The sequence below is a fragment of the Bidens hawaiensis genome, unplaced genomic scaffold (assembly GCF_021521415.1).
Source record: "Bidens hawaiensis isolate Kalapana, Puna unplaced genomic scaffold, B.hawaiensis_p1.1 tig00012229_1, whole genome shotgun sequence".
NCBI classification, from domain to species: Eukaryota; Viridiplantae; Streptophyta; class Magnoliopsida; order Asterales; family Asteraceae; genus Bidens; species Bidens hawaiensis.
Window position 1 is genome coordinate 292,865 of NW_027491988.1, and position 72,089 is coordinate 364,953.

The 72,089-nt window shown below is 39.3% G+C and overlaps 1 protein-coding gene and 1 pseudogene across 1 annotated transcript; both read right to left on the reverse strand.

Annotated features, from left to right (window-relative positions):
* Positions 1-27,237: 27,237 nt before the first annotated feature.
* LOC143540374 (xyloglucan galactosyltransferase XLT2 pseudogene) lies at positions 27,238-28,593 on the reverse strand (annotated as a pseudogene).
* Positions 28,594-38,183: 9,590 nt separating this feature from the next.
* LOC143540390 (WD40 repeat-containing protein HOS15-like) lies at positions 38,184-41,998 on the reverse strand. The gene is made up of 15 exons (XM_077033469.1): positions 41,938-41,998; positions 41,278-41,444; positions 41,120-41,221; positions 40,375-40,471; positions 40,115-40,209; positions 39,996-40,042; positions 39,761-39,911; positions 39,618-39,681; positions 39,380-39,538; positions 39,167-39,288; positions 39,041-39,108; positions 38,857-38,917; positions 38,684-38,757; positions 38,516-38,590; positions 38,184-38,403 (listed from the first exon to the last, which is right to left on the reverse strand). Exons 1-15 carry the CDS (start codon positions 41,996-41,998, stop codon positions 38,184-38,186), a joined length of 1,563 nt encoding a protein of 520 aa, XP_076889584.1.
* Between the last annotated feature and the right edge of the window lie 30,091 nt (positions 41,999-72,089).

The following is a 72,089-nucleotide window of genomic DNA, read 5'->3' on the forward strand; positions in this document are numbered from 1 at the left end:
GAAACGCCGGTAACCACAACCCCAGCTACTGGGGGGAATACCGGCGACTACACAGTTTTTACGAACACTACTCCGGTTGCCCAAGCCGGGGCAAGTGCAGTAAATTTTACGAACACTACCCCAGTTACCCAAGCTGGGGCAAGTGCAGTAAATAATCGCTCACTGGGATTCACCGATACCCGGTTAGAGAGACAACGAACGAGGCTCCCCCGCCAAACACTCGATGAAGTTAAAGCGTGGGCGGAAGCACGTCAAAAAGAATTCCAAGCTGAGTTGGATGAACGCCTATGTTCACTCCAACAGCCTGAGGAATTCGAAGAATACTTGGACGATGATTCGGAGGAATCCGATAGTGACGCAAACCCACGTCATAGGGCGAAAGGGAAGCGTAAGGAAACGGACTCCCAACCGAGAAGGCGTTTTGGAGAAACCTTCAAACCAAAAAACGCAGGTGGAAACCCACGTGACTTCTCCAAAACATTTACACCAACTGCTGCAAAGGCGGGAACGTCCAAATTTGCAAGGGACATTGCGGAAGCAATCGTCCCGAAAAGTGCCAAACAGATGTCCAACATCGGCACTTACGATGGTATATCTGATCCAGACGATCATTTGAACAGGTTCATAGCGGGGGCAACCGTCAGTAGTTGGACGGAACCTACGTGGTGTAACATGTTCCAAATGACGCTTGTTGGGGCAGCTAGAGCGTGGTTCGATCGTCTACCGGTCCACCACATCTACGATTGGGAAGACTTCCAGCAGAAGTTTAGCCAACACTTCAGCCAACAAAGAAAGTATACCGAGGAGCAATGGACAATCCTCAATTGCATTCGAGAAAAAGATGAATCTTTGCCAGACTTCATCACTCGCTTCAACTCAAAGAAGCTAAGTCTGGGTAATATTAGCGAAGATCTTGTTCGCGCTGCTTTTATCCAGGGCGCGAACGACCCAGAGCTCATCCGCACCTTAACGGGTAAAGATGGCATGCCATCCACATGGGATGCCATCATGACAGCAGCTAAACGCTTTGCGGAAACGGAGAAGCAACTGGGTAGAGATCTCCCCCAGAGCACAAACCTCTACACCCAGAAAACAAGAGAAGGCAATGTCCTTACCGCCCGACTAAACAAAAAGCGGAAGCTAGGCATTTGGCAGTCAAGGGTAAACTTTGACACCTCATCCGGCTTGCAACATCGGTTAGGCGGAAGGGATAACGTACAGTCGAACCAGAACTCCAGATGGACGCCACTCACCAAAAGCGTCACCGAGATATTCGCCACTGAGGAGCTCCCATGGCCAAAGGCTCCAATAATCCGACATCGTCACAATGCTGATCGGAGCAAATACGGTGACTTTCACAGGACAAAAGGCCACAACACTGAAGAATGCACAGACGTAAAGGACATCGTCGAAGCATTTGTCAGAGATTGGACGCTCGCGCACCTCGTGGCGTAACGAGCGCTGAGCAGGCTGATGCGTGTAGAACCCCAGTTTGGGAAAACACGAATAAAACTGCAGCTTCAATGTTGGAGACTACATACTGCGTAAACAACGAGATCCCGAACCAGGTGCATATCGGCTCGATGGCACTCCCAACACAACAACATGGAAGGGAGCTCAATTACACAGTGCATGTAGATCAATTCGAAACTTGTAAAGAAAAGGCCCAGAGCCACTTCTAATGGAAATGATTCTCCTTATCACATTGACGCTGATGATTTTACATTTATACTTATGAACTTTCCACACGGATATGCCGGTCTTCACCGCATACATAAGTGTGAGTCGTTGCGTGGGGAAGGCGGCAAAACCCGCATAAACCCAAAAAACGGCAAACCTTCACGCAGGTCAGTTAAAGGTAAAGTTCAGTCATCCCACTAAATGAAAGTGCCGGTCTATCCGCACGAATCATGATAGAGGACATTGAACACTAACCTATTAACAACCGCGCGTCGAACGGTTAATTTATTCAACACTGATATGCCGGTATTCACCGCATAATTACGTGGAAAGTCGTTGCGTGGGGAAGGTGGCAAAACCCGCATAAACCCAAAAAACGGCAAACCTTAACGCAGGTCAGTCATAGGTAAACGTTGGTCATCCCACTAAATAAAAGTGCCGGTCCTAACCGCACAAATCACGATAGAGGAAACCGAACTAACCTATTGACAACCGCGCGTCGAACGGTTAACTTATTCAAAATACTTAGAAAATTTCTTACAGAAGGATGAAGAAAACCTCCACGCAGGTCAGATATAGGTGAAGTTTAGCCATCCTACCAAGTGCAAGTGACGGTTTCACCCGCACAATCACGAAGGGGGAAGCAAAACTTCAACCTATTATCTACCACGTTCAAAGGTTAACTTATTCTAAACACTTAGAAAATTTCTAACAAAAAGATGAGGAAGGACTCCACGCAGGTCAGATATAGGTAAAGTTTAGCCATCCTACTAAGTGCAAGTGACGGTCCTAACCGCACAATCACGAAGGAGGAAGCAAAACTTCAACCTATTATCTACCACGTTCAAAGGTTAACTTATTCTAAACACTTGAAAAATTGCTAATTTAAACTAAAGTATGCATGAGCAAGGCATATAACGTTTATAAAGCAAGTCATCCAGTGAAAGTAGCGGTCTTACCCGCACAAAGATTTATATTTCATAATAATTCATTACAAGAATGGCCGGGTAACTACCCGCCTACAAGAATATAAATCTATACAAGCTAAACCTATCCTAACAGTGGGAAGGGATCTTAAGGTTCAAGCTTCAGGACTACTCCCTCCAAACCCACTTGTACCCGCACCATCAGTTGGCTGTGGCGGTTCAAGGAAGGTCTTTAGAATGGCTAGCCCATCATCAGCAGCAGCAACTTCGTTCACCTTCTCCACCACCAGATGCGGGAAGGCGGCATACTGATTCACTGCTTGGTCATATACAGCTTCAGTATCAACGTCATATAAAGGGAAGTTGGAAGGCGGGATGCCTTTCTCAACGAACCCTAGACCAAGCAGGAAGCAGGCCTTTCCCCATCCTCGTGAGAAGCGTTGAGGGCTGCGCTCATGGCATCGTCGTATGATGTGTCCGTGAAGACTCGATGCACAACCTACAAAAAGAAAAAATACAAGTATCAAAACCTTTTCTATTTACAAAGAAAAGCGTAAAGATATAATGAAATTAAACATACCTGAGACAACGCTTCTCGAAGAAGCCATTCCTTGGCAACCAGAGCCTCCTGGAGGGCAGCTTGAGCTTGGTTACGGGCGCGTTCGGCTTCACTTTTGTTGAGGTTGGCAAGCAACACTTCTTTAGCCGCAGCCTCTTCAACGCCCTTTAGCTTCCGCTCGGTGTGGTCAAGCACCCCCCTCTGGTCCAAGATCTCTTGGAGCTTCTTGGCGTCTTCCATCGCCAAGGCATCATGAGCCTGTTGGAGCGCCTCTAGTTTGGCTTTAAGTTCCTCATTCTCGAGGCGTAGAGGCTCAGCAACAGCTTCAGCCTTGGTGGCCCTCTCAGTTGCGTTCCGTGCAGTTTCCTTAGCCAACCGAAGCTGTTCGTTAACAGCTTGGGCAGCCTTGGAACGGGCCTCGAGCCGGGCCTGAACTTCAACCTCGAGGGCCTTGAATGCCTTCTCCTTTTCCGCAGCCACTGCGGTAAGCCTCTTGTTCTCCTCCCGGACAGCCCGCGCCTGAGCTACTTCTTGAATACGAGCTGCTTTTAACTTGTCGTTTTCACGACAGAGCAGCTTGACGCGCGGCTTCATCCGGGCCAGGAGAATCCGAAGCTCGTTGGTTAGCCTACCCTCCTGGTAGCTAGCCATTGCTTTCCCCAATGCACCACTGGGAGCTGCGTGACGAGCCCACTCCACGCACTCCACAGGCGTGCGAAGGGTTGTTCCTCGGCGGATATTCCATCATGGAACATACACTTCATTGGAATCCGACACTGCAAAAAACAAAAAGCAGTTAGGAAAAGATGATATATATAAAAAGGCCAAAAGAACCCAACGCACCTGTAGGGTCGACAACAAGCCGATAGCCGCCAAACCCATCACCTGAACCCAAGGGAAATCCATCCAAGAGGTCAGGCAGATGGGAAGGAGGCAGAGGTTGGCGAGAAGCCCCAAGCATACCTGAAGGATCGGCCGTAGCTGCCGACGTCGGAGGAGGCATAGAGGCCGCCGCGGTAGAAACCAACGGAGGTGAACTCACCGGAGGTGAACTCACAACCGTGGTCGCCGCTGCGGAAGTACCCGCAGAAATAGTCACCGCCGGCTCAGTGAAAGATTCAGTAAATATGGCACTACAGCCGGCGGAGATGTCATCACAGTTGGAACAGTTGGCTCAACTGGGTGAGCAACTGAACCAACTGAAACAGGCGCAGCCGCCTGGGTCATCGCCTCAGGTAGGTTGACCAAGCCTACCGTCATGGGTCCGGAGGTGCTCCTCCCCGCTCCACCCTGGAATGCAGTAGCATCCACGCCTGCACAAAGAAGATATAAGTATAATGGCGGAAAGATATGAAGTTAAAAAGTAAAGTTTGTACTTAAGGGTTTTCTTGAGCCTAAAAGTGCGAACAGGCGGGGACGAACCCGATGGAGCCGGCCTCTTCACGCCGCTTACCGTCGTTGTCCTGGGCTGCTCGGAGGTGACGGTCGTCTCAGCCTCCGGAGCAGTGGTCTTAGCACCACCAGGGTTCCCCGCCACCTCCTCGCTTTCGGTCTCTGAATCAGACCGATGCACCGGATCGGCAGTGGAGGCAACCTTCGCCTTCCCCTTCCCGCCGGCAGCCTTCTTCTTCCGCACCAACGGAGGACCATCTGCGGATTCCTCATCAGAAGATGACAAAATTAGAGGAATTCCAGCAGAGGTTTCAGCATTGAGAGGTCGAGGGTTGAATAACGCCTTACCTTGCCGCGTGGCGCTCAGAATAGGGTGGCCTGGCGGGTAGACCTCCACAAACCGATCCCTCGTTTGCTCCAAGATGGGCAACTCGTTCTCATCGAGAGCACGAGTACCCATCCGAGCGGGACCATCACTCTCCCGCGGCTGCAGGAGAGACTGCAAGTCGTTCCCCTCTGAAATAAAAGAAACAAACAGTTAGAAGACAAACCTATATAAACAAAGAAGACAGAGAATACCGTAAGGGACAGAGTTCAAACCGTATTCGAGGACGATGGGAACCTGTGACGCCTCCTTCCACACCCGGCTCATCCCAAGCATCACCATCCCAGACTCCGCAAAGCGGTACACCGGAGTCTGGATCCGGGAGATCTTGGCGAACCATTCCGCCTCCTGGTAGTTTGGGGCGTGAAGGGTGGGGAGTGCTATCCCATTCTTAAACGTCATCGCTATCGGGACGACGCGAGCGGAGATATAAAAAAACTCCCTCTTCCACGACCGAAGACTGCGCTCGGTTGCGCAGATCTTCAGCCCCTTGATCCGGTTGACCAAGGTGTACCACCCCTGGATGCACCTCCAAGAATAGAAGGTCATCAACCGGTCAACATGGGGCTCCACGCCCAGAACGAGGCACACCCACTCAAAGTGGCGGATCTTGGCGATCGCCATCGGGTGTACCTCCGTCAGATGCACCCCGTGCCTCTCCAAGACAAGGTATACAAACTTCGTCAATGGGAACCTGAGATTCCCATAAACGAAGAATGCAGCGTACACCCCTATCTTGCCCTTCGGGGCATCGTACACCGTCTGGTGTGGTTCCGGAAACTCAGGCTCGAACGGCTCGAGCATGAACTTCCGGACGATGTACTGAAAAAGCTCGGCAGGAAGAGCGCACTGGCACTCGCCAGCAGTGCTCTTGTCGTCCTTATCAGAAGTGGACGACGGATTCTCGACGAACACGTCAGACTCCTCGGCAAAAGAAGACATGTTTGGATGAACAGAAACGATTTCAGAAGAATGCTCGACGGAATAGTGAGTATTCGCCGGAAATCGTTTAGAAGATGAAGAGAAAAGTGAAAGTATGGATTGCAAAGGACCCTCTCCCCCTTTATATACTCATCGCAATTAATGCGATGAATTTAATGCGGAAGAGAGAGAAATCGCAGGTGCAATGAAACTATGACACGTGTCAAAGTGCAAGCTGGCAACAGCTGTTGAAAGGACGCGTGCCATTAATTTCGCGGCCACGCGCCCGAAAAATCGCGCCCACGCGCCTGAAAAAGCGTCTGGAATGACCATGTACTGTCACGTCACCATAACTTCCTGCACGTCCTGACACAGTCAGAAGAAACCGTCGGACGACGTTTCAACAGTTTGGACTGTTCTTATTCTTTCACCAACTCTTCGAATTTCAAAATTTCAAAAAGATTCAAAAGTAAGCGGGAATATACCCCTTACCTTGGCAACCAAGTAACTATAAGACAGGTGCGAGTACAGTGTTAAGGCAAAACCCTTCACATACTTAGCACTTGCAGGGAATTAAAGCCAATAATACCTCGGCAACCAAGTAACCATAAGACGGGTGCGGATACAGTGTCAAGGCAAAACCCTTCACATACTGAGCACCCGCAGGGAATTGACGCCAGGAATACCTTGGAAGTAAAGTAACCGTAAGACGAGTGCGGGTACAGTGTCAAGGCAAAACCCTTCACATACCTAGCGCTCCGCAGGGAATTGAAACCAAGAAGGATCTTCTGGGCAATGCTTGCGGAAACGGGAATAACATCCCCGCATAGCGGGAACGTCGAGAATTACATTGTTTGAAGCTCCAAGATGGAATTGGTGGTTTTAACATAATTGATCACTATGTTCAAAACTACCAAAACCTCACGGAGAATCTACACAAGTGGGACTCAACGCTCCTGACTTGCGAGGAGGTTACAGACCTACCCGCATCATACCCAAAGATCAAGCAGGAAAGTCGGGAATTTCTGCAAGTGACATTAGGATTTCCGCGGGAAGAATCCCCATGGAAAACCTTAAAACTAAACCCTTTTCAAAACCCTTTGCTTAAGTCCAAAAGTTCACCTCACTTATTAAACATTCATGAGAAGAACATTGGACTCGGGGGACTTGAAGAGGTAGGTCCCAGCAGAGCCCAGTTGGACCCGCAGGACTCACCTTGAAGAGACGTCTGCGCGGAAACCAACTGGATCCGCAGGACCCACCATGCTCAGAGACGTGACGTCCTTACGCGCAGTACGCAAGCTGTTCCCGCAGGAAATGCCTCCCAATGGTGAAGTACTCCGCCTGTTCCCGCAGCTGCGGATACAAGCCATCAGGGAAGGCCACCCGCGCAGCAAGGCTACACGCACAAGGCACTTAGCTCTCAAATAATTCAGTAGTCACCTGAAGAAGGAATGAGCAAAGCCGGGAACAATCCCGCACAAAGGCGGGAGGGGGAATACTCCCGCCCGAATGAGCCAGTCCGTACGATACTGGAGGATCTTTTGTACTGTACCTGACGAGGTATGGGCAAAAGATCTGACCAGAGATACGACAGCTCATTGACAACAGTATGGCGAGCAGCATGTTCTTGTACTGTATGTCACTATTAGCCGCTGCCTACTCACCAACTCCTGTCATACCACGTGCATAGCCTGCAGTTGGTGGAAAAGGAATAGTACACAGCAGGCCTGGTCACTGTCAGCCGCTGCCTACCCACCAACTACCAGCATGGCACGTGCGTAGGCCACAGTTGGTAGAACAGGAATACTATTCAGCCGGCTATACCTTCTTGGAAACCTACATTCGGCTATAAATACCCCAAATGGTATGATCATCTCATCTTATCTTGTATCTCATACCTTATACCTGATATCTGCTTTAGCAATCTCTTAATATACACTTATATTCAAGAGCAATCTAGTCTGATTCTCACGCCGGAGGGTGGTCACAAGGAGGTACCCCCCCTTCTCAGTGACGAGCTCACGGTGTCTGTTTTGCAGGTTATCAGAAGAACCATCTTTGCCGGGTCTAATCTCTCGTAGGAAACATCTATTTAACCCCCAGATTATCCGTAATCTGCCCGGGGTCGATTAGTGTTTCTTCACAAACATACTCAATTCAACAACCCGGGCATGAAGCAAAACAAACATACTCAATATTAAATTATTAATTACTCACCAATTAATATTAAACCTCATCTGGAAATAATTTGGTGAAGTTGGTCCCAATTCTATTGACCATTAATTCTATTATATTAATCTACAACTTATTTAATAACCAAAGGGTTTCTATTTAAGTAATATCAATGTGTGTATATAATGGTGTTTCTTTTTAACTAACTGATTTTGAGTCCCGATTGGAGTCGTGATAGACAAATGTTAGATTTAGTTTTAAAACTTTTAGCATTAGCTAAGTCCATGTATTTTTCATACAAACTACCATTTTTCGTATTTCTAGAGTACTATAAATAGTATATTCACTAAAAATTTTGTTGATTTCAGTTATCAATTTTTTTAACGGTGAATTTCTTTAAACTTTTGTCGTTTATGAGACTTGAATCCAAGATCTCTCAATCTAAGATGTTTAAAGACTTTGTCTTTATCAATAAATCACTAGCCCATCGATTTTGATTATCAAACTTCAGAAACAAAAATTTCTTTAAACATTCAAAAACCAAAAAATAATATTGGTGTATTGATTGAAAATCATCACCAATTATTTACATTATCTAAAAAGAAGTCACATTCTTATATTTATATTTTAATACCGCATGTAAATCATTCATACATTAAAAAAAACAGTGTGTTTTAACTTTTAAGTCTCATATATTTTAAATAATAATATCCTTTCTGGAACAATGTCAAACTAGAGAGAATATAATTTCATAGCCTATACACTATTTTAAGTAATTAACTAATTACCATCTACTTGCTGCTATAGAACCCGTAGGAAATTATTAAATGGATTAAATTCTTATATATATTTGTGCTACATATGAAGATAAAAATATAAAATGATAGCATATAATTTTTAAAATCAAGTTGGAAAAATATGCAAAAACTAAAGAAGCTTTAACTTAAGAAAACAGTAAATTAAAGTTAAAAATGGACATGAAGTGATTGACAATGTGAAATTAACAAGATTATCATAAACAAAGCTCGGTTAGTGCCATTTATTTAGTTAATTAATAATATATTTCTGATTATGGCAATTTAGCGTTCACGTGGCCATCTTCGGTGTTGTCATATCTATGTAGTTACAATTCTTATTTTGTATCTTCTTAACTATTTTTTATGACAATTTTTTTTATTAATTGTTCCGTTTCTATCCCTATGTCATTTTGTTTATGTTCTTGTCGACTATTGAATAGACTTGTTAGTTTTCAATATAGTTTTACCTGTCATCTTAAATTTAATTTAATTCAATTATCTATGTATGAGTGTTGGTGATCTATTTAAATATATTTCGGTATCATTATGTATTTGCAAACATAGACCATTGATAAAACGCTATCTATATATTTAAGATAAAAATTAACAACAGAAACAATATGATTGAGAATCGTTTATTAGAAACCTAATCGATGTTCTATTGGAGTCAGATTTCACATGCGAAGGGTTAAAGTTACAGAGTGGGATTGTGGTAGTATCATTGGGGCTTGATGGTTTTTTGTTCGATTTTATCAAACGATATTGGAGTCTGATGGTTTTTCGTTCGGTTTTATCAAACGATATTGGGACATTTTGAAAGTAGACATCATGAAGTTAATTAGCGATATTTTCTGGCCGGGTAAAATTCCAGATGGTTGTAAACTTGTAATTATATGTTTATCACCTTGATTCCTAAGGTGGCTAGGCTGATCACTTTGATTAAGCTGCAATATAATATTATGGGTTTAGATCAAATATAAATTAAATTAACTTGCTAACTGTAAGAATCAAGTAGTGTAATTATATATACAACACAATGTAATTATAAGGCAGTGTAATTACACCACTTGTAAATATAATTACACTATTTGATTCTCACAGTTGGCACGCTAATTTAATTTGTACGTTAACTTTCCCCAAGTATTATTGCCAAACTGTTCACTAACCGGCTTGCTTGTGTTTTCGGTTCAGTGGTTAGTTCTGAACAATCTCCTTTTATGAAAGGTAGGCGAATTCTTGATGGTTCTCTTGTGTTAAATAAGATTGTGGATTGGTAGAACAAAGTAAAAGAATGATTATGCTTTGAGTTTAGATAATTTGTTCTCCATTATGTCTTCTCTTGGTTTATTCGGCTCGACCCTCTGTTTTGATAAATGAAAGCACTACTGAGGTTCCAGTTAAAAAGAGGTCTTAGACAAGGGGAAGCGGTCTCATTATTATTATTATTATTGTTGCTGCTGCTGCTGCGGCCGCCATGGAGGGATAAATAGGGATTCCACGTACGTTGCTATTGAAGACATTGCTCACGTGGGAACATATTATGGAGCTAGAATTGGTGGAATTAATTTTACATTATCTCATATCTTTTATGTAGATGATGTTATTCTTTTGGAAGACTGGTCGTTGGGTAATTTGCAAAACATTGTGATGGTTCTTAGCTGTTTTATATTTAGCTTATGGTCTCAAGCTAAATTTCTTAAATTCAATTTATTTGGGGTTGAAGTGAATTACCCAGAGATCGAATGTTTTGCTAAGGGGTGGTGGGGTGGAAGCCTATCAACTCAATGATTTACAGATGGCTTTGGCTAACGTCAATATGAGTGATTCAGAAGAATAAATGGGTAGGGAATTTAAATTTGGAATATGGCTTTGGCCATGTTGGAAACTATATTGATCGTATTTATCTTCCGAATGGTTATTTGTTACGAGGTGGAATAAAATTACCCCCCAAAAAGGTTACTATTCATGTTTTCTTGCATCTAAAATTTTGGATGGTATCTGTCGGTCACTTGCTCGATTTTAAATTTTTCGGTTTCAAGTTGTCCTCATTCGTTTACTTGTTGGTTAGACACAACTAATTTTTCTAAACCAAAGAAGATCATTGTTAAAACCATTTTTTTTTCACAGCATGGTGGTTATTCAGAGTGCTCGGAATAAAGAGATTTTTGGTCGTCATGGTGATAGTAAGGGATCTTTTTTTGATTCCACTATTTCGATTCCTTATTTGTGATGTTCTAGTCGTTATAATGAAGTTAAAAGTTTATTTGATCTAAGTGTTTGAAAAATCCACTCCTTTACAAGTTTGCATGTAACTTTTTGGTACTTTTTCCAATGCTAGTATTTGCTAACCGGGTTTGTGCTTATATTAAGGTTGCCGTAAAAAATAATCGTTTACTTTCTTGTTACGAGTGTTGTCAAAGGTAAAAAGAAAAAAAGAAAAGAGGGTATTTATTTGCGTGCACAAATGTTTGAGGGAGAAAATATGTTTTTTTCTATTTGAAGTATTGTGGCCGCTATCGTGCTGCCAGCATCCTTTAAATTATATTAAATATCTTAGATTTTACTAATTTTCAATATTAAGTTGGTTTGGATTTTGTATTGAACAATTTGAGTAAAATTATTAATCATGATCAATTGCATCCAAAACTTTAAATTAACCCGTGCGTGTTTTTTTCCTTCCTTCCAAAAGTATCGTGTTGTTCAAACAATATAACAGGAAAAATGGAGTCTCACGATACTAGCTTATTTAAGAATCAATATTGTTATAAAAAGTTAGAACCCTATAGAAACACATAAATAGTTCTTTGTAAAACAAAAAAGAACTATATATTTCCTCTCTCCTATACTTTTTTTTTTATAAAAGTTGAACAATATATATACATAAGTACAACTGTTTGGTAGCCTCTAAATGAATTAGAAATAGAGTGTATTTGGTTAACGTAAAAGATATATCTTAATGATTTATAAAGTTTATTACTAAATAAGTATGTTGATGGATTTAGAGAATACATCTTTATGGTTCAGCACAAGATTGTTAACTTTTAAAAATGATACAAGAACTATATAAACATATTGAAATTCGTTTGCAATCTAGTCTCATATATTACTATTCTCAAAAGAAACATGTTTAGAATTTAATTAGTCATCCCCGCTGACTAGTTCATTTTCTTATGCATTATGCAGTTACAAGGGATTGAATATTTAGGATTTCTTGTCTTTACATAAAAGCCGTTTTGCTACACAAAGGAAGCTTATACAAACCTCGAATCTTCATCATATTAGTTTTATTTATAAAAAATATATGCTTATTAAAACTTATAGATATTAGTTTTTTTTATTTATTAATAATTTCACAAAAAAATCAAATTACAATAGAGAGGCATGTAAGCAGCCAACAAGCTGCGTCACAGTCCTTTTTTAATATGAATATTTAGGATAAATGTACCTGAAAATTTGTTATAGAAAAATAAAACCAAAACCAAACTATAGTATCTCTAGTAATTTAATTATCACATGTTTTTTCTTCAACCATTTGACTTTTCTTTTTAGAAAACAAAACTTTACGTCAACGTTACACCAATATTTCTCGATTGGACGCTTGTAATTTGATGACCAAATTTTCGTATTACCAAATTTGCAATCCCTTTCATTATGAGAATTCTGCAATTTTAACTTATATACGATGCTTCTTGACTATTTAACTCGTTACTTTTACTTCGTTGACTGACAATTTCTTCTTCGTGCTACTTGACGTTCAAAGATGCACATTGTTTATTTTTAAACCTAACTTATTATATTCATCAAATACTTTCCTAGAAAGAGCATCTATGGTAATTTTCCATCTCAGTTTTTTATTATTAATTTTTATTTCTTTTCTCTATGAGAATGTTATTGTCACTTATATGGTAGGTCTAAACTTTCATATCTTATTCCGACGTCATGGGATTTATATAATACGTAATATTTTATACAATTATAGCTATACACGTAATATACTACATATGTAACAGTTTACGTCCACGTCTCCACTCCAATGTTTATGTCATAGAGTTTTATTCAATAGAGTTTTTTTTCTTAATTCATATATAAAAATTAAAATATATTCAACTATCTCTTGATAATAATATCCCGATGGTTTTAAAACCTGGATGCATAACCAATAACTTAATGAAAATTTGTTTTCATGGTGGGTCCGGTGCCTCAAAAGTTGCAATGTGATCAAACACGAGAAATGACAACCAACACGTGTTTATACAATTCATATTTGATACTTTTGGTTTCCTAGCGCCTGAGGCTGTAGAGTTACTTAATCATGTACATCGGGTTATAAATAGTAATGTTATGACCTCACTATTTATGAATGCTATTTTTAGACGACTTAGTTTTGCTATTAAAAAAAAATAAAAAACTAGCGGTTCATCTTGTTGTCCGGTTACATTCTGTATCGATGTAAACACGTACTACTTTTTAATAAAATATAATGAATTTACTATTGTGAAAAAAAAAAATAGAAAGAAAGAATATTATATGATTTGTATAATGTAAATAGCCCGAGAGTTTTATGGACCTATAATGATGTTTTAATCTATTTTATAACAATCAAAGAAAATGAATAATATTCCTTTTTGTAAACGATTATACGAAAACTCAACTTAATATACATATTTTCTTTTCAATGTTCGAACATGGACCAAGCAAAGTACGTGATTTCCACATGTTTAAGTTTCTGAACCTTTTGTACCGTATCTTTCAATTGGTTGAGACTAGTTTAAATAAAATACATCGTTACCCTAGTTTGATCGCACGATACATTTTCTAGATGATATTTTTATAGTCTTTCACAAAATTTATATATAGATTCGGGATATAAAATGTTTTCTTAAATTATATCATAAAATGCCAATAGCTAATTTTGAGTGTCAGTAACGTCACCTCTAAAAGAACCCTTACGTATTTGGCATGTAGGAAATACAAGGAAAATGGATTCGATCGAGAATGAGCAAAATGAATAGAATCTTCCGTTTAATAAGAAAATTCATTCTCTCCAAACATCCCAAAATCATTCCTTAACTCCTCTTCTTTTTCAATTGCATTTACTTCTTCACTGCATGCAATCATCACCTCTAGTCACCACTATCACCATTATCTATTAATTAGGTATTAAGTTTTATTAAATTACACCATAAATCAAACGTCTCATTAGGATATGTTTGCTTTATTTAAATATATATATATATATGAATAAGATAGTTTGGGGTGGGGAATGGTGTTTGTTTTGTTTACTGATTTGTTTGTCTTTTCATGAAAAGTATCAATAGTTATTTCACATCGTTAACATTGATGGACTTTAGAAAACTTTCTGCACGAGTTAAAATTTGTGGTTTAGGGAGACTTGTTACCTGGAACTCCAAATCCTTTTTTTTTAATCTAGTTGGATCACGAAAAATTCAGTACGTAACTTGGGTGGGTTGTATGCCTTTTAAAAATAATTTCATTTTCTAAAAAAATGTTTACTACTAGTGTAAAGTTTTGTTTGAAAAGCAAGTATATGGTATCTAAATCGGGTGGGTTTTTATGCTTTTTAAAAATAATTTCATTTTCTAAAAAACCGGTATTATACGTACATGTTTAACTAGTTATTGGCATGCCTTATGCCTATGTATGTCTAAGGTTCAAAGTATGCTATTTTTTTGTTCTCTTTAATTTCCAACCTAAAAAGGGTGATCTAAACAAGATTTGATATCTTTTAATCCAAAAAAAAAAAAATCTTTTGTTATTTTCAAAATTATTTATATGAATTACCACCCAGAAAATTACAAAGTTGTCGTTAAAAAAAAGAAAATTAAAAAAGTTAGCTGATTTTGATAGCATATGCAACATTTTAATAAATAAAAATCATGGGGCGTTTACCGTTAGTCCATAAAAGCCAAGGTAAACACAAAAGTAAAAAACTTCAATTAAGGTTAAACACTAAAACACTATATGAATATCTTTTACAAAAAAAAAAATTAAAAAAAAATAATTATATGCAAACTTTATTACACTAAACTTGTTATAAGATACCAAACATTAGGAACTAAATTCATAATTTTTTTACATGTTAGAAACGAAAACCAAAATACGATATACGTTAGTCCCCCAAATATCAATTTACTCATTGGTAAAAAAAAAAAAGGTTTGACCAGTTTCTTGTTTCCCCTATGCCATCGATAATAGAAGTCAAAACTACACGATTTATTGATTAAATACATACATTCCTTAATAAAATAATCATCATAACACATACAATATAATAAAAAATAATCTTCTTTTTGCTCAATGCGATATGAACGGTGAAGCTTTTCCAATAGACATGGTTCCATGTTTTGGAATTGTAGGTCAAAATTGAACATCTGAATTAAAATGAGGGGAGTGTATTTAAAAAAATTGTAGCGTGGGAAAAACATGGTATTGAAGATGATACCAAGAAACGATGTTGACTTTCGTCAACATTCGAAGCTGTCTTAGTTCTGTCATTTAGTATTAATTAATAATTAATTCATTCGTGCTAATCATGGTTGGTATCATATGCAAATTTCCTAATTTAGAATGTTAACCGACATCTGCTTTTCTTAAGTCTTGTTCCTTGTATTATGTTTAAGAAAAACCGAAAATAAATTACATCACAAATACAGAATATTGTTACTTCACTAAAAAGAAAGAAGCAAAAGATTTGAGTGGTTACATTAACATGCCATCTTAACATTTCTCGAGATTTAGAGAGAACACTAAAATGAGACCTTAAAGGCCTTAAAATTTAGAGTTCTAAAGCATGGAAATGAATAATAGTAGCCCCGATTTTGGAGGTCTTAAAATTTGAAGGCCCAAAACACCTGTCTCACATGGCTTATGCTAGAGGCGGTCCTTTATATTAAGTATCAACTTAGTTTTAATGATTTTTATTTATTTATTTTCATCTAAGGTCATGAGTTATACTCTAACCCCAACATAAATTAAGAGGACATGACACTTTAAAGATGGATTAAACCACTCCCCACTTGTGTTATATTTGTTAAAAATGGGCAATGAATTATGCTTTTCACAGGCTAAAAGGTAAAGAACAATGCATTAAATTAACAATTAATATGGATGAGATGGAGTTAAAAGGATTAAATCATTTTCTTCGGGTGAGATATAGTGAAAAAGAGAAAAATGAATGATGTGATTCTTATGTTAGCAGGATGATTAGTTTATTTATTTTCAGCTAATAAGCAAATCGTGTGCGTTGTCACCAATTCATATGGATAATTAGTTGTTTATTTATTTTCTTCGTTAGCTACCAATTACTTTATTATATTGCTGCAAAATTTAAATTTCAAGATTTGACAGTATCTACTAAATTTAATTTTTGTTTATATAAAATAGAACTTGGTGCATTAGTTTTGTTATTCAATTGTATTCGGCGTGTGTTATATGATTTTTTTTTTTCTTTCAATCATGTATTAATTAAGCATTTGGTAAGTCATTTTCTCATCTCTGATTGCGTACGCAAAAGAAGAAAAATAAGAAGAAAAAACACCGACGACGGCCCTACTTTTGCCAAAAAAATAAAAGGAAAACATTAGAAGACATTGCTTTATAACATATTCTTCTATACGTATAAAATACATGATTGTCTTGTCCGGATTTGTATAAGCTAGTAGTTAGAACTATAGTGCCTAAGTTGAGCAAATGGTCGATTAATCCATTTGATTCCTTCTCGTGAGGTGTTGTTCTCTATTCAGAAACCCCATTGAAAGTGCAACAACCCTATACATATTCTCTTACGTGTCTACTATGGACTTATCAAGTCTTGTCTCCTCTTTCTAGTCATTTTTGACAAATTATTATTATTATTAGGACTAAAACTTAATTATGATTTTTTTTTATTAAAACAAATCTAAATTACCATTCAAACGATTACAATAAAGTGACAGATATTGAATAAAAAAACCGACCATACCAAATGACGATTGATAATGTAAACAGAGTAATGACATGCACAACTCAACTTGCATTCTTGTATTAATTTTGGTTCATTTTGTAAAATCTAACAGTGCCCAGCCTAATATGTTTCACTCGACACTGCGTATCGGACCATCATGTTAACTTAAATAAAAAGATATATATACATATTTAGGACATTTATAATCATAAATGTTGCACAAGGCTAACTAAATGAGTTTAAAATGACATTGTTTATGCATGACTGTATTATCTTTATATTTAAATAAGAAATAATAAAAGTTTAATTATTATTAGTGCATGACTGCATGATACTAAAAAGAGTAAAAACAGTAAAATGGTCTAAGGATATAGTGGAGGAATTGCAAAGTGTTGGTATCATTTGGAACATTGGATTCTTGAGGGGATAAAGGATTTGGATTTTTTTGAATATTTTAAGGTAGACTAAGTAGTCCCTAAAAATTATTAAGATTCCTAGGCCTACCAAATCTTCATGTAACCTTTTCTTTTATCAAGGGTACCCAACTAAGCTGATAAGGTGGACTGCAACATATAGAGAGCAACGATATACGTGATTAATTTATGTGTATGAAAACACGTATACTGTATTTACATTGTAATCAGCACCCTTATTTGAATTCATATAAATGTTTAGATTACATCGAAACAGAAGGTAAGCGGGCACAAGCTGCGCCGCTACCCTTTTTGACTCATTTTGACTTTTGACTCATTTTGTTTGCTTGATATATAGCTTATTTAATTATACTTATACTTGAATTATATAACAGGCTAACATGTATTATTTTTATAAAACTTGATTTTGTAGAACGACTCAAATCACTCTCTCCGGCCACCCACCAGTTGGTAAATTAAAGTTCCACCATCGTCACACACCACCACATCTGTGCCACCACTAACCGTCATAAAAATAAAAACACATGTAATGTTTTAACCCGTTTTGATATGGGTCCCAATGATATGTAACCCGAATTTATTTTAATTAAACTTTGTGGCATATGTTTGTAAGTAATGTACATAAAAGAACAATTCAATTAATATATATATATATATATATATATATATATATAAAAGTTTTGTATCGTTTACCTACACATATATATGTATATCATTTATGTTATATATTCAATGAATAATCAAACTACTTTTTGTATATTTTTTGGATTTTCAGAGAGAAGAGTGAAGACATTACATTTATACAATTTATTTTTACTTTTGAACTTTTCTAGATTAGAAAAATGAACATTTTTACTCTTTAAAACCGAAATGTGAATTATATATTTTAAATAGGCCAAACCAGATTATTTGCTTCAATTGAAAGGGTTTGATCAATAATTTTCAGGGTTTATGGACACCCTCTCATTATTATCATGGATAAGGATACAAATAATAATTGGCTGTCCACATAAGCGAACTTAACGAACTCCCGAGAGAGTGAGCATGCATAAAGAAGACACATTATTGTCGGTGACATTTGATCTCCAAGACAAATACCAAATCTGACATGCTTTTACATTATTGCAAAAACAACCTTAAAAGACCGGCCTCTCACCATAATTCTGTTCCAATGCTTTTAAAACTCCTATTATTCAACGGTTATTATCTACCTAGTTTTACATCCCAATTCCCAACCCTCAAGTTAATGGTTCCATAAAAACAAGCCAAATGGTCTGGCAAAATGATACTGCTTGGTCATGTGGACTCATAATTTGAATGTCTTTAACCCAGTACAACAAAAGTAAACACAGTAAGATCATTCCAAAATCAAGTAAGGCTACACGCCAGATTAACTAAAACGTGTTTTAACGGCCTGCAATGTTGCCATGTTGGCAAGAGATATGACTAACCCACTCTTTAACTTGGACTTTGTGTTATGGGCATGTTATTGTGAGAATGAAATTCTCTATATTGATTTTGAGAGATTACATCTTATTATATACAGATTTACAAAACAAAAAAATATGCAAAGTCAATAACAAAAATAACTACTCTTGAATACAGGAACTAATTTAGGAGAAATTGTTGAAGTTTGTTGAAGTTTTCATATTATCTTTTATCCCTCTGCAAGCGAAACGGCGGCGGACAAACTCGAAGCAATTCCCGAAAGTGTTCAAACTGAGGTCGTGGTAGGCTTTTAGTAAAGATGTCCGCAAGTTGCAGCTTGGCAGGAACAAACTGAGTATGTAATCTGCCTGACATAACTAATTCACGAACAAAATGATAATCCAAATCAATGTGTTTGGCTCGTTTGTGAGACACCGGATTTTGGCTCATGAATAAGGCACTGCGGTTGTCACACAAAAGAGTCGGACGTGAGGGAGGAAGAGCATGTAGTTCCTTCAAAAGGTGAGTAATCCAGACGATCTCAGCTGCTGCATTCGCCATGGCCCGATACTCCGAGTCACAACTAGACCGGGCCACCGTTGGTTGTTTCTTGGCGCTCCAAGACACTAAGTTACCTCCTAGGAAAATTGAATAACCATACGTGGACCTCCGAGTCTCAATACATCTTGCCCAGTCCGCATCCGAATACCCCAAAATAGATGAAGTCGTAGGACGACTAAACATGAGACCATGGGATATAGTACTTTTAACATACATGAGAATCCTTTTAACTAATTGAAAATGCTTTTCTGTGGGAGCATGCAGGTGTTGGCATGCTTGATTGACGGCATAGGCTAAGTCGGGTCGGGTGACTGTTAAAAATTGAAGGGCGCCGACAATGGAACGATAAAAGGTTGGATCAGAATATGGGGTTCCATCCGTGGTGAAGGTGTCCGAGGTTGATAAGGGAGTAGGAGCAGGTTTAGCACGTGTGATAATGCCATTGGCATATTTGGATTGAGTGAGAAAAAGAGTTGAGTCGGATTGGACAACCTCAAGACCAAGGAAATAGTTTAAGGAACCAAGGTCTTTGATGGCAAACTCGTTATGAAGACAACTCGTGAACATAGATAGAAGGGATGGTTTGTTTCCCGTAAGAATAAGATCGTCTACGTAAACAAGCAGATACATAAGAGAGTCTCCTTGATGATAGACAAAAAGGGATGGATCGGCACGGCTGCAAGAGAAGCCGAAGGACAAGAGGAAAGAGCTTAGACGTTGAAACCAAGCCCCGAGGGGCTTGTTTGATACCGTAGAGAGCCTTATTAAGTTTGCATACATGAGATGGGAATTTCGGGTCAACAAAACCCGGTGGTTGCTCCATGTAGACGGTTTCGGAAAGAGACTCGTTGAGAAAGGCGTTGTTCACATCGAGTTGGCGAAGAGGCCAACCATTAATGACAGCTAACGAAAGAACAATGCGAATGATGGATGCCTTTACAACGGGACTAAAAGTATGTGTAAAGTCAAGACTCGGGATTTGTGTAAAGCCTTGAGCTACCAGACGGGCCTTGTGACGATCTAACGATTCATCAGAATTATATTTGGTTCGATAGACCCATTTTGAGCCGACAACATTGGTGGATGGAGGACGTGGAACAATAGACCACGTATTATTTTGACGAAGAGCTTGAAGCTCGGAGTGCATGGTATCCATCCAATGAGCATGTTTGGAAGAACTTTTAAAACCTTTAGGGTCAGTGGCAGTTAAGAGAGCTTCATGAAGGTTTGAGTGCATGGCTTGAATAAGGTAGGAGGCGTGCTTTGGATTTGGTTTAAAGGTACCTACTTTAGAAAGGGTCACCATTGGGTGTGAGGAGGATGCTTCGGGTTGAGCAGTAGGAGGCGTAGGAGAGGCTACAACAGGTGGTGGTGGGTTATCGAGTGAAGGTGATGGTGTCGGCGGTGAGGGCGGGTCAGCAGGTGACGGTTCAGCAGTGGGTAGCGGTTTGGTAGGAGGGTAATTTTTGCATAGAGAGCATGGTGAGACAGGTGTAGGGGTGTTTGGGATTGTAGAAATAGGAGGGGTGGGTAATGGGTTAGTAGGAGAAAAGGGTAAAGATTCATGAAAGGTTGACAGAAAGAGAGTAGCCAAATTGGTAGGAGAGGAGTCACTATTGTAGGGAAAAAATGATTCGTCAAAACGAGCATGATGAGTGATGTACATACGAGAGGACGTAGGATCAAAACACTTGTAACCTTTGTATTGCGGAGCATAGCCCATGAAGATACAAGGGAGACTACGAGGTGCGAGTTTATGTGGGGCATAGTCACGTAGATACGAGTAGACACAACATCCAAAAACTCGAAGATTGGTGTAGAAAAATGCATTTCAAAGGGAGATTTATCGTTTAGAAACTTTGTAGGTAAACGATTGATGATATATGTGGCTGTACTAAACGACCCAATGAGAGGCGGGAATTCGAGCATGAAAGAGCATAGCTAAACCCGTTTCAACTATGTGCCGATGTTTTCGTTCGGCTCGTCCATTTTGTGGTGCTGTGTACGGACAAGAGAAACGATGAAATGTGCCATTGTCATCAAAGATCTTGCGTACATATTGATTGACAAACTCCAAGCCGCCATCACTTTGAAACACTTTTACTTTTCGTGAGAATTGTGTTTGTACAAGACGCAAAAAAGATTGCAACATAGTATAAAATTTTGTTTTTAATTTAAGCGGATATAATCATGAAAAACGTAAATAAATCGCCCACAAACACGACATAATACTTGTAGCCATCTTTGCTAGTGATAGGCGACGGTCCCCATAGATCACAATGGACGAGATCAAGAGGATGAGAAGCACGTTTATCATTTATGTTAAATGGTAATTTACGGGCTTTAGCAAGTTGACAAGGTGAGCAAATATTTGGTTTTGGCAAAATAGAAGTAAAAGACAAACAACCATGTTTCTTTAAAACGGAAATAATGTCATAGACAACATGCCCTAAACGATTGTGCCACAACTCAAATGAGGTTTTATTCGAAGAAACAGAAGCAACAAAAGCAAAAGATTTATCCCGAAGCACGTAAAGACCGTTCTCACACCGACCTTGAGCGAGAGGCTGGCTTGTCTTCCGATCCTGAATAATAAAAAATGTGTATGAGAAAAGAACATCAATGGGATAATCCTTAGTCAACTTGCTAATTGAAAGTAAATTTTTGATGATGGAGGGGACCACTAGAACATCATTCAGGGACATATTCTTATTAAGTGAGACATGTCCTTTATGAGTTATGGGAAGTAAGTGTCAATTACCAAAAAAAACAGAAGATGAACCCGTGTAAGGCAAGGAAGAATGAAGCTTACTAGCGTCGTCCGTCATGTGACGATCAGCCCCGGTATCCGCAGTCTATTCGGGTCCTTCACTGGAGACATGACATTGAGCGTGGAAAGCATGAGCGAGACCCTCATCGCCAGAAGCGACTGTCACAAAAGAAGAGAGTTTCGGGCACTTGTTGGCATAATGGTCGTTGGTCCGGCACAGTTGGCAGTGAGGTGGTTTGCGTGACCCGTTGGAGTACCCGGGGGAGTGGTTGTTGGAACGAGTAGAAGCACCGGAAGCAGGACGGGATCGGTTGGAGTTGGGATCAAGTAGGCTGTTGTTGGGTAACAAAAACGACAGGAGCAGGAGTGGGTGGGTGCAAAGTGTTGAGAAATTGCTCATGACTTTCCGCTTTGGTAAGAAGATCCCGGAAAGAGAGAGGATCCGAGCGGTTCGAATAGTCGTAGACCAACTCTCAAATGTAGGACCGAGACCACACAAGAACCAGTGGGTTTTGTCTGTATCGCTTACCGGATGACCAATGGCAGAGAGCTGGTCACAAATAGCTTTAAATTTTCAACCAAACTCAGCGACGGTAGAAGAGGCACGGGTTAGTTGTCGAAGATTGTCATGCAAAAGATGCATTCGCTCCAAAGAAGCGTTGCTATAGGCTGCCTCAAGAGCAGTCCAAATCTGACGAGACGTGGAAAGACCTAGAATCTCGGAGACGGCTTCTTCAGTTAAAGAAGAATTGAGAATAAGGATAGCCTGTTGGTCACGAAGAAGCTAGTCGTCATAAACCGGATTAGGCTGTTCTTTGGAGGCTAGAGTAATGGTTTTCGGTGGTTGCGGGATAGAGCCATCAACATAACCGAGAAGCCACTGATTTGCAAGGAGAAGGGTGATCTGATTGTGCCAAATAAGATAGTTGGTGGAGGTGAGTTTTATGGTGAGCATATGAAGGATGGTGGCCATGGGAAGGGAGGTTTCGGAAGAGGTGGAGGAGGATGATGAAGTCGACATTTTAGAAGAAGAGGGAAGGATGAAAGGATCAATTAGGCTTTGATACAATGTGAGAATGAAATTCTCTATATTGATTTTGAGATATTACATCGTATTATATACATATTTACAAAACAAGAAAATAGGAAAGTCAATAACAAAAATAACTACTCTTGAATACAGGAACTAATTTAGGAGAAATTGTTGAAGTTTGTTATAGTTTCCATATTATCTTTTAGTTATCCACACTCCACATCATCACCATTTCCACGCCAAATAGTTACAACCCTTAGAGAGGAGGGCGCCAAAGGCTCATCAGCCCCTTTGGGCGCCAATGCATTGGCGTGATGGAGGGACATGGGGAGGCAGGGCCACATGTTTTCTAACCAATAACATTTACTAATTTTTTATTAAAAAGTAGTTAATAATCGTGTTGTTAGCTAAATCATTACGTGTGCTTGATGGTTTAGTTAATGAATCCCCCCACCCACCTGCCAAAAGTGCGCCTAAGTGGTGGTAGTGAAAACCCCTCCATAGCGTTTCACGTTGTTGTTTAACTAAAAAGTTAAATAAAAGAAAAAAAATATGTGGATTGGTTGAGGTTCCATCGGCCCCACCCCTCTTTTGTCTAACAACCGTTAAGGGGGTGACGATGTTTGGAGCCCTCCTTTATGCACCCACGTTTTGGTGTATAACTCCCCTTGTGGGTGAGGTGGCCTGGGGCGTTAGTCCACAATGAGTGGTCTAAGAGTATTCACAGAACAACTATGTGATTATCTTCTTGTAACATTTGATTATTAGTAGATGATGAGGTTGTAACTTCTTGTAAAATATTTTAAACACAATCGTAAGATTTTGTTTGTGATTATCTAGTTGTTACATGGATCAGTCTTTGATAATCACATCTTTACTTACAGATTGCTACAAATACTTAACTAGTTTTTATGAACCTTGAACTATAGGAATGCTGTGAAAGCATAGAAGCAAGATAGAGTGGGCTTTTCGGTTTTACGTATGGGCAAGGTTCTGCTATAGCCTATTCTACATTTAGGCTTGAAATATTTGGGGAAAAAAAAAGGCAACAGTTAATGAAATTGGGTTTTATTTTTTCGGCCTAAATTTTTTGTTATACTTCTTGTTCAGTTCCTAAGTTTGGTGCGGGAGGGATCCGTATTCCGTAGTGCCAAACTATTGTGCCATCAAATGCATGGATTGTAGTACGGGTTTTATTGTTTCAGTCCATCTTTTATCTTATTTTGGGCCTCTTTTATTCAATATTTCAATCCATAGCATGGATTAATTTTCTCTCTCTCTCTCTCTTTGTTTTTTTGTTTTTTTTTTTTAAATTTATTTGTGGTGTATACTTGCATTATTCCGTATTATGTTCTTCATATGTAATTATAAAGACAAAAATAACTAGGGTTTTGTTAGTGATTTTAGTATCATCATAATCATATTGGTATAATCGGGATTGTTAAGACCAAAGAGAAATAAAAATAAGCATTGATACGAATTACGAGGTCCGGAGTACATGCTCGGTCATGACTTTTTTTAGTCCCCCGGATTCAAAGTGCAACACCCTTGGTATGATACATTTGATAGAGCGGCTCTGGTGGAGCGTGTCCCCCATCAAAGGCTCTTTTTTACATACATATACAATCTCGTTCGATTATTGTGGTTCTTCTGATTCATCATCTGTTCATTCGATGCATGTACATATATATGCTTGTATGCTGATACATGTACTGATGTGCATATATAGAATCCAATGCTTGTATGAATAGATGATTAGATGTGCGTTATATACGTTAACAGAATGCACGAATGGATGCATGCTGATGTATTTATATGTATACAGTGTGCACATATATAGAATGCATGTATATGTGCATCTTCGGTTCTTTCTATTTCTATGTTTAAGACACCCAGCCCAAGCACAATTTCGGTTATGTAGAAACCGTGCGAGAACCGAACCTTTGGAGCCTTTAATACCGAAACCGACCACATAGTAAATGGTCCAGTTTTTGTTCTTGAAATATACCAGTCTCGGTTCTGGGTATGTGCATCTCGGTTTTGGTAGGCCCAGCCCATTTGGTCACTCCTATAAAAAGAGTTGAGAGCTCAAAAGAAAGAATAGGTTGAGAGACTTCAAAAACTGGTAGGAGATTTGCAACGATCAAATATAGTAAGCCTTCCATACAATCTACGGATGACACTCAAGTCAAGTTCGAGCCACCATAAACAAGTATGGATTGCTCATGGCTAGTTAGAGACGAAATGCCACTGACACTCAGTCTGAAATGGATCCGAACCGGAGGAGTCTCCATCTTCACTCAATACCCTCCACCTAAAACCAAGTGTGACCCGGAACCAGAAACTTTTTTTACAGGGGTCGAAAGTTTGGGGAATCGATTGCATATCGCTATATATTAAAATTTTCCGGTCCGGTGATGTCGGGTTGGGTTGGTCGTGTCGGGTCACATAGTATAAAATAAAACCAAATTAAATTATAAACACATAACACAATTACATCAATCGCGAGGTGCACCGACACACCATGGCTTCAAGCCAAGGTGTAAAATCGCACCTAGTATGCAATAAAATATGAATAACGACATAGTTAATTGTCCTTGAATTAATAAATGTGACAGGATTTTGCTTACAATTGTAAACCTAAATGGTTAAGAAGCAATTTCGAAATTTCGTTATGATGTTTTAGGGGTTAAAATGATAAAAATTAGTATAAGTTAATTTCTTAGATCTTAATTTGTTGAATATACCATGTGTATAACATAAATGTTATGCTAACGTTAAAACTAAATATATATTTTAGAGTATTCTCATCCCACTTCTTATCCACAAACCAAAAATTATACTAAAACTCACTTTATTTTCTCTCTTCATTTCAATTAAATAATACTTTTTATACATTTTATCATTACCTTTTCTCTTTCCTTCACTCACAACCACTTTCAAAATATATTAAAAAATTATAGAGGATAAACGATAACTTTTCAAATATACAGAAAAATCATTACTTTTTCTAAAATATAAAAATCTTCAATCACAACATACTGAATCACTCTCTAAATTATAAAAACACCCTTCACATAATATGAGAGGTTGGATGAGAATGCTCTTTAAGCCCACCATAGTCATGTGGAGGCAAACTTTCTCGTGCACCTAGAAAAGTTATAACATCACATGATTATTGACATTTGCAAATTAGGAGTATGATTGCAAAGATAATAAAAGGATTTATCATTAAAAGTGGTCAAATGTGAAAAGTAAACATACAACCTTTTGTTTTTAGTAAACATTCAACAATTATTTCGATTAGAATTTCCTATTCGTTGGACATCAAATATAAACAATATGCCAACACACGGATCACTATAAACCCGTCAAGTACACATCTTTGAAAGTATTAAATCGTCCTCCTTTAAATCTTTGGGAGTATTAAGTAGACTGAATATCTTGAAATGAAACAATTTTGATGGTCCATGTGCCAATGTACTTGGTGTCTAAATATTAAAGGTTTATGTATATATTTGTACATTCCATTATCTGTTTTGATGAATTTCTTTTAAATATATAACCGAAGGCAAAAGCTATGAAAAACAAACTTAGCTATAAACGCTTTGGACTCACTGGCTACTCTTGCGTTCTCAATTTCTCATCAAGAAGAGTCTCAACGATTTAGGAAAGTTTTGCAATAAAAGCACTATTGTTTCTTGTGCACCAATCGAAAGAATTTGTAGCTCCTTAGATGAGTTTGTAGTTGGACGAAAACGAGCCTTGAAAGGCACCGAGTAGATGTCTAAAAACGACCCGTGATATTAGTGTCATGTAGTTACACCTTTTAACACACATAGTACCTACCAACTAATCGAAGCTAGATGTCTCCAACTATTCAAGCTAAATGTGACACTTTGTGTAACAACCTACCAAAAAAAAAAAAAAACATTTACACAAACCTTATAACATGCTAATATAATTATCATCCCCGTATCCGATACATGATTAACAAATGCAGTTCCAAACCAAATTTTGGTGTTACACGTTTCTATAAAACTATAAAAGATCAAACAAAATCCAAAAACCATTTATATAACCAAATCTTTCGTTTTTGTTTTCCAACACAAGCACAATACTGGCTCCATCCTTTAACAAAAATACAAAAACCATTCATATAACCGAAGGCAAACATCAATCATCTTTTACACAAAACAACATATAATCGGATTCTCGCTATCGTTGCTCTCTTTCCGATCTAAACCTCTTCAAAACCCCGTCGATCGCAATTTCAAAAGCGTCTTTCCATCCACCATCTCCATTACTATACACAATCCTCGGTATAATTTCAATCACATTTTCCCTCATCTTCCTCACATCCTCCCTACTATAACCCTCCAAAACCGCCTTTATCGATTTCTTCCCTTCCGAAACCTCACCATGATCAATAAAAACCGAATAACTCTCCGGTTCTTCAGGCAAGTACCACTCATACTGATCATACATAGTCCGGTTCCAGAACAAAACCGGGACCGCACCCGCAATTATGCAATCAAAAACCGACCGTCTAGTAAAACTATCCCCTCTCGGCTGCAAACAAAACTCCGAACCCAACAACGACTCCATAATCTCCGAACTCCCATTCGCACAACGAGTAACCGCACAGTCCACAACTCGACACCTCGACTCGTCCCGACACGTTTGTAACAACAACCCTCGAATATCATCACCCACGTCATCACGAGCCGCCCCGACAAACGTAAAAAGACTCGTCCGGTTGTAGCCTCGGACAAACTCTTGCCAGGTTCGGATATCCGTAACTGACTTCGGGTGGAATCCAGTGGGGTAAGGTACACCAATATCATAATAGTCATACGGTGCTCTCTCGATTACGAGCCTCGTGACGTTTTGCATTTCGGGCATGTTTAAGAAAGTGGAGCCCCAAAGCTGTTCCGGGTCGGTTAACCGGCGGAAATCCCATGTGATGCGGCCCAGGACAAGGACATGATCAGAGCCGTTGGATCTTCGCCAGTACTGTTGTGTCTGGACCCAGTGTATTAACTTCAAAGCATGAGAGTCACGTGCTTCGTTACTACTGTTGGAAAACAAATACTTTCCGACTGCGAGTCCAGCGTAAAACGGTATGTAGAACGCCGTAGCGGATTCCGGCTCCATGGTTCTACATCTATGGTTTAATATCCTACTATGAAAAATAACCTCGGACGAGAACTGGTTTGTCCGGTGCCAGATCGGAAGTAAACTTTCCGGTACCACTCCGGCGAGCTCGGCGGCGGTGAGGCCGTAGCCGCCGTTGGTGGCGACGCCGCACTGCCAGTGCCATGGATCTAAATCTTGACACGTGGGTATTAAGTCGGAGTTGAACACGGGTGGGAGGTTGTATACGTAAACTTTGCCGTCGTTGCATATGTTTTCCGGTGGTGGTGGAGAGTGGGAGCAGAAGATGATGGTTTCGATTAGGAAAATGGAGGAGATGAAGAGGGTGATGAGTGGGTGTGAGGTGATTTGAGAGTGGATTGAGTTGGTGATGAATTGAAGGGTTTTGGATTTCTTGAAGGGGAACATGGTGAGATTGGAGAGGTTTAGCAGGGTGGTTTATGATGACAGCCATTGAAGGGGCCTTGAGTTATATTATTATTAACCCAGCCGACACTATTTTTTTTTAACTGAAATCGGTAATGTTATGATTGGTTTTACTTAATTTTCTAAAATTGTTTTTTAATCATATTTTCCTTCACGTGTTTTCAAAGGTGTTTAAATTTTTTTTTTTTTTTTGAATGTTTAAGCTTTCCTCCTACTATTTACATTATACCGTCAATACCAGGAATCGAACCCTGGACCTCTTACCCAAAGGCCAAAGCCTTTACCATCCCACCAAAGTGGTGATGGCAGGTGGTTAAAGTTTTTTTTTTTTTGAATGTTTAAGCTTTCCTCCTACTATTTACATTATACCGTCAATGCCAGGAATCGAACCCTGGACCTCTTACCCAAAGGCCAAAGCCTTTACCATCCCACCAAAGTGGTGATGGCAGGTGGTTAAAGTTTTATTAGTAAAACTTTAACAATCGGAGACTTTAACAATCGGAGCAAGGTCAAAAAGGAGCAAGGTCCAAACTCCAAACAAACAAAAATATAAGGCATGTTTATAAATTACTAGTTTGTGACCCGTGTATTATATGGGGAATTAATGAAAATTACAATATTTAAACGTTAAATAAAATACAGTCAATAACACAATTATCATATATTGTTAATACAATTACAACTTTCATTAAAATTACAGAAATTACAAAACAAGCATTACGCAAGTAGTCTACAAATAAAAAAATATTTCCTTGTACATTACATTTGTGGTTGTATTGGTCATATTATCTTATTTTTTATTACTTACCGTGATAAATATGGCGAAATGTCCATGCATTGTCATGTAAATCTCGGGCCACAAGCTCTTGTGCAGGCTAAGGTTTTTCTCTAGCGCATGGAAAAATCCTATTAAAAAAATGTTTGTTATCATATAAAACATAAATTTTCCAACTTTATGATTGGGTTGATCCAGGTTAAGGTTTTTCTCTAATGGGTTAAACTGGTAGAATTAACAAAATTAGAAGGAAATGGGCCAAATGAGTTGACCAAGTCAAAAGTCAACCAACGTCTACTGAAAAGAAGTTGAACTCACAAGAGGCGGAAAGATTTTTTCGGCTGCTCGACGAGGAACAGAAAAGCTTCCATGAGTGCTAGTATCACTTGCTGTCAAAGTTTTGTAAAAAAACTCGGTGTGTGGCTTGTGTGCTTTCATTGACAAATCTGACCTCAATAATGCTTCTATATCAAACTGCTAATGGTAAACAATTATGAATTATAGTCAGTAACCTAAATTTAAGCCCGATGAATTACAAAAGTGCATGTCGAAGGAACGGGTAGGAGTGTCATCTGAGCATACACTTCATTTGTTTCTGTATCAGCCTTAAAAAAAACATTTTTTGTAACAAAGTTCTAAAAGTAACTCGTATTTAAAACCAGTGTTGTAAAAATCAGGATTGATCTGTGATTAATCACTAATCGGTGGGTTATTGATTAATTTTCATCTAATTAGTGCAACTAATAAAGTAATCGCTAGTTGGCCCAAATGGGATTTTTTAAGACAATTGGACCTTGGTTTTAACCCGTTAAGCCCGGTTATCGGTTTTCTCATTGATTTGTTATATTTACGTTTAATTGTTTATGTGAACTTTTATGTTAAATTATCAAAATTATATATATAATTTTGAAAAGTTACATATAAGAATTCCAATCCGATTAATAAGCGAGCCCTACAACACTATTTAAAACAACAAAAATGATTAATAAGTGGCGCGGTGTATATGCAACGTGACATTATGAATGATGCACAACAATTTTGACTGAATATTTGGATAGCTTGAAACTTGAGCATCCACATCTTTTTTCATAGACGCAGCAACCTGAAAACATGTATTAATGTATTATAATAAAAAACAGTAGGTTAAATTTAAAACTTGAACATTCTAGAGTAAATTCAAAATAATAATAATATATGTGGAACAATGTAAAATTGTTCAACCATCAAAATTATGCTACTACTCTAATCAAACCTACAAATTGATGGCGTGGCGATGACGGTAGGCGACGGCGGTGGCGATGACGGTAGGCGACGGCGGTGGCGACGACGGTCTCGTAGTTGGTGAAAGTACATAGATTCAACAACTAAAAGTAGAAGACGGAGGTGGCGATGGCGGTATCGTAGGTGGCGATGGCGGAGGTGGCAATGGAAGGGAGGAACAGAGGTTGGGATGAACGGGAATTAGGGTTTGCTATCTCTTTTGGTGTTGAATGAAAAGAAAGAAATAATAACAAAAAAGGATCCAGTTAGTATTATTGGGACGAGTTGACCCGAAAGAGATACCGTTTTTTGAAAATGGGTTAAAAATTGAGAGAGTTAATAAGAAGTTGACAAGTGGCATATAGGAGTAGTTATTTAATAGAATAGTAAGATAATTACAAAGGAAAAAAGAAGGAAGCTGATCTAGTTTTGAACTACAGATTAGTCTCTTCTTTGAATAAAATTCAGCGCGTTAACAATACGAATTTTTCAATAGTTAAACTCTATCTTGTTTCTGCATTTTCAGATCACCCAAATGGTTATCAAGAAGGTCACTTGTATTACTTTTCTCTTATCAAAGCCATCCGCTTTAGCACCCCAATCCAGCAGAGATCTCATCGAGTCAATATCCACCATAGGCATTATCTTAAACCACGAACACACTTGATTCAAAAGTTAAAACTACCTCAACCCATGGGCAGTTAAAGAATAAGTGAGATTTATCGATCCGTCCTAAACCCATAGCTAACACACCATAATATTGACTAAATTCACCCCCCCAATACACTAGTGCTTCCTTAGGGTTATTCTATCCGACTCCACTCTCCAAGCAAAGTAGTTAACCTTGATAGGCACCAATTTATTCAATGGAAACAACCATTGTGTTCGTTACCTTTAATCCCTTCCAGCTCTAATCTCACCCTTTTCGTATGATCAAGCACCTGCTCGTTATCCTCCCCCATCCAATACCACTAATCCCCACACTCATTTATGTTTACCCTATTCAATACACCCATGATCGCACCTAGCTTAAGCCACTGAATATCCGACCTCGGGGTTCTTGACTATTCACAAGCCCACCGGACAGTCAGCCTTTGTTTAGTTACCCCCCATCATCACCTTTTTATTTGCTGCCATATTACACATGGTCGGAAAGGCAACACATAATGGAGTACCATCAATCCATTGATCATGCCAAAAATAGATCGATAGGCCATTGCCTATCTTCACCAATAACTTAGCATGAATGTTTACCTTCCACATCCCTAAATTTCCATGACTGGAATGATTATTTTCCAAACATTAGAAGTATGTATCGCCCAAATTACCTTGGTTCACAATTCAGTTGGATAGGATCTAAACCGCAACCACCATTTAATTAACAAATGCATAATTTGAGTTTCCCAAGTCACCTACATTGAGCCCACCCAAATCTTTTGAGGCTGTTATAAGATCCACACCACCCAATTAATCTTCGAGTATTATGTGTCGTGCCCCAAAGGAAATTCCATCTGATGCCTTTCAAAGTCTTATAATCATGTTTTCTTTTCTTTTTTTTTTTGCGCGCTATACAAGGATAGAAAGTATATCGGTAAACTTCCTAACACCGAATTAATAAGGGTAACCCATCCAGCAAAAGAGGTAACCATAATTATTAAACACCCAACCCCTTTACCATGTAATTCTATTTCTCACCTCATTTACAATCGAAGCATAAAAACATGCTAAAGATGGTTAAGATCAAACAATCCTGGTTGAACCAGGTACCAAGAAATTAACAAAGAAATTGAATGGAATGGATAACAAGAAAGATGAACAGGAAAATTAGGGTTCTGTTATTAACAAGATTAACTAACTACTTAGACTGATTAGTCTATTCTTATACAAGTCAAAATAGAAAATTACATGTTTAGTCCATGTTCTGTTCTATACTAACAAAACAACATACTAATTCTCTAACTTTCTTGGAATTACAAAGCGGTCCGCAACATGCTCCCCTCTAATTCCAAGCCCACTTCACATCTTCTACTCCAAGCAAAAATCTCATTTCAGCAAACTTAACTCTAGCCAAAGCCTTTGTTAAAACATTATCTCTTTGCATATTACTATTCACAAAGTCAACAGTATTTGACCATTCTCTATACACTCTCTGATGAAATGGTATCTAGTATTTATGTGTTTACTCCTCCGATGAAAAACTGGATTTTTCATAAGTGAAATTGCTGACTTATTATCAACTAACAAGGTCACTTTACCCCGTTCTTTACCAGTGATTTCCTCTAACAAACCAGTTAACCAAATAGCATGACAAGCTGCAGATGCAGCTGCCATAAACTCTGCCTCACAACTAGACAAAGCCACTATTTGTTGCTTCTGGGAATGCCATGAAACCGCATCACCATTGTAATAAAACACATTCCCAGATGCACTTCTTCCATCATCAGTATCAGTTAGATGACTACTGTCACTATATCCCACCAAGCCAACTCCATTAAGCCTCCTATATTTTATACCAAAATTGATTGTTCCTTTTATATACCTGACCAGATGTTTCACAACCTTCAATTGATCTTCCTTAGGCTCTTGCATAAATCTACTAACATACCCAATTGCATATGTCAAATCTAGTCTTGTTTGTGTCAAGTACCTTAGTGACCCAATTAACCTTCTATAAACTGTTGGATCCACATTTGCACCTCATTTTGCTTTATACAACTTTAAACCAGCTTCCATAGGGGCTTTCTGTCATTACACTCTTCCATTCTTGCTACTTCAACACTTTATTAGCATAGCCTGATTGACTTATAAAGATTCCATCTTTATTTTGACATACTTCAATACCAAGGTAATATGTCATTTCAAACTTGGACTTCATCTATTGTTTAATGTCTTGTACCTCCTTTTGAACACTTCCTGTGACTAGTAGATCATCTACATAAACTGCTACAATCAAGATAGATCCTGCTATATGCTTAACATAAACTGCCTGCTCATGTGTGCACCTCTTGAATCCCAACTCTTTCAAAACCCCATCTAATTTTAAGTTCTGTGCTCTTGGTGCTTGTCTAAGCCCACAGAGAGCTTTTGATAGCTTATAGACTTTAGACGCAGCTCCTTTCTTTTCATAACCTTTTGGTTGTTTGACCTATACACTTTCTTGTAAATCACCATGGAGAAATGTAGATTTAACATCCATGTGATATACCTTCCAATCAATCTTGGCTGAAATAGCTAGAATCAACCTTATGGTTTCAATTCTTGCTACATGAGCAAATGCCTCTTCATAGTCTATACCCAACTGTTGTACATACCCCTTAGCAATCATATGAGCCTTGTACTTAGTAATATTACCAAGTGCATCTTTCTTCACTTTATACACCCATTTTAATCCAACCGGATTACACTTAGATGGTCTATCAGTTAAGACCCATGTGTGATTTATTTCAATGGAATTAATCTCTTCATCCACTGCTTTTCTCCACACAATTTCTTTCTTAGCTTCTTTAAATAATATTGGCTCTTCATCTTGTGCAGGTAACAGTTCTACATTCTGAGCTTCTTCTAGTCTATGATTTTCATAATTGATCCCACCATCTAGAACATAATCACTTAGTCTAGGTGGTAAGTTATGAATTCATGTAGACCTTCTTTGACCCATTTGTTCCTGAGTTTCTTGCACCGGTTCACTTTCATGTTGACTTGAAGTTGAACAATGCTCATATTGGCTTGACCCTGCATATCCTTCTGTAAGATCACTACTGCTCATATCATCAACCCCTTGAACAAAGTCATTATGAACTGAAAATTCAACCCATTTTAGACTGTGATCACTTACACCTTTTAGATAATCTGACCAGTCCCATTTTCTTCCTTCATCAAAATGTACATCCTTGCTGACAACTACTCTTTGCTTGGTTACATCATACATTCTCTAACCTTTTGTACCAGCCTCAAATCCCAAGTGAACCATAGGCATGATCCTATCATCCAACTGTCTCAAATTAGGCCGTGTCACCTTCACATGACCAACACATCCAAAAACTCTTACGTGTTGTAAGTCTGGATTTCTACCCTTCAAAGCCTCATATGGTGTACAAGTCTTCAAAGTTGTGTAAACTCTATTTAAAATGTACACATAATGCCTTACTGCTTCTGTAAAAAAATCTTGTGGCATACTCATAGCTTTCAACATGCTTCTAGTGACATTGAGTATGGATTTGTTTCTTCTCTCCACTGTACCATTCTGCCGAGGAGAATAAGGTGCAGTCGGCAACCTTAATATTCCCTCCTTCACACATATTGGTTAAAGTCTAGAGAAGTAAACTCCCCTCCTCTATCTGACCTCAATGCTTTAACCTTGAAATCATACTCACTTTCAACTTGTGCCTTAAACCTTTTAAAAGTATCTAAAGCCTAATCTTTAGACTTGATGATGTAACACCACATAAATCCGATAAATCATCTATAATCAACATGAAATACCTATTTCCAGCTTGTGTAGTAGGCAGTATTGGTCCATACCGATCAATAGAGACCAATTTAAAAGGGGAATCTGCCTGTACACAGCTTGATTTGGAAAAGGTTTCCTAGTATGCTTACCTGCAAAGCAAGCTTCACACACTTGTGTAGGATGACTGATTAAAGGCACTCCCTCCACCATTTTCTTTCTAGTCGTGTACCCTAGGAACTCAAAGTTTACATGACCAAATTTGCCATGCCATAACCAAGGTGTGTTATTCAAATGTGCAAGCAAACATATTGGAACACCTATTTTCAACTTGATCTTATAAAACCTATTTGGTGACATTTATACCTTCATCAAAAGCTTTCCATCTCTTTAATACAACCGAAGATACTCATCCTTCATCCAAACTACACATCCACCTTCAATGACTTGGCCCAAACTAAGTATATTATTCTTCAAATGAGGAATAAAATACACATTGGTGAGTACCCTTTGCTCATTATGTTTTCCTTCTAAGACTATTGAGCCTTTACCTTCTATCACCACACAAGATCCATCACCAAACCTAACAGTACCACCCACAATTTTATCAAGATTAGAAAAGATTGAACCATTACCTGACATGTGGTTTGAAGCTCCATTATCAAGATACCACAATAGTTCATCCTTCGAATCTGATTCATACTTTGCATGTGTTACCCTTTGTTCATTCAGAAACACCATCTCCTTCTTGAATTCTGATTAAGCTATGAAAAGCAGGTTCTCCATCTTTAACTCCTTTTTCAGCTTGAGTTAAATTGGATTCTTGATTCTTGGCTTTTACTCCTGAACATTCACTCGCATAATGTCCAAGAAGATCACACTTGTAACATTTGATTTTAGACTTATCTTTCTTTGGTCTATCATTTTGCTTCTTAGAGTATTCCCAGCTACCATCCTTATCCTTCTGATTCTGCCGAGAACTGGACCCATTCTCATTACCCTTTCCCCATTTCTTGTTCTTGGAACCAACCTCCTTCTATCTAGATTGACATTGAGAATAAGTCATCAGTAATTGATCTTCTTTAACCACTGACATTGACTGCTTATTTTCATATTAGTCCTTTCTTCAAAGGTTTTCAGTCTTCCAATTGCTTCTTGAAATAACATAGTGTCTATATCCAAGAATTGTTTAATACCTGCAACTATCTGGATGAATTCCTCTGGTACAGCATTTAGCAATTTGTGAACCATTTTCTTCTCTTCAAACAGCTCTCCCAAATCACTAGCCTTCGATGCAATCGCCGTCATTTTGGAACCGAAATCATCAATTCTATCACCCTCATTCATTCTCGGAGACTCAAATTCATTCTTTAGGGTTGCCAAACGGGCCTTCTTTACCTTATCTACGCCAATGAATCTGACCATAATTGCTGCCTAAATTTCTCTTACTGTTGCAAAATTAGCCACTTGCAGAACCATCTCCTCGGCCAGTGATTGGAACAAATACGCAATCATCGCGTTGTTCTTTTCACATCAAGGTTCGTCGGATCCGGATCTACGGATTCGATTACATTCCACAATCAATGAAGGTTAAATATGTTTTTCATTCTTACTGGCCAAATTGTGTATTTCGTGGCAGTAAGAACATGGCAATGAAGCGGGATCAATGTGTAATTATCTCTTGAAGGTGGTTGCCATTGAAGTTCTTCATGTGTACTTTTGTCGAAATCAGTTCTCCAGATCCAAATTGATGAGCGATCAAGAACCGCTCTGATACCAATTGAACCAAGTACCAAGAAATTAACAAAGAAATTGAATGGATGAACAAGAAAGATGAATAGGAAAATTAGGGTTATGTTATTAACAAGATTAACATACTACTCAGACTGATTAGTCTGTTCTTATACAAGTCGAAATAGAAAATTACATGTTTAGTCCCTGTTCTATTCCATACTAACAAAACAATATACTAATTCTCTAACTTTTTTGGAATTACAAAGTGGTCCTCAACACTGATCAGTTATGACTCAATGTATATCGTGTGGACGAATGATATAGTATTTGATTAAGGTGTCATAATTACCATGTAGACGAGCACTATGGCATTTTATTAAGGTGTCACAATTATCTTGTAATTTAGTATCTATCTAAGGCTACAAATGCCCCCCCCCCCCCCCAAAAAATTTTTTTGTTTAAAACTAGCATGGTATACCCGATGGTCTTGTATTAACAACTTCATAATCATAAATTTTAATATAACGTAAATCCCATTAAATAACATTTGTTTAGCATCATTATGACTCCCGTTAATTATTATTACCAACATCATTAGCCCAAGTTATCAACGAGATTCAAGCTAGACATCAATTTCTCATAAGTAAAATTGAAAATAAAAAAAGAAAGCTTAATATGTTGTTGCATGTTTTTACTATGAACCACATATTAACAAACAATATTAAGCTTAAAGGCGGGAAAAAAAACTGGTTCCTAATTATCTGAAAACGAACTGTTCCAGAATTCCTTTGAGAGAAACCAGTTCCAAACCAAACTAAACTACCGGTTTGTAATTGGTTTGAGAACTCTTCCATTTAAACCGAACCGAACAAGATAAAAACCAGTTTCAAACCAAACAAATATTTTCCCTTTATAAACCGATTAAACCGATTTTGACTTTGATCAAAACCGAACCAGTTTGGCCCCAAAAACTATTTTTTCATCTCTAATCATGTTTTTATCAACTTGTATATACTTTCTTGAAAGTTGTAAAAATATATTATGAAAATAAACCTAATAATTATGTAAGTATGTAACTAATGAACCAATCAAAATTAATTACATGGTCCAGCTGCATATGCACAAAATAAATATGTAAACGACCTATGGGCCCAAATAAAGACGAGGGAAGAAAAATCCCCACCCATCACATCTTTATTAAAGAGTAATGACCATTGTCAATCAACCTTTGCATAAAGTGGTTTATACTCCTAATCCAAATAACACAACACATGAAATCCATACATACATTCAACAAATACAACACAAGTGAGTTTGTGGTATCAGTTCTATTAAGTTAATCTCTATACCACCAAGTGGTTTACATACGAAAATCCGAAACATAAACGTTATTCCTACTTGTAGAGTATGCAATCTTGTAACCTTCTCTGCTCCAGCTGACTTGAGATATGGTCCCTTTACCAAAATACGTTTTCACAATCTTCCCATCTTTAACGGACCATATGTTGACCCGCTTATCCCCAGAACCAGTTGCCAAATACTCACCGTCGGGACTAAGTGACAAACGAAGCACCTCGTCCCTGTAAATTATTATTCATTCAAACCATGTTAATAATATTTTATATCTCAATTGTGTACTTGATTGACATTAAACTTTACTTCAATGTGTGTTCCGCGAGGAGAAGAATATACCTGTGGCCATTCAGGCTGTGGTAAAGTCCTCCAGATTCCACATCCCACAGCTTCACTGTCGAATCGTGTGAACCGCTGAAGAAAAACATTGGTATGAAGCAATAAACCACCCGCTTTACAGATTTATCTAAAACGAAGTAAATTGTGAGATAAACATGAGCAATATACCTTGCCAAAAGTAACTGCTTATTGGGATTGTTTGTTGTAGGTCCCGTCGGACTCCATTTGACTGTGTATACCGCCTGCAAGTAATTAATTAGTGTCCACAGTTAGAAACCGAAGATCTTTGTTCACGTCAAAAAAGTATAATCAAATGAAGCAATATAACGACAAAGATTCACCTTGTCATGATCTTTAAAGTCATGAACAGGCATATCCTGCTCCATACTCCATACTCCATACCTAAACAATTTATTGTTCCGAGTCAAGTCATAATGCAACACACTTAAGACTATTTTACAGTAATTATGAAAGTAAATATAACCTTAACAGTCTTGTCTTTAAAGCCGGAAGCTAATAGTAAACAAGTCGGGTCCCATTTCAACTATTGACTTCATACTGAAATTAAGCGACTGTTGCAATATCATAAATTTCTATAACACAAAATGAAAAAATATACCATGTATACATTATTGAGAAAATCTTACAAACCTTATGCCCAGAAAACCGTTTAACTGGCTGGTTTTCCCCAATCTTGCAAACATATATCATTTTATCTGTTGAGCCGGAGACAAATGTGCGATTGGTCTGCCAATCAACATCCATAACAGGACCTACCAGGTTGTGACACTTGGAATTTAGCTTTGGACTTTAAACAAGGCAATTATATGTCACATTAGATAAATAAATAAATAAATGTATCACCTGAATGGAACTCGAATTGTTGCTTCAAGACATAAGTATTTGTATCCCAGATAATAGCAGTTCGGTCATAGGCTCCAATAAGAAGATACTCATCCTTCTTACTCCAGCTAATAGAATATATGAGTCCGGTGTGTTTGATTAGAGAAAAATTCCGCCCACCTGGATAAATAAATAAACAGCCATATAAACGTTAACATGAAGATTCTAGAAACATTTAAAAACAGCAAAACAAGCTTACCATATATATCCCAAATCCTAGTTGAGCCATCTTGTGAACCGGTGGAAAGAAGCCTTCCATCCGTCTACACATAATTTGACTACTTAAGAAAACAAAAATTAAAACTTTGATGAAATAATTGCCAGGTAAGCAATGGAACTCACATTCCAATCAAGTGTGTTGATGGCGCTTGTTTCTTCATTTGGTTTAGCTTTAAAATGTTGGAGCACACGCACACTAGCAACCCTGTTAATTAAACTAGTGCTATTAGTGCGATCTGCAATGCTCCAAATTCTAGCTGTAGAATCTCTAGACCTATACAAGAAAATAGTAAATCTGATCAAATGTGGAAGTAAAAATGAAACATAAAGCAGAACTTGGTTTATTGAGATAACACACCCTGATGCAAGAACTAAGCCTGCTGGACTCCAAGCACAATCAAGCACCTAAATGAAGAAAATGAAACTAATAAATAATTTATTAAGTGAATATGTTCAACCAGAGGATGATTCTCAAACCTCAGCATAATGTCCCTCCAAGCGCAATACATCTATGCTGCGGACCCCATGAGGCTGGTGTGTAGAAGAGTTAGGCATATACGTTGATTCGTGTCCTAAAACATACCTCCAAACGTTTATATGCTTGATACATATCATTAGCATATGCTAAAAAACAATGAGATATTATACTCATAGTACTTATTTGTTAAGGAAATCCAAGTATTTACAACAGTAGTAATACGTTAATAAATAAATAAATAACAAAGAAGATGATAGACCGTGGAAAGACGTATTGTGGAATGACATACCGTGGAAAGACGTATAGTGGAATGACATATCGTGGAATGATGTATCGTGGAATGATGTATCAAGGAACTGTTTTCAATCACTTTTGGTTCATGTCTCTCTTTCTTTCCCAATCCAAAGCTCGGATCACATGTGAATCCCTAATTACTACACGGGTGCGAGTTAATTTGAATTCTTTTATTACTTTCTTAGGTGGGAAATATATGATTACGCCACCAAAACACCCGAAAACAAGCCCACATCAACTTAAAAACCTCCTAACTCACATAGACCGGAATATGTTAGAATCTTTATTAAAAGTATTCAAATCCCATGCAAAAGAATAAAAAGGTCCTGAAAAATGATAGTCCCTCCCTCCAAAAATGTTGTTAGCGCATAGGTTCTAAAACCATTTCTACACTTATGTTACTCGTTTTCCGACAATACTCCTAATGTTTGCATGCTTATCCATGAATAAATGAAGAAATGGGATTCCCCCTTTGAATCATGGATTGACATACTACATGTTTGTCAAACTGTTCACTTGAGAAAAAAATATAAAAGCAATTAACTCCGGATATAAAACTAAAACATCCGAGTTAGTTTTTAAATTCGAAAAATATACCATATTTGATCAAATTCTAAACTGAAATTGCGCGCGTTTCTTATGCTACTCTGTGTTCACTCACAGCCACAGTCACAGTGAAGAAATTCAGGAAACTTACCTCCAACTGTCACAGTTTCTTTAAGTTTATAGTTAATGTTGTCTGTGTCAGTATTCTCAAGTTCCTTTGCAGCCCTAATTATCCTTTTCTCGGCATTCACAGGTTCTGCTTCATCCTGAAAATCTTGAAAAATACATGATTAGTACCATAATATATAGATAAACAAAACACTGGAACTGTAAAGGAATTTAGTGTGCTGAAAGTTTTCAAATTTGCTTCCATTTCAATTCCTTTCTGCAAAAAACTGATAAGAGCTCCAGGTGGAACCGAACTCGCATCAATAGTTTCGTTATCAATGCCTGCCTCATATCCAAAAATCAAAGCTGATTGTTGAAAACCTGAAAGTCATATGAGCCATAATACATTGTAAGTACATAAAACGCGGAGCTTAAAGATAACTAACCCACTAATGTTACAGATAAATGCGTTTATCTCATTGTACATTGATTAACTAATTAAAAACCTAGAAAAATTTTCAAGGTTACAAGAATCCTCAAATATTAAAAATAATGAGATTATAAACATGAATCTGAAATTTAAGTGTTCCTCGATCAACTAATTACAATTACAATTACAAATCCAAAAAAAAAAAAATATTTTTGAAGAAACACAAAAATTAACGCTCCAAAATTAAATCATTTACGACAGTCAACAGATTTATAATTCTAACATACGATTTCTACAACTATACGATAACATGAATCGTGGATTATATATTTTCAGACGTAAAATGGCGATCGGTAACAATCGGTAAAACATTTGCATGGAAGATCAAAATTGTGGTTAGCCAACATAAATCCAGATATATGAGCATAAGCAAGTACAACTTACCTGATTCCTGAAGACATCGGAAGACCATATAATTCAATTGGCTGTCAGTGATAGTCGCCATGTCTACTGAGGAAATCTGTACCGATTTGATGTATGGAAAAACGGCACAATTAGTATCAGAAATTGATTGAAAGAAACACTTGTCATTTCGTCCGCCGGAAAAAATGTGACTGACAGTGGTCAATTGGACTTCTTTTGTTGTTTTAAAAGTACAGCAAAACACCTTAAGTTAAAGGACATATAAATAGGGTAAGCATATGGCTATTAAAATATGCCTGGCACCCAGTTTTATATAATCTGTTGGATATTAATGGTTTCATGACTTGACGGTAAAAAATATATCATTTGAAGGAAAAATATGTAGATTTTTTTTACGGTGTGTATGTTAGGCTACCAGGTATACATTATCAGTGAATCCTATTATTGATGCTGAGGTAGCACTGGTGGCCTTACGCGAACAACACGCTCCCTACATTCAAACAACTAGCTAGTGACGGGTCTCAATGACCCTGCCTACGCGCACACCACCATCAAAACCCCAAAACATTGTTTTTTTTACTTTCTTATTTATTTATTTTTATATTTAGATAATATAAATAAATGAAATGATAAAGAATGAAGTATAAGGCTATGCGTTATTCTTTACTCTTCACCACTATAGACCAACCGTCAATGGTGGGGTTGAAAAGAGGAGAAAACGCTGAGTTAAAACAGTTGCATGGAAGATCGAAATTGTTGTTCGTCAACATAAATCCAGACATATATATGCATAATAAGATACAGTTGATCTGATTCACGAAGGTATCAGAAGACCATATAATTCAATTGTATTTAATTAACTATAAAGTTTAACATTATCAGGTGTATTGAAAGGCACATGATGCTTGTTACATCGCTATGAGCAATCAACATGACGTTTTGAATGATTGAAATAAGTGTTCTTCGGTTCCTTCATAATGAAATCGAATAGAAGTAATTATTATCTATTCCCCACAAAGTGGAAAGTTTGCTATATATCGCAATTGAAAACAAGATGGAAGGAAATATGAGTTACAAAACAAAAATTAAATAGTGATTTACTCTAGGATGACATCCCTTGTTTTCATCTTAAATCGGTGACCAAACATTACTAGCTAGAGTTGACGGCGGTAGTGAGCACCAAAGACGATAACAGCAATAAAAATTAGGTTATGAATTTGGGTTGAGTAGGGCTTGATATTTATGCTTTATATTATTCGACTACTAAAGAAATTGGATTATTTTGGGCCTAAAAAACAAAAGGTGGGCCGACAAGGGCCTAAATGTGTAAGTAAACAATCGAAGACTCACTTTAGGAAAGAAAATTATTTCAATTCGGAAAATCTCGCCGGAAGATATCATAAAACGTTGTGTCGGGGTAGGTCGGATCTATTCCTATACCCATAGTGTTATGGCGTTGCACCATTGTGGGTTTTGTTGGTATAGGTTAAGTTCATTAGGATACTGACACTAAATTAAAAAAAAATTAACTAGTCGACGCAGGAAACAATAGTGACGCTCGTATAACTTATAATATAAAAATTAACATATTAAAAAAGGTCTTAACTGTAACGACGCTGGTTTTCTAGTACGCGTTGCGCAGAGAATTTGGTCGGTAAAACCTGGGTGTTACGACGGCGAGTCAACGTGAATTCGGTTGTTATTGGCTACCTTCGTTACGATACCGTATAAACAACGTTGGTAAAACCGAAGTATTAAAACCTAAAAAACCAAAATCGTCAAATTAACAAAAAAGATATTAACATAAAGAATAACAAAACGACTTTTATTCTATCACTAACATCCAGGCGTTGGTAAAACCTGAGTGTTGATCAATTCGGGCGTTGCGGCGGTGAGTTGGTAAAACTCGGACGCTAGTAAAATTCAGGCGTTGTCGGTCCCAGGCATTGAGGCTGTGAGCCAACGCAAATTTGGTCACAAAAAAAGTTAATATATATAAAAAATAAAATATTTAAAACAACATTTATCTGGCCAATAAAACCTGGACGTAGGTAAAACTTGAGCGTTATCGGTCCCTGGCGTTGGACCGATGAGTTGGTAAAACTCGGGCATTGGTAAAACCCAAGCGTTCAGGATCCCAGGAGTTACGGCGGTGAACTGATGCGAATTTAGTTGGTTATAGTTACGCATGTTACACTACAGAAACTAAAACAAAAAAGGGTCAGTAAATGTTTATTTTTGATTCAGTTTATGTAAATTTTTTTAATTATGTTAGACTTAATATTGATACAATACAATTATGACTAATCAATATTGAATGAAATTAACCTAGATTTGAACTATATAATATCAGTATAAGAGTATTCACAATAGATTTCTATCTACATATTCTAATAAAGTAAAATAAATGTGGCCACTTGTCATGTTTTGGTTAATTCTCATAATTTTTTCCCTTAAAAACTAATATACCCTAATATATATAATGAATCAATAATTATTCACTTTCCTTTTATACTATATTTATATAGTATCTATATATTTTTATAAATATAATTATTAACATATTATTTTACTATATATTCAAAATACTTTGTGAATTTCAAAAATCAACAACAAATCATGTTTCTCAAATGAAAATTGTTTCGGGTTTTTTTGTGGAACTTAAATTTGACTTTATGGGTCAAAAGTTGATAAATAGATTGTTTGGTACAAGTTAACCACATTTTGGTCAAATTTGTTAGGATCAAAAATGAAAATTTTAAGTATTTTTAAAAGTTTGAGAATGCAAAATAGATTTATCGTCAAATTTATTATGGGTTCAAAGTGTTGACTTTAAAATGTCAAAAGTATGAAAGTTAAAATTTTAAACATGATTCAGGTTTCAAATTTATTTTTAAGGACGTTTTTTTGAAATAATCAAAAGGTTCAGGATTTGGCAAACTGACTATTTGTCACACCCCGACTAGCACAATGCGGAAGCATAAAACGGGAATGTAACAGACACCTCTGGTATCAACACATTGTTTATAAATAATGTAACATCCTAAAATTTATAATGTTAAATAAAGAAAGTTACGTTTAGTGATTTCGCGTTATTAATTAATTAATATCGAGTAAAGAACGGATCATGGACTTAGATTAATTGAGATGGGTTAAATGAGAATGGGCCTTAGGTCCATGGGCTTTAAGGGATATAAATATCCCCTAAACCAAGCTAAAACCCTAAACCCTCATTTCATTTCCATCATAATCTCTACACACTCCAAACACACACACACACCATAAACGAGCAAGACCCGAGAGAGAGTAAACGTTAGTTGGTATTAGATCTTATTACACGAGATCTAGAGTGCATAAACAAGCTAATCAAGATCGAACGAGCGCTAAAGGTATGTTCTTGACCTTTAAAGTTTACGTAGTATTGAACGTTTTTACTTAAAGATCCAAGCTTTATAGTATATACGGGATATATATACGACCGAAAACGGTTAGGGAACGTAGTGGGTGATGTCGAACCATAACAAGGGTATTAAAATCGCCAAAATGCTTGATAAAAAAACTAAACCCGTAGCTGAACTGGGTAACTTCGCCTGCAAAACCATAACTTCGCCTGCAAAAGCTTAACTTCGCCTTCAAAGCATAACTTCGCCTTCAAAGCTTAACTTCGCCTACGGACAAGTTCGCCTAACTGGTAACTTCGCCTAAGGCCAAGTTCGCCTAATTGATAACTTCGCCTAAGGTCAAGTTCGCCTAATTAATAACTTCGCCTAAGGCCAAGTTCGCCTAATTGATAACTTCGCCTAAGGCCAAGTTCGCCTAGCTGGTAACTTCGCCTAAAGCCAAGTTCGCCTAACTGATAACTTCGCCTAAAGCTAAGTTCGCTTAAGGTTTAACTTCGCCTAAAGTTAAGTTCGCTTAGAAAATAAATTAAAAACCTAATGGAAAATGTGTTAAGACAGTTAATGTAAATAAAATTTTTCCAAGCTGACCTGGCAGCTCGACCCCAGCCAGGGGCTCTGCCCCTTGGACCCTGCTAGGGGCTGCCGCCCCTAGACCCCGCTGCCAGGGGCGCTGCCCCTGGACTCCCGTTCGTTGTGGGTAGTAGTTAAGACGAGAAAGATGATATGAGTAGTGATAGTTAATTGATACGTATACTTGTTATACAGTCAGCCGTGCACAACTGAAGAAACGGATTACGATTAACGGTGAACGTAACCGTGTTCAGGTGAGTTTCTAGCCCCATTTATATGTTATGTTTTCGGGGCTGTGTGCATACTCAATATGTTTGTTAATACACTTATCCTAAGAGATAAGTGTATGCCTTATGTGAATAATGTGAAATATATGAATGATTGCTTGATGGTACGTGAACGATCTTCGGATATTGCACGTACTGTCAGGTTGTAACGCTATATATAAGGTAAGTAAGATATGTATGCTTATGTGTATGATCGTGATAAGTTAATAAAAGAAGGAAAGGATGGTTGTATGGTTGTATGGTTACGAAAAGGGTACCGAGCCCTAATAATACTCGAGGTATGATGTATGGTTGTATGGTAACGAAGAGGGAATCGAACCCTACTAATATTCGAGAACTAGGGAACCGAACCCTACTAATATTCGAGGAAAGAGGGTACCGAGCCCTAATAATACTCGAGGAAAGAGGGTACCGAGCCCTAATAATACTCGAGGAAGGAGGGTACCGAGCCCTAATAATACTCGAGGAAGGAGGGTACCGAGCCCTAATAATACTCGAGGAATGTAGGGCGTAATGCTCTTTATAACGTAAGATATGAAAGTAAGTTAATACAAAAGAAAGTATGAAAGTATGAAAGTATGAATGAAAGAATATAAGTTTATGTGTATTGTATAGTGTATGATTAACTAGAACTCACTCAGCGTAGCTGACTTTTAGTATGCACGCAGGTGAGTAGGATGAGGCAGCTCGCTTGAGGAGACACGTGGATAAGAGGCTGGCATCGGAAAACTCAAGACGTTTAAGTTTAATGTTTCGTTTATTTTGAAAGACAAAATGATGTTTTAAGACAAGACGTTTTTTGTTATGAAATGTTTTATTAAAGCTTTTATATTCCGCGAATGTTTTAATTAACTCTGATATTTAGAACTGCGATTATGAGTAAATCCAACACGAATGTAGGGCTACCGGTAACGGGGCCTTACAAATAAACATTACAAACTAATTTACATTATATTACATTCTTCGTTCTATCATTGTTTTACAGTCTAGGTGGTACAAACAAAACTAGTTCGTTAACTAAACGTTCTTACTACTAACGCCTTTGCTTCTATTCACATAGCATCAACCACACACTTCAGGCAAGTGACAGATCACCCAATCATTTCGATTTAGGTACACCTGAAAAGCAGTTTAAAACGGGTCAACTACTAGAGTTGGTGAGTTTCACGAGTTTCAAGAAAACAGTAATGAGTATTCACAAGTCAACACTTGTAATCATGAAATAAGTATGTATGTATGTAAATGATGTATGTGATGTAATTATGCTAAGCTATAGTGAAGCCTGGACTGTTCGTGCTGTGTGCCTCCATTTCCCACCCTAAATCAACCACTGTGGCCCCTTTCCGCCCACAACATGCCCTGGTAGCTATGTCTAACACTACATAGCTGGTTCGTAAAAAAAATGGACATGTGCAAACGGGATAATGTTTCAGCAACCGTGCTGGCCCCGCCTGGGTTTGTTAAACCAATAGTACTATTCACAAGCCACCGGCTCGAAGTTAATCACTGTGATCGTGGGGACTTCCGTGTGTTAGCACTTAGATAATTCACATCATCACATGTTTCAGATAAGTATATAGATATAAGCAAACATGTTTTTCACCCCAAAAGTTCGTAAAACAGTTTAAAAGTGGGGCCATGAAACTCACAATTTAGTTGATATTCAGTACTGTATCAACTCGTGGTTTGTTCTGTCCGCTATCAGTAGTTCCTATAATCAATATTATAATAATATTAATATTTTAATATTATTATAATCTCAATACTAAACTGGGTTGTATAATTAATCTGAGTGTAGCTGGAACGCCCAGAAAGTGGCAATAGGCTTAGGTTGTGATATTGTTCATTGTCTAATACTTAAAATCGAACTTGGCTCCGATTCCCGTTTTCCCAGCTGGGCCAAGTTTTTCGTTTACACGTTCAGAAAACAGTTATGAGAAAATAAGCTTGGGTAAATGTATTGGTTAACAAAATGATTAAGTTATAAAGAAAGATCACATACTGGGGTCCCGGATTAGCCACGGGGCCCGTTTCCGTTTATTCAGTTTGATTTAAGAAGAAACGTGCACAATCCACCCGGATTGTCCAGGTTTCTCATAGAAAAGTTCATTTTCACTTAATTAGTCCAAAAATATGATTTTTGATCACTCTTGGTGTTTTGATTTTCCCGCAGGTTCACTAGTCGCGAACTTGCCGGTTGTTATAAAAACTGAATTTGTTTAATATTCAAATTAGCATAATCAATTAACCGTTAATAATTAAATTATGAAAATTTAAACACTTATCAATTAAAATATGTAGATTTTTATAAAAATATTTCTGGAATTTATTTACTGATTTATTAATTTATAAAAGTTCATTTTATCAGCTATATTTCGCCTGAAAATCGTCCGTTTACCCCAAACAATTTCCAAAAATTCCACAAAAATTTCTGAATACTCAAATCATGTCCCAAAACAAAAATTCGTGCAATATTCTTTTCGGCCCAAATTCGGCTATAAAAATTCACACGAACGCAAATAAACAAAACACCTTTAAACTTCTCCAAATGATCCCAAAATTCATATGTGATCAAAATACATCAAATCTGAGTTCCTAGAAAATTTTCATAATTTTTGAAGTATTTTAGCTATTTTTCCCAAATAAACGTCCCAATTCGGTAATAAATTCGCCAAATATTCTCGGATGGTCGAAAATTACCAAATTTAAACAAGGACTCATTGACATGGTCCCTGATGTCCCTGAAAAATTTCAAGTCCTAACAATATGCACATCACAACCTTAACCTAAATAGCCCGTAAGCGAGTGTTTCGGCATTACCTTAGCGGGTTTGGCTCGTTTCCGACTTTTTAATCAAGTTTTCAAGTTATTGTGCTTCTATGCAAGCAAGATACAAGTCCTATATCACAAACCAAGCAATATTTCATCAACATGACTGCCCTTAACTTAGGGTTTCGGCTAGTGCACAAAAACGAACTTTTGAACCGTAAAAACGCCGTTTCAACCCTTTAATCCGTGTTTATGGCCAAAAAAACTATCAAAACAGGTTCCTTACCATGTGTATGATCAAAACATGTTTATGGACCATTTTTAGGATTTTTACACGGTTAGGAATTTATTTTTAGTATCCAAGACATGTTTTTATGGTATTAAACAAGTTTAAACAAGCATAAAAGCTACTTATTTAAGCTCTTTACCTTAGGGTTTGGAGGTTTTCTGGAATTTCAGCTTGCATCTGCTTGGACCTCAGTTTTTATGAACCAAAATGGATAAACAAGCTTCCAAAACAAGTTTTATGTAACATCCCGAAATTTCCAAAATGATATTAATTATATTACTTAATAATAGAGGGAAAGTTTACTCGGGTTATCGGGAAATAAATAAATAGAGTAGGAGTGGGTATGGGTCGGGCTAGTGTTGGGTAATGGATATGGGTTATGGACTTGGGTTATATAAGGAAGGAGAGTCCATGGGCTTAAGCCCATGATCTCTAACATAAATACCCTTAACCACCATTTCTCACATATTCCATACACACACCCAAAACACACACGACCCGAACCAAGATCCGAAGGCGAAAACCCGAGCTTGTCGGTGCTGGAACGTCGTGACGGACCAAAACAACATCAAGGCTTAACCGTGTTCGTAATTCGACTAATTCAAGGTACGTTTATAGTTAGAAATCGTTAGTATAGGTTCGGTTTGATGTGAGAAATGACAGATCTGAGTTTGTATGGTAAAAACGAATCCAACAAAGCTAATCTTACTGAAAATGGTTATGATTTGATGGGTTAATCGATTGATAAAAAAAGAACCCGTACCTTTATGTCTAAATCGCACCCTTTAAACATCGATGTTAGGTCGATTTGATGGTTGGGGTTTGTAGGCGCTGGTCAGACGATTCCGTGGGTACCTAAATCGAGTTATTTGGTTAAGAAACGACGGTGATTAAGGGATTTAAGAACGAACAGTAGCTGCAGACGACAACTTCACCTGCAAGCTAAGTTCGCCTGATGAACTTCGCCTGCAAGCTAAGTTCGCCTGATGACAACTTCGCCTAAAGCCAAGTTCGCCTGATGGCAACTTCGCTGTAAAGCTAAGTTCGCCTGATGACAACTTCGCCTAAAGCCAAGTTCGCCTGATGGCAACTTCGCTGTAAAGCTAAGTTCGCCTAGCTGGTAACTTCGCTTAAAGCTAAGTTCGCCTAAGGTTTAACTTCGCCTAAAGATAAGTTCGCCTAAGGTTTAACTTCGCCTAAAGCTAAGTTCGCCTAAGGTTTAACTTCGCCTAAAGCCAAGTTCGATTAGGAAAACAAATTAAAAGCCAAGCTCGACCCCAGCCAGGGGCTCTGCCCCTTGGACCCTGCTAGGGGCTGCCGCCCCTAGACCCCGCTGCCAGGGGCGCTGCCCCCGGACCCCCGTTCGTTGTGGGTAGTAGTTAAGACTAGAAAGATAATATGAGTAGTGATAGTTGTTTGATACGTATACTTGTTATACAGTCAGCCGTGCACAACTGAAGAAAGAGATTACGATTAACGGTGAACGTAACCGTGTTCAGGTGAGTTTCTAGCCCCATTCCTTGTTATGTTTTCGGGGCTGTGTGCATACTCGATGTGTTGTTAATACATTTATCCTAAGTGATAAGTGTATGTCATATGTGATATGTGTGATAGATATGAATGATCGCTTGTCGGTACGCGAACGATCTTCGGATATTGCGCGTACTGTCAGGCTAAAAACAAAGGTACGAATATTATATATCGAAGATGTATGAATATTTCAAATGAATACTTGTCGGGGCGTGAACGATCTTCGGATATTGCACGTGTCGATAAGGGGTATGGTTGTTAAATGAATGATGTAAAGGACGCCTAGAGTGTTCTTATGTTATAATGTAATTATTGTATATGAGAAGTATGTGAATATAGGTACACGAATGGCATGTGAGTTCTACGTTCGACATAGTAAGTTAGGATGGCAAATCCCTCTAGCTTCTGTCGGACATAGACTCGGCTGGTGATGGCGTAGTTAAGGACTGCGAGCCTTATACGTGAAGTAGATGATATATGTAAACGTAGATAAGGACTGCGGACCTTATACGTAATGTAGATAGGCGTCAGCATAGGAAAGGACTGTGAACCTTATACGTGCTGTATTTGTAGCATAGGGGAGGACTGCGAACCTCGTACGTGCTATGAATTAGGTTGCAACATGGGGAAGGACTGCGAACCTTGTACGTGTTGTGGATGTGTTTCAGCATAGGAAAGGACTGTGAACCTTATACGTGCTGATTTTGTAGCATAGGGGAGGACTGCGAACCTCGTACGTGCTATGAATTAGGTTGCAACATAGGGAAGGACTGTGAACCTTGTACGTGTTGTGGATGTACTATGGTATAGGGAAGGACCGCGGACCTTGTACGTACCATAAATGGTGAACATAGGTAAGGACTGCGAACCTTGTACGTGTTCACGACCTTGAGTACAGGTATAGACGGCGGACTATGAACGTACTTTTGGTAGACTGAGATCAGTGATTGTAGATATGTATGTATGTATGTATGGTAGCACGTATGTATGTAGAACAGAAGGGTAACTAGTGACGTATGGATATGTATCTTCGGATATGTATGTATGTGTATGGATTGTATGGCGTTCGATTAACTAGAACTCACTCAGCGTAGCTGACTTTTAGTATGCACGCAGGTGAGCTGATTATAGAGTTAGCATGAGGATGGCACATGGCATGGATTGAACGGCTGGCATCTGAAGAAATAAGAACAGATATTTTAAAAATGAGGTTTTGTGTTATGGTATCAAAGGAAAGATTTAACGTTTTGTAACAAATGATTGATGTTTTATATTCCGCGAAAAGTTTTAATGAACTCTGATTCGTAAGAACTGTGTTTATGAGTAAATCCGACGCTAAAGTAGGGCTACCGGGTTCGGGGCCTTACATTTTATAAAAAAATGGGGGGTGGGGTGGGCTGGTCCGATCGGAACCCCCTTATGGCCCATGATGGGCTGTTTTGGCCCACTAATCTGGTTTATCAGGCCCAAATACGAAAAGCCCGGTCCAAATTTAGTTCAGGTTCGGTTTTTGGCGCGAAAACTTATCGGGTGCGTTAAACAGCGCGAAAACGAATGTTTTTCGGCTAGTTTTGTGTAAAATTATAAAAACATACTATATGTTTGTAAAAATCAAAAATATTTTCACCGATCGCTTAAAACATTTCAAATAAGTGTTTGGTAAATCTTTTTCGGCTTAACGGATGATACAATGCTTGGTTTGTAACTATCTTTCGCGTTTAAATCTATAGCGGGTAGTTAAACGAGCATGTTTTCGTTTAACTTGTTTGCTATCAAACTAAGACCATATTTCTAATATTTTAGCTTGTATAGATCATATATCACTTATAGATGGCCCCCCGAGATATCTGGGTTATAACCCGACCCGTTCGGTTAATCGTTCGTTTGTTACACAAAAGGCGTTTATTTGCTTAATCGGCAAATACGTACTGAGGTGTACCTTGTTTTGGCTCAAATGTCACACTATTTTCCCCTCAACTATTAAAATTTAAGAAAACATTGCGAACACTTTCGACATGCCACCCCCATGCCTATCAATGCTTAACTTTTATCAAATTTGAAATATTTATGTCAACATTAATTTTTCTTTCAATGGTGATCAGAACATCGTATGGGAAGCATGGCATACTAAACTATGCTCAAATGAAACAAAATATTCACAAAATTGAATGAGTTTAAATGTTTTTTATGTTGTCATTATGACAAAGTCGAGAAACCCTCTGAAATTTATCAAAATATTTTTCATGGTGTAGCTCAGAAAAACATAGTTCTTGAAGAACATCTATTGTTACAATTTAATGTTCTACTTTCCTTTGATGGGTGGTAATTTAATAAATATATCAATAAAGATAACGCTCCTTTTGTATTTAGTCTGAATGGTTAGAACTACTATCGTATGAGAAGTTTTCTTTCCGAAATTAGTTCACACCAAAATTCTTTTATACATATATGACACCGAGAATGAATTTTTCAATAGAAAGAAGCATTCTCGGGTACGTTTTTGTACGAGCATTTTTTTATTAAGTTCATTTAAAAAAATCATTTTGTTATATAAATAAAATCAATTTATGTACACATTGTATAGATACAAGCATAGATGTAATACATTTTTTTTTATATACATTATGTAATTATTTGTTTTACTTATGATTTTATAATTTGAATTATCTCGCGTGTAATACGGGCTTTAAAACTATTATATTATATAACTTAAGATAAGTGCATTCACATTGGATTCCTATTTTGATGTTTGCTTAGGTTATAAGCTATGACAACTCAGACATAATTATAATTTACAAGGCTTATGACAAGCATGGCGATCATATTATTATATATAATAATTTAAATGTTTGGTGCCGCAAAAGCCTTCCTTGGTAGTATTTTTTTTTTGTTTTGTTATGTTTTTTTTAAGTTTCGGCCCGTAATAAACGTAATGAAAACCTACCGAATGTGAATTTTCTTTTGTTCTTTTTTTCATTATTTTGTTTTAGTTTCGATACCGTAACGATAACCGACTGAATGTTGATTTTTGTTTTTTTAGTTCCGGTACAGTAACGAACATGACAAAAACCGACTAAATTCGCATAGACTCAACGCACGGGGTCGATAATGGTCTAGTTTTACCAACGATCGAGTTTTACCGACCGACTCCACACCATTGGTCCACCCCAATTTTTAGAATTTTTTTGGTTTTATTTATGTCTTAGTTTCGATATAATAACGCACGTAACCGAAACCGGCCAAATTCGCATCGACTTACCGTATCTTCGCTTGGGTTTTACCATCGCGCGGATTTTACCGACCTACCCAGCGCAACGAGCCGGAAAAAATAGTAGTTACATCAAATTGTAATATTTTGTTGCATACTGTTTGTTACTACAAATTTATTTATTTTTTAAACATTAGTTGTTAACATTAGAATGCAATCTTTTATATTTTGTATTTCACTGGCTAGTATAACATCATACTTTTTTTTTCCTTTTAAAATATTACAAATATTATATTTAATCAATCACATATAATTTAATAAATTCGTCTACTTATATTTTAATTTTTCTTTCCATTTCTTTTAGTGTAATTCGTCGTAAAACCATAACGTACCTACTTGACCACCTCTGACATGTTAGGGTTGAGCCACTTTTGAGGTTGGATTACAGGCTTGTACTCATCCCCCATGAGTATTCTGTGCGTGCAAAAGTTCGGGTTTGTGCCCTGAATGTCAATGAGTTTCCACGCAATAGCCTGTTTGTGTGCATTGAGCACATCAGCTAACCTCGACTTCTCATAATCCGTCAACTGAGAATAATGATGACGGGCAAATCGGCCTCACCGTCCATGAAACCATACTCCAAATGAGGAGGTAGCTCTTTAAGCTCAAGGGACGGTGGTGCCTCAATCGATGGTCTCTCCTTTGGCCCCTCGGTGATATCGGAAACCAAAAAAACCTCAAGAAATTCAGGAGGTGAGCTAGCAAGAATGCTTATGTCATGCTGTGGGAAACATCTACCTCATGTTTAAAAATAATTTTCTTTGAAACATATTAAAAGCTTATATATGAACAATTTTTTGGCATACATAATTTCTGTTTTGACGCTTCATATTTTATAACAACGCATGTAACTGTTCTCATCGAACCATAGTGTTTTACTATGCATATGTACATTTTGTATTATAGGAGGAATGTTTGGTATGTATAAAAATTAACTTATAAATATGATTTAAGATGTGCGAGCTGAAGTGGATTAGCAAATGTCACCTTGTGAAATGCAATGTCAGTGATCTACTTTATTCAGTTGATTACATAATAATAATAATAATAATAATAATAATAATAATAATAATAATAAATCCTCAGATCTTCAAATAATGAATTAATAATTTATGACATTAATTGATTGTTGTAGTTGATTACCGGATCTGTTCGTTTTCTTTCAAGGTGATTGTCAGCCGCTTCGTTTAAGGCATCAAATAAATTATATGGATTAATGCACCAAACGGGCTCAAATGAGAAAATAATAAACTACATCCTCAAGACACCAAAAGATGTTTTCATGATCTGTACCAGAGCCATTGGTTAAAGAAGTTTAGGATGTAGAATCTTGGCACGTTCAGGGAGACCGTGTTACAGGTAAATTGATATTCAAGCATAAAAATTAAACAAAATACAAACTAATGCACAATACATTATGACAGGTGAAGGGCATTGTCACAAAGAATTGGCAGAAACTTGGGACTGTAGGCGATGCCGAACGAATCCATGTTGACTCGCCGCTACAGTCGACAAAAGATTATATTGATATGTTAGGTGCCCAAGAATCGATCAGATATATCAATATGTGTCATTTGGTTACCTAACTTTCGATTAGGACATATGCGTCTTTTTCACTATTTTATGCCCCCGCAACGCGGGGGTCGAAAATACTAGTTATTTCTATAATTACATTATTGTTGATATTAAGTCTTGTATTTTGAGTTTGTGATTAACTACTTTTTAATGAATTTAATACATGTAATATGAATGTAAATTAACATTTATGTCTCAGTTCAAGCATTTTTTTATGATAGACTAGTATTGATTTAATATAGTTAATTGTTAATCAATATTGACGTGATACACTTGTAATTGATCTAAGATTAAGTATGTTTGGCTAATACGAGGCTAGCTCACTTGATAGAGGTATATACCTTTTTAGAGAGGTTACATGTTAAAACCTGGGTAAAGGTGTGCAATATTTGTGTAGAATAGTAGGAATATTTGTTGTTAAAAAAAGATAAGTATGTTTGGGATTATTATCGTGTTTACATGATTTAAATTGTTATCGGTTTTTTATGGACATTAAGATTGTTTTAACTATTCCGGTCATGCTAGGCTAAGTAAGTCATAATCCTAAGTACGTTGCGTCTTCCGCCACCGTCGAACTTGTAAGTACTTTCTTGAAAGATGTTCGGTAATACTTTTGAAAAAACAAAATGTTTATTAAATATATATTATGAAAACAAACCTAATAATCTTACTATACTATTAAAGCAATACAAAGTTTTCACACGACATTCAACTATCATGTCCATATAAGCTTCCAATTCATCAATTTTTCATTTATATAATTTCCACATGTTAATTTGAACATTAATTTTAAATATTAACTCCTAAGTTGAAGAAAGTTTCAAAATAAATTGTTATAATCATCATTTATTGAGTAATAAAGACAATTAATTGTTTATATTGTTATTTTTTTAAATTTTAAGACTTTGTTATTTTATTTTTTTAGATTTTGGGAAATTATTTATAAATGTTTGGACTCGATGTATGGATGTTTGGATTGAAATGGTGGTTTAAGTCACGATCTTTGGATTATATTATTGCTTTATTAAACGTGCAATTTAATAAAAATTAGAATTATATCTCATTGTTATATTGATATTTTTAGCATTTTTTATGTTGTGCACTTAAATGTTTTATAATTTCAATAAAAATAATTTTTATAACACAAAACTTATGTTACAACATCTATATGTTTACACTTTATAGTTTACAATATATGACTTTAGTAGATGATGAAGTTTTAATTAATATGTTTCTTTTGCTTCATGCATATGGTATAAATTAGAAATATGTGACATAACTTATAATTATGTTTTAAATTGTTATTTTTCTCTATTTGTCTTTGTATTTTGGATTCTTTTAATTAAAACAACAATGTGATACCTTATAATAATAATAATAATAATAATAATAGATTATTTGGCGTTTACAATTCATTAAAATATATATAACACACATGCACGCGCGCGCACACACACATACATATATGAAGTTTTATATATTTTCCGTCCATGTGTAACGCGGGATCTTACCTAGTTATACATAAAAAAATATTATGTTACGATAAATTATTTATTTATTCATGAAACAATAAGGGAAAGTGAATACGGTGCTGTCAAACACCTAACCTTACATGTAAAACCTTTCAAAACCATGTCATTTTGATTTAAAGTTACCAAGATTAATTGGAAATCTCCATATCTTTTACTATTATGTTCCGAAATTAATAAAAGCAATATATGTTAAGTATTATTATTAGGTTGGACCTTTTTTTGGGATTCTTCATGGTTCTTCCATCATAGTTGAGCTTACTAAATAATTAATGTAAACATGAATTATGAGATCATTTTGGATCATTACTGAAGAAACGTGGATCTACTCACTGGTAGCAGATCTACTTTCCTCGGGTGTGATTAAACTATTTCACCGATGGTTCTTCTGGATCCGAGTTCTTCCACCTACAAAATGAACAGCGCCGTTACTTACCCCTCAGAAAGGGACAGAGGGGTCCTCTTTGGGGTAACCCTCCGGCGTGAGAATCAGTATCTTTTGGAGAAGATAATAATGTTGTATGTAAGTGAATCTCAAGAGTATTGCTGAATCGCTGAATACTCTTGATTTTGTGTGACTGTGTGTTTTTCTGTAACTGACTGTGAGTGAATATAATTCAATATGATTGAATGTGATATCACTGCTTGTAACTGTCAATGATTGAGTGTGAATGAATGTGTCATCAAAGTGGAGTTGATGCTGTATTTATAGTGCTAGGGTTTCCACTGGTTGGGCTCAGCCTCGTTGGCCTCCTCCAATCGCACTGCGCCATGTGTCCTCTGGGACACCTGGCGCTTTCTCGTTGGTTGTAATCATGTGGTAGCACATGTGTCATGCTGAGTTGTCGACCTTTCATTTGGCAGCTGTCAACATCAGCATGTTCTTACTCCTTAAAAAGATGCCTTCTAGAAGATTGTCTGACGTGCACAATCAAGGTTGCCCTAATCCTGATTTGGATAAGGACGAGGTTGATTATGTGCACGTGTGGTATGCGCCCATCCTGAGGATGCGCGAAGTCTTCTTTTTATTCTCACGCGCAGATATTTCATGCGCAGGTGTGATATGCACGAGCGTGTGATATGCGCCGCGCGCTGGTGCGCCACGCGCATATGTGACGCGCGAGCATATGTGATGTGCAAGAGCATGCGATATGCGCCGCGCGCATATGTGATGCGCGAGCATATGATGCCTGAGCATGTTTTGTATGCGCCATGCGCCTGGGTTTTGGCTTTGTGCCTTCATAATGTCTTTATCTTGTGGGTTGACCCGCCTTGCTTGGTGTTGAGGCGGGTACATACCTCTTCAAGCCCCCCCAGTCTAATGTGTGTCTTATCTCGCGCGAGCGCGGTAAGATAGATATTAGACTCACTGAATTGTCCTTTTGTAGGGGGTTTTGTCGTTTTCTTGGTTGTTTCCATCGTCGCGCGAAGTTCTATCCATTTGGTTGAAAACGAAAGGTCCAAACACGTGGTTGGTTGGTGATGACGTGCGCCGTAAACGTGTCAGACGTTTCGTGTGCTCGAGGTGCTACAGTTGCCTTTCACGTCCCCTCACAGCTGTCTTGAACACGTGTCGCACTCGCATTGGTTAGTACCTGCGAGTGGGGGCGCGTGTCTGTTCCGTGGCAGGTCGGTTACATCCTTTTGTCCCCTCACACAGCTGTTAGGGACACGTGTCGCGCCTTCGTTGGGTTGCCCCTGCGAGTGGGGGCGCGTGGAATCCGATCAGCTGCCACTTTTCTCTCTCCTGGTCCTATAAAAGCAGGCCCTTAGGAAATTTTTATCTTCATCTTCATTGTTGCTAAAATTCAAATTTCTGCTTTCACACTCTGATTTGAGTGTTTACATCGATTCGAATCCTCGATTATCGGCTATTACAGTTGTATGTCTGATAGTTCATACTCGTCTAGCCCTTCAATCACCTCCGTTGCCTCTCGAAGACGCCGTGTGAAATCTGTGGTGATGTCGACATTGAAGCAAAAAGGAAAGGGGAAGAAGGTTGTTGAAACCACATCGGAGGAAGTAGGGAGGACCAAGGCCACCAAAAGGTGGAATGAAATCCTCTGCAAATTGAAGCAGTCCGATCTCGACAACCTCATCGCCTCTCAGGGCTTTCCCACCCTGTTTGGCTGCATGTTGCCTAGGTCCGGGCAAACGGCGGCGGACCCGCCTGCCGGCTATATATCCCTATATAGCCACTTTTTCACCCACTGCAACCTTCGTCTCCCGATGACAAGGTTTGTGGGTGCACTGTTGAAGTTCTATGGGATTCACATATCCCAAGTCCATCCGTTTGGACTCGTGCGCGTGACTCACTTTGAGTTCATGTGCAAATCCCAGCGCGAGGAACCCACTCCTCGGCGCTTTCAATATTTTTATAAGGCCAAGATCCAAGACAATTGGATCTCTTTTATTCCTCGCAGTCAGAAGGTGAAGTGCTCCACTGTTTCATTCAAGAGCCTTCATGACTGGTCTGAGAGGTTTTTTTACATTAAGGCCGGTGTGATCCCCATCCGTATGACCATGCGCTCTATCACTTCTGCGCCGGCGGATGAGGATGTCCTCAAGAACCCAACTGGCGCATGGGTTAAGAAACTGACCGCCGAACCATCCCCCGCGAAGAAAATTTGCGAGGAGGCGCTGGTTGGGGTCGGCATGAGCAGGCTCTGGGCCGACAGCGCGCTTGAGCCCGTTATCCAAGTCGACGGGTTGTGTAAGTTTTTTTTTTTTTTTTTTTTTTTTTTTTTTTTTTTTTTTTTTTTTTTTTGTTGCGCGAACATCGTTCTTTTGCTGATATCATTTAACTTGTCTTTGCGCAGTCACCAAGGATTACATCCTTGCCGCTTATGATGAACATGTGGAGGGCGGCTCCGTCGAACTTGGCGTTGGGGAGGTTGGTTTCCCGGATCGCTTTGATGACATGTTCATCCCAGTGGATCTGGATTTTGATTTTGACGGTGACGCGCCTGGTAAGCCTTCGCACTCCTGCTCATTCCTTTAGAATACCCAAGTTTATTAACAGTTCTGTCGCTTGTTTTTGTAGATGCGCTTGAAAACTACGAGCTAGAGCTCGTGGAAGAGGAGGAGGAGGAAGAGGAGGTGCCTCTACTAAAGCGCAAAGCTAAGGGGAGATCTGGCGCAGGGGCCAGTAAGAAACAAAGGAAAGATGACACCCCTGTCGCTCATCCCCATGCTCAAACAAAGGGACCAAAGGAAACCCAGGTGTTTACCACCAAGGTCTCTTTATCTTCCCTCCCTGTGAAAGTGGGCAGGCCTCCTGTCCACTTGAGGTATGGCGCCGTCGCCTCCTCCGTTCGCGCTGCTGAAGAGAGAAGCCGCGCCGCGCCTGCAACAGGTATACTTTGCTTATCTTCATCTGATTGAGTTGTTATTAAACCGTTGGTTATTTGAATGTTTGCAGAGCCGGCGACGGTAACAGATCAGCCGCAGGCGCCACAAGGTGCTACGGCTGCGCCGGGGACTCCATCGAAGTCCCCTGTTCTACCCTCTGAAAAGGGTAGAATGAATTTTATGGCGATGTTCGACGCGCGAACAGAGTTGCGCCAAGGTAAGTTTTGCACATTTGTCTTCTGAATTTTTCCTTTTGGACTTAGTCATAAACCATTTTTCCTTGTTTATTTGTTCATAGGAGTTGTAGCTGGCACAACAGTTGCTGGTGATACTCCTGGCGCCGCTGTCGGCGCCGCTGGTTCTGGTCCTGCTCCTGCTAGTGCTGAGTCTCCCCTTGTTGGGATAACCAAGGAGCAGGAAACCTTACTGCGCGCCGAACTTGCGGCGTCGAGACCTCCCTCGCCTCCTCCCGCGCGAAGCCCTCCCCGCGAGGCTGACTTGGAGCCTTTCAGGTCGCAGGAGAAGAGGCCTGTTGAAGAAGATGAGGGGGACGAGGGGGTTCAAGTTGAAGACTCCTTGGGAGATCGCGCCAGCCCTGCGATGCCGCAAGTGTTTGCAGCGCAGACCTCTGGTGGGGCTGGCGCAGACATTCCTGCTTCATCCCCGCAGGTATGTATTGATTTGTTAGTCCGCTGCGCGTATCTCCATATAAGATTGTTTTATGACTTAGAACTTTTCTTGTGTTTTTGCAGGAAGGTGACCACGTTTACCGCCCGAGATGGAATATTAATGAAGAAAGTTCCTTTCAATCCATGGGCGTATGCGAGGACTTCTGGGCTCATGCCGTGCCTCCTACTGAAAGGAGGTATCAAGAGGAGCGCACTCGCGCGGACTTGCTGAACGACCATGTTTTCGCTGGGTCGGCTTTTTTCTCTGCTTCCCAAGAGCTTCGTCGTGATTATATTAAAGTACGCGACGCTCTTGTGGAAGCCCAGCGAGAGGCTAAGGTGGCCGCCTGGAACCTGTCTGATGCTCGCGCGCGAGCTGAGAAACTCCAGGCGGAGCTCAGTGAAAACCGAGCAAGTGCCAACACCGCATACATCAAGCGCGGGCATGAGCTCCAAGCTGCGCGGGAGAAGCAGCAGTTAGCGGAGGCCGAAGTTGCCAAGTACGCGCGCAGAGTGCGTGTCTTGGAACAGCAGGCCGAGGCGCGTGACCAAGCTATCATCCAGAGTATTACTGAGAAATCATCTCTGGAGAGCGAGGTTGCGCGCCTGAAAAGGGATTTGGCGGCCGCGCAGGCCGATAGAGATGAGGCCTTGGCCACGGCGGCGTCTAGCCAGGAAGCACTTGGTGCTGCGCAGGCGGAGAAAGAAAAAATTTTGGCGGCAGCAGCGTCTGATAAGGAGGAACTAAAAAAGGCTAAGGAAACTGTTGAGTTATTAAACTCTCAGGTTCCTGCCCTCGAGACGTCTGTTGCTGGCCTCGCGCAGGATCGCCAATGGCTGGTGTCACAGGGCATGGCTCGCTGCGCTTTGGCGATGAAATATTCCGCCGAGTTTCAAGCCCTTGTGATGGACTGTAATGCCGCCGCGCGCTTGGTTGGCCGAGCTGAAGGGTTTACGGATGGGTATGAGTATGGCATGTTGAGGAAAAACCCATCCGAGTACCCTTACAAGAGCGATGCGGCCTGCGCGGACATGGCCGCGGTGGGGGAAAAGTATATGAATACTCCCATCCCCATCCTTATGCAGGTACCTTGATCCTAATGAGTTTTACTTTACTAACTTTTCTAAGTGTTTTGTACTCATTACTTTTCTAATGATTTACAGATAGCTGCGCTTGCTGACCAGCCCGACCTCGGCGCACTAAAGAAGTTGCTTGATGATTGCGAGAGGGCTGGTGGCGATGATGGTGGCGCGGGGGATGTTGCCCCTGCCAGCGGCTCTGGCGCGGCGAAAGAATCTGCTCGTGACACCGTTGTGATCGAAGACTCCAATGAGGAGGAAGAACTTGACTATGGTCAGTTCGGGGATGAAGAGCAGACCGCGCCAGATGCTGCGCGAGATGATGAGGGTGATGAAGCGGCTGACGTCGACGTGGAGACTTGAGAAGCCCTTCATCAAATTTTGTATATTTATCTTTTATACTTGTAATTTGTAACTCATCATACTTGTAAATTTCGATCCAATGAAATGAAACTTGTTCTCTCCTTTTCGTATCTTGCGCATTTCCATTCATCTCTTCATGTTTGGTTGTATAGATATAAGATATGCTTGAACGTTAAAATAAGAACAAAGTTGTAAGGAAATTATTCACTTAACCTCTGTTCTATTTTGTTTGTGGTTCTCGCAGTATCTTGCTCATGCTGACATGCGCGCTAATTTTTCGTTATTTCTTTTTCGCGCGTTGTTGTCACGCGGTATGGAAGTATGAGTTTAGCCATTACATGTCAGCTTGTGTTACTCAGATATCCACTATGGTTCCGCGCGCGGCCTCGACCTGAGACCTTAACATGATATGGCATGTACTTTGCCTTAGTTTTGTTTAAGGATTTTTATGATCAGGCTGCGCGGGGTGTAAGATGGATGTATGTGAGTGTTTTGAGCTAAGGCTCTTTGTTTTGGGCTAAGGCCCTGACGATTTTAGAGTTAAGACTCATTAACGTGTTTGAGCTAAGGCTCGTAATTTTGGGCTAAGGCCCTGACGTTTTAGAGTTAAGACTCGTTAACGCGTTTGAGCTAAGGCTCGCGCATGTATGTTTTACTTCGCTTTATTTTGTTTTGAAGTCAATATAGTGTTGTCATATTGTTCCAATTTAATAAAGGAAGTGTGAAACATGTATGCAAAGGTAATAGAACCAATATTGAAAGATAGCGCGACAAATATTGAAAGATTGCGCGAATCAGCATTCATGATGGCTTAAAAGCCTTGATTACAAATTTGAACTTTTTACATGAAGCATTTTCTAAGTTGTGCCGCGTTCCACGCGCGCGGTATCTTTTTTCCGTTCAAATCTTTTAAAGTGTACACGCCTTTCCCCAGATCTTCTGAAATTTGATAAGGTCCCTCCCAATTGGGGGACATTTTTCCTGGGGGTATTGCGCGACTAGCTTCATTGTTTCGAAGGACAAAATCATTTTTCTTGAAGTGGCACTCTTTAACGCGCTGATTATAATATTTTTCCAGCTTTTTCTTGTATCTGGCCTCAGTAATGATAGCCGCTTCTCTGCGCCCTTCAAGCAAGTTAAGGTCCAATCTTCTTTCGCGGTCGTTATCAGTTTTGCTCATCATGAGTACCCTATGGGATGGGCATCCAATTTCCGCTGGGATCATAGCCTCTGTCCCATAGGTTAGGCTGAACGGGGATTCGCCATTGCTAGTTTTGCTTAATGTCCTGTGCGCCCACAGGACATTAGGTAACTCTTCGACCCAAGAATGGGATTCTCCCTCCAATCTTTTCTTCAGCCCATTTAGCAAACTTTGATTCGCGCGCTCCACTTGGCCATTCCCTTGAGGATGGTAGACGGACGTGAAGATTTGGTTGATGTGCAATTCTTTGAGCCAGCTTGATATCTTCCTGTCAGTGAATTGTTTGCCATTGTCGCTCACAATTTCCAGAGGAAGGCCAAAACGACAAATGATGTGGCTCCAGATAAATTGCTTCATCGCCTCAGCTGTGATTTTTGCTAGTGGCTTGGCTTCAACCCATTTTGTGAAATAGTCTATCGCCACTACCAAAAATTTCACTCGCCCTTGCGCTTGCGGCAGGGGCCCCACAATATCAATGGCCCATTTGTGGAAAGGCCATGCTGAGGTGACTGGAATCAAGTTGTTTTTTGGACGCATGGTGTTTGGCGCGTAGCTCTGACATGCCTTGCATTTTTGGATTTCTTTTAGCGCATCCAAGTACATGCCTGGCCAATAGTAGCCTGAGCTCATCGCCTTGGCAACCACCATGCGCGGACCAGCGTGAATTCCACAGATTCCTTCATGAATCTCCCTAATCACATAGCTTGCTTCTTCAGCATCCAGGCATTTCATGAGCGGTCCAAGATAAGAGCGCCGATACACTGTACCATCAAGTAGTTCATAGTTCTGCGCCTTGTGTCTTATCTTTCTCGCCTGAGCGCGATCGTCCGGTAACTTTCCCTCCTTCAGGAATTCCATTATTGGAGTTATCCAGGATGAGGGGGTTGTATGAATTACAAGGACGGATTGCGTTTGCACTGACGGGCTGCTCATTATTTCCACCCTGACATCTTTGCCAAAGTGATCAAAATTAGTTGATGCCATTTTACTCAACGCGTCAGCAGACTTGTTTTCGCTGCGCGAGATGTGTATGATTCTGAAGAAGTCAAACTGCTCAACGAGCTTTTTTGCCTGCTCTAGATATAGAGGCATTGTGTTCTCCTTGGCGTCATATAGGCCGTTGACCTGAGCAGCTACCAAGTAAGAATCAACATGAGCCTCTAGCCTTTTAACTCCAAACTTGCGCGCAATGCGCAGACCAGCCAGCAGGGCTTCATACTCAGCCTCATTGTTGGTACTCTTGAAGTCCAACCTAATAGCATAAGTATATTCATGATTATCAGGGTCCACCAGTTTGAGGCCTGCGCCGGACCCCTCGTTGTTGGAGGCTCCATCCGTGAATAGCCTCCAAACATCTTCTTCATCATTTGCTCGCGGAGGATCTACCTCGCGCTGAGCTTCTTCAACCTTTCCCTCTGGGATTTCCGTGATGAAATCCGCTAAAACTTGACCCTTTATTGCTGGACGGGGCTTATAGGTGATCGTGTGTTCACCTAATTCCAGCGCCCACTTTGTCAGCCTTCCGGAGAGCGCGGGGCGCCGCAAGACTTGCTGGATGTTGTAATCAGTCAGAACTTCAATAGGATGACCATTGAAATATCTATGTAGCTTGCGCGACGCGTGTGTTAGTGACAAAACTAATTTTTCCATGATGGAATAGCGCGTCTCAGGGTCTGTGAGCACTTGACTCACATAGTATATTGGCGTTTGGATCCCCTTGCGATCCACCAATAATACTGCGCCAATGGCGCGATCTCCAGCTGACAAGTACAATGTAAGGGTTTCGCCAGGAAGTGGGGCTGTGAGCGCGGGCAGCTTTATGAGACATTCTTTTATCTCATTGAAAGCTTGCTCAGCCTCAGGCGTCCACTTGAATTGGCTCTTCTTCAAACAGTTCCTCAAGGTGTTAACGAATGGAGTAGATTTGCTGGCGTGGTTCGCTAGGAACCTGTTGATTGACACCAATCTACCATTCAGCTTCTGAACCTCTTTCATGGTGGATGGTGAAGGCATGTCAAGGATGGCTTCCACCTTCTCAGGATTCACCTTGAAACCATCCTTAGTGACCATTACACCAAGAAATTTCCCCTCTTCCGCGCCAAAAGTACATTTGCTCGGGTTGAGCTTCATGTTAACTTCCGTTAGGCGCTGAAGAGTTTCCTCGATGTCGTTGAGCATTTGTCTCTCCTCCCTGCTCTTGATCACCAAATCATCGACGTAGACTTCTAGATTTCTTCCGATTTGTTCACTGAAAACCGAATCCATAAGTCTCTGATAGGTTGCGCCCGCATTCTTTAAACCAAAGGGCATTTTTGTGTAACAAAAAACACCCTTGTCGGTTCTGAAGGCCGTCTTGTCTTCATCCTGTGGTGCCATTTGAATCTGGTGATAGCCTTTGTAGGCGTCCAGGAAACATTTGAGCTTGAATGGCGCCACGGAGTCCACCTTTGCGTCGATGTTTGGTAGTGGGTAACAGTCTTTCGGACATGCTTTGTTGAGGTCCTTGAAGTCAATACACATCCTCCATGACCCGTTGCTTTTCTTTACCATCACAGGATTGGCTACCCACGTCTGGTATCGGATCGGGCGGATAATGTTTGCGCGCAACAGGTCCTCAACTTGCTCATTCATGGCCCTCGCCTTTTCATCCCCCATGATTCTCTTCTTCTGAGCAATTGGCTCCACCGACTTGAACGTGTTAAGAGAGTGTTGCGCCAAGTCTCGCGGGACCCCAATCATATCGGAGTGTTGCCACGCGAAGACCGACATGTATTTTGTGAGCAACCTTTTCACTCTCAATCTCGTGTCGTCTGAAATGGTAGCGCCAATTGTGACCGTTTGGTCGGGGAAATTTGGGTTTAAAATCCACTTCTCTGGCGCATTGTCCGCCGTTGGAAGTTTCATTCTCCCTTCCCGCGGCGTGGTTGTCACTGCGCACAAATGATCGCGGTAAACAAATGCTACGCCTGTTGGTGTAGGGATCCCCAATGCGCCGTGCGCTGGCGACGGTACAGCATTAAATTGGGCAATTGTTCCCCTACCCAGGATCATATTGTGGCATGACGTGGTGGGCAAGACCAAGAAGTTGACAACTTCGGCTCGCTTGTGCTCATCATCCCCCATAGTTAGTTCAAACTGAATCTGGCCTAGGGGATGTATGATTTCATTTGAGACACCACAGATTGGTGCGTTCACAATTTCGAGCCGAGCTTGGTCTGCCGGGTCTAACTTTCTGAAACACTGCTCATACATAATGTCAGATTCGCTTCCAGTGTCCACCAGGACCTTTGACACTTCGTAATGAGCAATGTGTGTGGTAATGACGAGAGGACTGCTTATTGAAGGACCTCCCCTGATTCTTGGGAAGATGACTTGCTGCTCGCGCCAATCTCCGTGAATTTGCGCGCTTCTCTTTCTTGACGTCTGCCCTTGTCGTCCCCCCTCAGCCACACAGATTCTTTTGTACTTCTTGCTGGCAGAGGCTCCCTCCGGTTGCTCATCTTCTATTCTTTGGTTTTTTACCAAGTGAGCCAGCCTGCCAGACTTTACATCCTTCTCGATCGCATCCTTTAAATGATGGCATGCGTCGGTGTTGTGTCCCGGGGACTTGTGAAATTCACAATATTTACCACTGTTTTGCGGCCCCTTGTAGTGTAGTTGCTTGGGAGGCTTGAATTGGACATTCTCAGTACTTAACACCTGTGAAGGTGTTTTAGTGAGGGGAGTCCATATTCTTGGCAGAGGTCTGCTAGGATCTCTGCCACCCTCCCTCTTGTCACCCTCCCCGTGTTTACGAGCATCCTTTTGGGGCTGGGGTGAGCTTGGTTGCGCTTGTTTTTCCGCGGAAGAAAAACTTGTTGGCTGCAACCTGGACCATACAGAGTTCTGTTTGGCCCTCTTCTCTTTGCTGCGCGGTGATTCAGCCTGATGCGCTCTTTCTCTTGCCCTATCTTGGGCAATCTGTTTCTCATTTCTCGCGAAAACTCGCGATGCCTCCATTAACTTGGCCCACGTGGTGGGCATACCATCTTTGCTTACGAGAGCTCGTCGTAACTGATCACTGCGCGCGCCTTGTATAAAGGCCACGCGCAGGAGCTGCTCAGTTATGCCCCCGATTGCCAGGGACTCCTGATTGAAACGAGTGATGTAATCTTCAATCGTTTCATCATTCCTGCGGATGCAGTGCATGATGTCATCAGGATCGCGCGTGTGCCTGCGCTGCTGTACGAAGTGGGCCTGGAACTTTTCTAATAGTTCCTCGAACCCATCAATTTGCCCTGTCGGCAAGCTCTCGAACCATACTCGCGCTGCGCCCGTGAGGCAGCGGGCAAACATATGACACCATGTTGGCATCGTCCAGCTCTCTAGGTTTCCCGTGTTATAGAAACCCTGCAAAAAGTCATCTGGATCCGTCGTGCCATCATATTTCCCCAGACCACTTGGCATCTTGGTCTTGTGCTGGATGGGAGCCTGCGCGATGCGCGCAGTAAACTTTGAGTGTTTTACCAGGATGGCTGGTCTGTAGGGTGTGGTTACGTCCACTTGCCCTCTGACCGGTGGGCTGTATGGCATGTGCAGATCCGGATCTGCTCTGGCTCCTGGCGCCATGTTCACAGGCGCGCGGAGCTGCGAGCCTCCTGCATGAGTATCCCTTGTCTTCCTCATGCTATGCACCTCTTCATCACTGAACTCAGTGTGTGCAGTGTGAACAGAATGCCCTTCTTCCGGCGCGCGCGGCCTTTTTGTAGGCTGCTTATCAATCGCTTGCCTTTGTGTTTGGTCGGCTAGCTTCTTCTGTTTGATCATTTCAGTGTACTTTTCCATCAGACGCCGCTGCTCATTTATGAGCCATTCATTCGGATCGTTTGCTTCATCTTCTGGACCCATTGGTCCTTTCAGCTTCGCGCCGGCCATATTTTGTAACGTGTGATCGTCTGGAGGAGTTTCAGTCTGGCCGTGAGGGGTTGTGACGAAGGGACGGTTGCTGGTGGTACGCGTAGAATCACGCGGAACCCTCAGAACCTGCTGTCCGTCGTTAACACCCTCACGTTCAATATCCTCTAGAGCTTGATCAACGTTACGAACTCCAGAAACCATGGTGATTGAATTTTTGTAGATCTGGATGAGATCTGATTGCCGTTTGTGTCCCACGGATGGCGCCAATGAAGAAACGTGGATCTACTCACTGGTAGCAGATCTACTTTCCTCGGGTGTGATTAAACTATTTCACCGATGGTTCTTCTGGATCCGAGTTCTTCCACCTACAAAATGAACAGCGCCGTTACTTACCCCTCAGAAAGGGACAGAGGGGTCCTCTTTGGGGTAACCCTCCGGCGTGAGAATCAGTATCTTTTGGAGAAGATAATAATGTTGTATGTAAGTGAATCTCAAGAGTATTGCTGAATCGCTGAATACTCTTGATTTTGTGTGACTGTGTGTTTTTCTGTAACTGACTGTGAGTGAATATAATTCAATATGATTGAATGTGATATCACTGCTTGTAACTGTCAATGATTGAGTGTGAATGAATGTGTCATCAAAGTGGAGTTGATGCTGTATTTATAGTGCTAGGGTTTCCACTGGTTGGGCTCAGCCTCGTTGGCCTCCTCCAATCGCACTGCGCCATGTGTCCTCTGGGACACCTGGCGCTTTCTCGTTGGTTGTAATCATGTGGTAGCACATGTGTCATGCTGAGTTGTCGACCTTTCATTTGGCAGCTGTCAACATCAGCATGTTCTTACTCCTTAAAAAGATGCCTTCTAGAAGATTGTCTGACGTGCACAATCAAGGTTGCCCTAATCCTGATTTGGATAAGGACGAGGTTGATTATGTGCACGTGTGGTATGCGCCCATCCTGAGGATGCGCGAAGTCTTCTTTTTATTCTCACGCGCAGATATTTCATGCGCAGGTGTGATATGCACGAGCGTGTGATATGCGCCGCGCGCTGGTGCGCCACGCGCATATGTGACGCGCAAGCATATGTGATGTGCAAGAGCATGCGATATGCGCCGCGCGCATATGTGATGCGCGAGCATATGATGCCTGAGCATGTTTTGTATGCGCCATGCGCCTGGGTTTTGGCTTTGTGCCTTCATAATGTCTTTATCTTGTGGGTTGACCCGCCTTGCTTGGTGTTGAGGCGGGTACATACCTCTTCAATTACACAATATAATTTTGACTACTTTCAATGAAACTGAAAAAGAACGGAAACAATAAACAATCAAACTCTATATGAGTTAGATGCAATGTAGGAAGCCAAGTAGGATTGGAGAGTGCTCGCAGCCACAAATTTGCAATTCTAAATCAGAAAATATTCATGCTTAATAATTGTGTTAGACTATTAGTTCTTGCAATTTCGATCGAAAAATAACATTTTTGGATTTCGTTTTTAATTGTTTCCAGTTTCTATTAAAACAAAATAATTAAAATAATTTCAATTTTTAGTTAACCTTTATTTTCTTGATTAATCGGTCCAAAACAGTTAGGGAAAAAGAGATAGACATTTCAAATTAATTTTGGTAACTATTAATAAAAACTAGGTAGTTTTGAAATGTTTTACGTGCAAGGTTAGGTATCTGACAGCACCGTATTCACTTTCCCTGAAACAATATGTGCACAAAATGCATATATATACACTAACGAGCCCATCTTTATTAAATATCGACCTTTACATAAAGGATTACTAATTAAAATAACACAACATATGAAAACCATCCAACATCCATTTTTAACCGTGCTCTAGAAAAAATTGCAAAATCCGATCCAATTTATCATAATCGATTAGTTAACATGTTGGTTAACTGTATTTTGACACACGGAAAAAAATTGTTGGCTTATCTAACAAAAACAACACTAGTGAGTGTTAGAAAGGAAGGTCAAATGAAATAGAGCCAATCACGAGATCAGTTTTTTTTTTGTCATCATATCCCAGCTCGTACTTGACATATTTACCATCTTTACAGCTCATTACAGCCCGGAGCTTAGCAACATATTATTTGTTTCCTTTTTTGTTTGTAATTGTAAAACACCTATAAATTATGGTGTCTTGTTCTTATGTAAAATACACAGAAATACAAAGCATTCTCAAATTCTGATTATCAGTTCTATTATGGTATCAGAGCAGCGTTAATGATTCTAGGATCAATACTTCTCATCATCTACCCAGCAACCATTCAGCCTTACTCAACTAGTAAGCTGCCATGTCTGATATAGACGGTAGCTCGGCTTTAACCCTAGACAACCTCACAATCCAAATAGCCAATCTTCTCAAAAATTGTCTTAATTCCCAAACACAAACCCCTAAACAGAATATTTCTGATAGCCTTAAAATTATCCTGAACCTCAATAGCCAGAACTACGCCCTATGGGCTCAGATGATATGAGTCGCCATAGGGGGGAATCAAAAGCTTTATTGAATCACTTAACCACAAACCAACCAGAACAAACCAATAAAGAATATGAGCAAGATGATCTTGTTGTTTTTTTCTTGGCTCATTCAAAACATTGAACCTGCTATTGCTAGTAATCTCACCGAGTTCCATACAGCAAAATCATTGTGGGATGCTCTTGTGGTTAAGTATAGCAGCGGTAAGGATAAGCTCCAAACATTTGATCTCCATGTCAAAGCGAATGAGTTCAAGCAAAATGGCGTACCATTGGAAGAATTCTGGATTATAATACAAGGGATTTGGGGAGAAACTGAAAGAAGAGATCCAAATCCGATGACGTGTGCAACTGATATTACAACCTATAACAAGATTAGAGGCGAACAAAAATTGTTCCAGTTCTTGAATGCTCTTGACCCAATAAAAAGGAAAATCTTGCGGTGGAATCCTCTTCCGTCGACAGAGGGTGCCTATGCCGCTGCTAGAAAAGAAACTGCTAACCAAAATATTTTAGGTACAAATTCCGGCGACTTATCTTCCAATCATGGTGTGGCCGTCGGTTTGGCTGTTACTAGACCAAACGATAAAGATGGAGCGGGTCTTATTTCAAGAGGGTATCTCCGGTCAGACTGAGGGCAATAAACAGGGTCATCATCCCGGGTGGACAAATCAAAACTATGGCATGACCAAGCACACCAAAGAACAATGTTTTAAGATCGCTGGTTTTCCAGATTGGTGGATCGATGGCCACAAACAAGGAGGTAAAGATGGGGGAAAGGTAGCCACCGCCGCGGGCAACTCTACTGCCACCAATAACGGCGGAGACCAGCAAAAGAGTGTAGTCGGTGGAGGTGTGGGGGCTGCAATTAACGAAGAGGATGAATGCGTAACATGTATAGGGTTTGG

Excerpts from the sequence above, each read along its gene's own strand:
- LOC143540390 (XM_077033469.1), bottom strand. The coding sequence starts at position 41,998 with ATGGCGACTATCACTGACAGCCAATTGAATTATATGGTCTTCCGATGT. Across the intron at positions 41,445-41,937 it reads CCGATGTCTTCAGGAATCAG|GTTTTCAACAATCAGCTTTG; the intron begins GTAAGTTGTACT and ends TATGACTTTCAG. Across the intron at positions 38,591-38,683 it reads AAGCAGTTACTTTTGGCAAG|CGGTTCACACGATTCGACAG; the intron begins GTATATTGCTCA and ends GTTTTTCTTCAG.